Source organism: Panthera uncia (genome assembly GCF_023721935.1).
Source record: "Panthera uncia isolate 11264 chromosome B2 unlocalized genomic scaffold, Puncia_PCG_1.0 HiC_scaffold_25, whole genome shotgun sequence".
Taxonomy (NCBI): domain Eukaryota; kingdom Metazoa; phylum Chordata; class Mammalia; order Carnivora; family Felidae; genus Panthera; species Panthera uncia.
In genome coordinates, this window is record NW_026057581.1 from 26,295,474 (window position 1) to 26,367,562 (window position 72,089).

Consider the following 72,089-nt stretch of genomic DNA (forward strand, 5'->3'; position numbering starts at 1 on the left):
TCTTTGGAGACCATTACTCAGCCAACCACAGAGCCTAAAGGAGAGGGACCAAGGCTGCACCTAGAGCAGACCCTCTGAATAGCAGCTTTCAGGTAGTGAGGTCTTTCTGGAAGTGTACCTTCCCTTGTCTTGCAGTATTTGCCTTTTTGTTAGTCCCATAGTTATCAGCAATAACAAAAGCACTATGAGGCTTTTGATTTTATGCAGAAAATGAAATGAAAAACTGAGAGAAAGTCACTCACTTTAAAAAAGAATGCAGAATAAAGATTAGGTATATAAACTGTCTTATAATTCCCAATGGATTCTTTTTTATACTCAAATATATAGCGTTTTCCATAGGGCATTTTGTTGACTCTGACATTTTCAGATTGTTTATACAGCTGTTTCTTTTTTTTTTTTAATTTTTTTTAACGTTTATTTATTTTTGAGACAGAGAAAGACAGAGCATGAACGGGGGAGGGTCAGAGAGAGAGGGAGACACAGAATCTGAAACAGGCTCCAGGCTCTGAGCTGTCAGCACAGAGCCCGACGCGGGGCTCGAACTCACGGACTGTGAGATCGTGACCTGAGCCGAAGTCAGCTGAGCCACCCAGGCGCCCCTATACAGCTATTTTTCAAGGGCCAATAAGGAAAATTAATAGAACTTAATTGAAAAATAAAACAGAATTAAGCCCAGAACATCTCAGTTAATGAGCAATAGAGATCATATTGATTTCATTTTATAAATAACATTAACCCTCAGTACAATTAATGCAAGAGAGAATGTTTGTTTAAGTTATCCAAAGTTCATACATTTAGAGTATTAATCTAAAAATACAATACTAGTATCCAGGAAGTTATTGATTCATTCATCAGAATTAGAGTTGATAAAAACCCTTTCCAGTCTGCACATTAAACTCCATGCTGAAATCTGAAACCTTGCTGCAACTAGAGAACTAAAAGAAAAATAAATTCTGACCAAAACCAGAATTGGCTTTCCTGTTGAGCCCATTAAACTTTTCATATTAACATATCCATTCTAGAATATTTATGATTATGATCAAAAAGAGAAGAAAAAAACTGTTATAGTCAGCATTTGAAAAACAAGTTCCAGTGTAACAGCAAAATCACAACCAATCAATGTATGGATGACAGTTTGAAGTTTACCATGGAATATCCTACTCCAAAGACCACATAATATCCTACCAGTATAATGAAAATCATCCAATGGGTCAATTTGTAATCTTTATTATTACCCCAGAAGTCACTGTCTTTTGCTGCTTCTAAATATTTCATTTCTCCAAAAGACTTATGGCTTAATTGCTTGTTTGTAAGTGTTGAACATTTTTAAGGATGAGGCAAGATGTTCAGTCACATGACCATGAAAAATAAACAACCTTGGTTGTCCCTACTTTTGGATCCTCTGAACAGAACATTTTCAAGCTTCTGCTTTTCCTGGTTATTAAAATGTTCTACATATAAGCAATGGATCAGAAATAAGATTGATATGATTCTTAAGACAATGTAAATATTCTGCAACAGATTAAATTAAACTTTATGGATAGCTTTAAAATATGGCCAATGAGTGCTCAGAAAGCCCAACACAAATTATCACATACCGGGACTGGCAAAGAAAACACTATATACACCAAAAGCAACACGTGAATATATAGAACAACACAACAAACATGTTGAAGCATGCATTGCATACTGAAAAGTTGGGTGTCACTACCTTTTGGTTGGCACAAGGGACATAAAGATGATCTGTTCACAAATACTGACTTCAAAAAGCTCAATAAAAAGATAATCACAATGACAAATAGATATAATATGATGGCTAGTAAAACAGAAGCGATATTTAGTTAAGAATTTTTGTGGTCTAAGGAGTCAGATTGGCTATGGAAAGTAGTGACCTATGAACTGAATAATGAAAAACAAGTTTGCAATGAAAAAAGGAAAAGGAATTCTATCAAGAGAAAAGGAATGAACAAAGAAGAGGGCATGGAAGAGACAGTCTGTGGTTTGTGTGGCATAGGCATTAGGGATGGCTGGAAATGACTTCATTGGTAAACTGGGGCATGACTTCATGGAAAATGTATAAGAGTTCTGTGCCATATTAAATAACCTGGTAATAATTCTCTCGGAGAATTTATATTCACAATGAATATAAAGCAGAAGAATTTCATAATCGTATCTATTTTTTCAAACATATTTGGGGGAGTCTAAGAAGTAATGTTAGAAGGTAGACAGATTGGTGTTGGAAAGCATTTAGGAATGTGGGAATTCAGACAAGCTAAACTATGGAAATGGCAGTGAAAAGAGTGTGATGCAAAAGTGGGTAGAGTAACCAAAGGTGGATGTGGCAAGGATAGTTGTCAAGGAAGATTCTGAAGCTCCTCCTTAGGAAAACTAGGTGGATGGAAGCACCGATGCCCAGACAAAAGAAGAAAACAGAGAAAACAAGACAAAAGAAGAAAACAGAGAAAAGATTTAGTTGGTAGCAGGAGGTGTGGACCCGGATATACAGCCAGAAGAAACAGCTATAGCCATGGGAGCATATGAAAGAAATAACTCTGTTGGATTTCATAATTATTTACCTAATATTGGAAGGAATATAGTATAGTATATAGAAAATCCATCATCCAAGAACTCTAACAGAAACACCTACAGGGAATACTTAAGTACAAATTTTTAGAAAGCAAATTTTCAATATATATCAAGAATTTCTAGGAATTTCACTTCTAAAAACTTATCCTAAAGAATAACCAAAAATATGATCAGGACTTTAAAAAAGACCATCACAAATGATTCAATAGCTAAATCTCAGAAACCATGTAGATGGTCAACAAAAGGAATGGTTAAACTTTATATATATTAAAACATTATACCAGAGCTAAAAATCATGTTTTTAAAGGAATATTTAAAACCATGGAAATTTTTATGATGATCAATGTGTGACATGATATAATTGATTCATTATATAATATTATTCAAGTCTAGAAAAATTGTTATAAAGTAGTAGAGTTATGGGTAATTTTCATTTCCTTTTTTACATTTTATATATTGACTACATCTTATACCCAAAACGCAATTCCTTTCATGAATATGAAAACAATCTTTAAATAAATAGATATAAGTATATAGGTAGTTACACAATCAGAGAAGGAGGAAAAATAAAATAAATGCACTTGGAAGAAATGTAAAGATTCTCAAGGACAACCCAACAGGCAAAAAAAAAAAAAAAACTGACCTGGGTCAGCAGCCAGATAGGGGTCTATTTTTTTTTTCCTGAGACTTCTCAAATTTTAAAAAATGCACATTTTGTTGTAGAATAAAGACACCTATTCCAATGTAGCTTAAAATGGGAAGAAAATATGTTGGCCCTACCTACATACCTGAGGCAGTTATTTTATATTATATAATTACAAGTTGCCATTTTGAAATTGAAAAAAGAAAAAGAAAGAAAAAGGTGGATAAAGCCAAGACAATTAAAGCTACCACCCTCAGATTCCTGACTAAATCTGATATCCTCTCGTGGTAGTTAATCAACATGGATTGCAAGATTGGTGAATATTTGCTGACTATATATTGTCAAATTCCTATTTACTATTTGCTAAGTCAAATATCCCAGTGCCTAAATATCATAAAACGAAATGATCTGTAAAAATTTAACATTAAGATTTGTATAAAGTTTCCCCCTCCCCACCTTAAAAAAAAAAACTGATTACTTTTATTATCAGTGGCGCCAGGGTACATTAGGAAGAACTGAGCCAATACAATGAAGAAAATGATTTATTTTTGATGTCAGGTTTCTTAGTTTTCATAGTCTCCTGTCCAAGAATACTTTTGATATTGTATCTCTTTTTGACATTTCATGTGCAGTTGCTTTCCCTCTTGAATTTTATTCTCATAATCCAACAAGTAACAAACTAATAATTTACATGTGTTATAAGAATGTAGAGACTAGTTAAAGAGGCAAGGTGTGAATATTAAATAATTGGAGAAATATGTAAAACAAAACTAACCAAGTCCTAGAAAAATGTTTCTTCTACAGAAGACATGCTGTATAAACATTTGTTGAAGAAATGAATGAAATACCATAATATGTGACACAAAAATAAGTATTGTATGTACTAAATTAGAGAAGAGAGGTAGAAGTAGAGGCTAAAGGAGTAATGGAAGGTATGTGCTTGGAAGATTTGCAAAAGCAAGAAGTCATGCTAGGTAACAAAGCAGTGCTCAGTAAAGCTCAGAGACAGGTCATGGGAAGACTACCCAGAAGAGGGATTTATGAAGAAGAGCAGGAAAGGTGAACTCAAATAAATGAACTAGCTCTTCTTTAAAGGTAATCTAGACTGGGAAGCTAGGACTTTGGAGTTAGAAGTATGGTTTTGGAAAGTCACTGGAAGTTCTTGAGCCATGGAATAAGATGCTAAAGGCGGCATTTGGAGGAGGTATATTGAATTGGATCCAAAAGAGGTGGAAGATTGAGAAGACAGTGATTCCTTACCTAGGGCTGAGATGAGGAGAGTGTGCCTAGGGTGGTGTCCATGTGAATAAAGACAAGGAAAAACACCTTTTCAAGCAGGAGATGCTTGAAAAGAAGAATCAGCTGATTCATTTATGTATTTGGATATAGGAAATAAAGAAAAAACAATAGAGAAAATACTTCCAATTTTCAAGTGTGGTTTCCTAGAACAACAATAATTACTGAATGAAGAAGTTACATAAAGGGCATTGCAGCCTACTCATGAGTTCAGGGGTACCAGCAAAGTGAAAGCAGCAATATTTTACAAAATAAATTGACAATTTAGAAGAAAACATCCAAAGTGCTATGTTGAAAAACTTAGACTTTCTTATGCTTACTTTATGCTTTAGCTTTTAAATTGTTTCAAATTGCATATGGTAAGTGGGAAGGAAGGGGGTCACATAATCTTTTCCAGTTTTAAAAGATGCTATAAACCCCAAGAGGAGCAAGTATGGCACAAGTTAACTGGATTTGAGACATAATGAGTTGGGATGAGAAAATGGATATTCAATTAGATCCAGCAGACCATTGACAATATCGTTCTGGGTATATGTCCTATATCGTACATATAGGTCGGGGTTGAGAAGGTAAAAAGCATAGGCATTTTATTTTCAGAGATGATAACTCCACCATGCAAAAAGTATATATATTTTTTATATTTCACTTCACTTTGACAATATCTATTCATGTGTTATATGGTTGCAATAATTATTGCATGGAGTTATTGCATGGAATATTGTGAAGAATTTTGTCTTCTGGATTTTTTCTTTATGATTTCTCAAGTAGTTCCCCATAATTCTATACTCTTCACCAAAAAAGTTAATAACTGCATAATGTTTCATTAACTTGTTGCATGGGGCTGGGGTCTGGCAGAAGAAAGGGCTACTGATGAGTAGAGGGTTTCTTGTTGGGTAACTGGTTGCATAGTTCTGTGAATATACTAAAATGCACTGAATTGTAAAAGAAAGCAAACAAAAAACTATATTGCTTTTCAAAAGTGATTTCCAAAGCTATGCTGAACGCTCTTTTCACCTTGTTCTCATGGAAAGCTGCCCCTTCCACAATGTCCCTTCATGGCTGTCTCAGAGGTGGCGCTTTTTTTTTTTTATCCCATTACCTCTCATACCATTGGGACTGCAAAGTATGTCTTCTTTTCTTCTCACTCCATTCTATTCTTTTCTCACTCTTTCCTAAAAACAAAACAAAGCAAACCAACAAGCAAAAAATAAGTCACCTTCACTTTCTTCAACACTAGTTCTGTTCTTACACTTTGTGATGTTTATTTACATCCACATAAATCCTTCTAATACCTTGGTCTCTTGGTTTTCTCATATAATGATTATGTTCTCAACTTTATCTCCTAATTGTGCCCTAGACTTTGTCATATCAATAGTTGTTATTCATTCATAATCTCAAATTCAAGCATCCCAGTCTTCAAACTGGACTATCACCCTAATTCCCTTCAGAACCTATGATCCCAGTGATATTCATCCTCAGAGGAACAAAGAGCCTCCCTCCTTTTTCTGGCCCTTTATCACCCCTACCTGCCATCCTCTTTTTTTTACTCAGTATAAATGCCATGTTTCCAGGATTATTAGAATCATAAAGCATTGTCTTAACCCTAATTCCTTTGTCTGTCTTCATCATGCCTATAATTTAATACTTTATAATCATGATATGAAGATTTTATTTAAATTTTATTTATTTTATATTAGAAACATATTTATTTAAATCATAAGTATTAATTATATGTATTTATATGTAGTTATATGTATATTATATGTGTGTATACATAAATATCCAAAATAGTAACAATCATTGAACCTAGACAGAAATTAAATGTGTTTTTATTGTACCATTCTTTCAACCTCCATTTTTTAGGTTAGAATTTTCTATAATAAAAAGTTGGTGAAAAGCTTATGACCTCCCCTTGAAAAACCTTTTGACTAAACCCAGATGACAAAATTGTACCATAGTGACAATCACTTGGAAGACAGCCTGTATGAAACAGCCACAATTCAGAAAGTCGGATATAAATGACTATTACAAAATAATGTATATGTTTATATAAACTTACAAACTAATTTATTTCTAAATACACCAAAATTCCCTTAAAGTTCTTGAGCTACTTTCTCTGCTTTGAAGAAGCAACCCATTAAGGAATATTCTAAACCAAAGACAACATTTTACCAGTTAGAAATGGCTATCTGTCCCTTGGTGAATAGATGGGTGAGGTTTCATGTTCTGCGGATGGTGACACTTAGTCCATGTGTTTGGTATCACATATACATCTTTTTAACCACACCCATAGACTGCATTTCCATTGTTGTAATCTTTCTCAGTCTATTGACAGCTCCAATTTTCACACTCGCACGTACTTCCAGAAAAGACAACTGATGAGCTAGTCTTAAATGTCCTGAAGTTCTCTTTGGGAGGGTTATTAGGATGGCATGCAAAACTTACACAGTATGAAAGACTACTGACACTGTGTTTGGCAGGTTCAGAGATTGAGTAACATTAGTTGTGAAACAGAAGTCATTTTTTGGTAGCATATTTATTTGGAAGCAACGATATGACATTGCCACATTACCTGAGTCAGAGACTCTTAACACCATTGCAAAACATAAAATGACAAAAGAGAACACTACATTCGTACATTTGTTTAAATTTCTTCAAGCACAAGCAGATATTTGATATTGTTTTATAAGAAAAATTTAATGTAGCTCCCAAAATATGTCTTTGTGATGTCACAGTCATCAATTTAATTCCCAGACAGTTCTAGTTCTTGGGTCTTGGTGAGATCATACTAGGTGTCAACTCAAAGGGAATGGCATCAGATCTGATGCAATCAGAATGTTTGGAAGGTAGTGAACATGTAAACTATATGTATAATATACAATGTCAACCTTTTGCTAGGGCTTCCCCAGCACTCCTATCCATCCTGAAATGCCCATCATTTTGTTCCTCATGTCTCTATGATGCTTTCCTCTTTCCCTTAATAGAACACTGAACATGTATCAGTTCCTTCTGTCCACCAAGGTTATCCTAGAGCAGAACTGAGCTTTGAAAGCCCTCACTCTTCGCATAGAATCTGACTCATCACAGGCTCTCAGCAAATGCTTGGAGGAATGACTCTCAACCTGTTTTAACTAAAATCCACAGCTATAAATACATTTTGAGCACAACTCAGTAGAAACACACAAATGACTCTATAAATTGAAGCAAAACTTTCATGAAAAAATAGTCTTACTATGTACAATGCATAGATATTTCCTAGTGTCATTGTTTAATTTTTTATAAATATTGTTCAAGACTATTAAATTTATTTCAAACTTATTAACTATACTTTTATTTACCTTTTTAATGTTTATTTATTTGTTTAGAGAGAGAGAGAGAGCATGTGTGTGCGTGAGTAAGGGAGGAGCAGACAGAGAGGGGAGAGAGAGAATCCCAAGCAGGCTCATGCTCAGTGCAGAACCTGAGGCAGGGCTCGATCTCATGACTGTGAAATCATGACCCAAGCTGAAATCAAGAGTCAGACAGCCAACTAAGCCACCCAGGCACCCCACTATAGTTTTAATTATAGACGTTACCCAGTCACTAATGATCAGTTAATGGCTTCTTTAGGATTTCTATAATACGAAAATAGTCTTTCAAATATAGGTTTCCCTGGTATCTGTTATGCTTATTGCTTGTAGGTAAAAATTATTACCATGAATGCTCCATCAACTTCCTACCAACCTATTGGTGCCAAGCCACCTAAGAAGGCTTGGCAGTGTCAGGCCCTGCATTGTTTCTTCTACTCTGCCCTCTACAGCTACCTATGTTTAGTCCCTTGTATTTGCTTGCTGCAGATCCCTTATGCTTTCAGTCTTTGAGTAAATTTTAAAGAAGAAAATGAACAGAAATTTTGGCTTCACCATTCAGTGGATCTGGAAACTGTCACCCAGTTAAACCCCAGATTAAGAGGCCCAGCCTCATCATTCCTATGTCCTCAGTGCCCACATAGCAATTTGTTGCAAATGTCCATACAGTCCTGTCTCAGTACCTCCCTCGATCCTCTGTTCTTCTTTAGATCTTGGATCCATCTTGGGTCCCAGCCCTCCTGTTACTTAATGCTCAGTATGTTACTAAATGCTCAGTATGTTTCAGGCATTGTACTGCACTGCCAATGGAGTGGAGAACAAGACCCTCTTGCAATGGTTTTATTCATGGTATCCAGCTACAGGTCAGAATATGGACTTTCTGGGGCTGACTGTCACTCAGTCTAGCTTCCCACATAGACTGCTTCCTAGGATCCTAGGATTTTGGTGGAAAGGCACACAGCAGAATGAGCATAAACTCTGGATCTAGATTGCTTGGCCTGGATCCCACTCTGCCACTTGCTTATTCTATGATGTTGAGCACATTACTCATCCCTCTATGCCTCAGTTTCCTTATCTGTGAAAGGGGGAACAATGGTGACTACCTCACGGGTTGTTATCAAGATAAGTGAGTTAAAGAGCTAAAGGGCTTAGAACATCACCTAGGCAGGAGAGCAAGTGAGAACGGATCATAGAAAGCTCAAAATGAAAGACATCTCAGAGGCCATTTCACGTATGAGATATGGAGGGAATAAACAAGGCCAGAACTCACCTCACAAAGAAAACTGAGAAACATCAGGAGCGTTTAATCCTTTTATAGCTGTGATTTTTCCTTCACTGTCTTTTGTGTACTTTGGAAGCATTTACTAGGTGGGATATTCATTTAATCTGGCCAGCAAGGGACAAGGGAGAAGAAAATAAAAATATGCTAGGGGTGCAGGAAGGAGCACCCTGTACTGGCTGCCTGTGTACCCTTCCTCATCACAGAGAAGCTGAGGTATGTTTAGATGACTCTGTGCTCCTTTCTGCTGTTTCATCTAAAACATGTTTGGTAAGGGAGAAGGAGAAAACTAATATTAATTGACCGCTTCTTATTGGTTATTGATCAAAATCTTCAAAGTAAACCTATAAGAGAAATACTAGTCTCATTTTACAGATGAAGAAACTGAGGTTCACAGGATTATAAAACTTGCCCAATATCGGCTTGCTATTTAGGGTGAAGTTGGGAATCAAACCCATCACAGTCATCTTTGCTGACTCCAAAGATTTTATCTTCCACAGCTTTGTCCTTTACAAAGTGAGCTTGTGTTTTCCCCCTTAACACACCCTGCCATTCCATCTAGGACAATTTCAAAGTCATCAGGACACCATCTCTCACTCATTCAAGCAATTTAAGTTTATGATTTATCTTGTTAATAAGAAAAGGAGCAATAAGAAATTTTTCCATATTTTTGCAATTATTTTTTACTCCATGAGTCGTTTTTGAAAAGTTGTTTTGTCACATCTGGAAACTCTTAAAGACTTGGGAAAATCTAGCCGATGGCAGTAGGTTTTATGTTTAGGAATGAGCTCCTACTTATTCTGTGAAATGATTCCTCAGTATTATAAGAGAATTTTCTAGAAGGCAACCTTTAAACGGAAGGCTTACACAATGCATTTGAAATATGATTCAACTTCCCAAAATCTGATTTCCTCACATGGCTCTCCAATTGTATCTCCTAATTCTCCTAACTCATCTGATCAGCAATCTGTACTAACTAGCAGAAATTGAGTCTTTCAATTTTCAAGGCCAGGATGGAGCTAGAAAATTACAGGCATTGGTGTTTCTGCCCAGGTACTACCAATTTAACCACCTTATTCTGAAGAAATGCCCTGAAAGTGCAGGGCCCTTGAACATTCAGCTGCACCTTCTATCATGAATTTAGCTTGGTCACAGATGTAAGCCCCAACAGAACCATTAGGACGGATGCCACAAGTGCAAATGAGGTGGTGGGGCTGAAGGTCAAATCCAAGTTCCTCCTCCTGGGCTTTGAACCTCCGATACCATCAATCCAGCTTGTAGAGAATCTTTATTTTATGTATTTGTCACCATATCCCCACAATATCCACAAATTTGGAAGAATGAGCTTATGTTACAAGTCACAGGACTTTTGTTTTCCACTCCATTTCTGCTGTGCCCATGTGGGATGACCTCCCCATGCCTTCCACATAGCTCCATCTTTCTGGTCAGCGTCAGCCCAGCCTCTGTTGGGAAGATACTGCTAAGCACCTGATGAGACTGAGCCTGAGTACCCACAATGTTTACCCTGGACTGGTGATGGAGCTGATCACACATCACTCTCCTCAACCTTCCTCCCTCTGAGATTCAACTCTCCATGCCCCATACCTCTTCATGAGAACAGCTTCTCATGTCTCAAATGAGACATGACTGAGAGGACAAGTGTGAACCTAAGGTTGAATGAAGGCAAGGAAGAGTTTGAGAACCAGTTAGACAGCTTTTGCAATGAGACCATGGCTGTGGGACACTGGAGCATGTTAGGGACAGGGATGACTGAGGATAACGCTTATGGATTTCCAGACGTATCTTGGGGTCAGGATATGAGGATCCCTGCCCCACTCCCAGGCAGGTCTGAACTCTTCTCCCTCAGTGAAATAGTAGGAGGAGTTACCAGAACCAGGCTCCTTCCCCTCTAGCTCTGGGGAAGAAGACTGGAAAGAAACCATAAGGAGGAGGAATTGGCACATTGAGTATAACCACACAAGTGAGAGCAGCTTTGTTCCCAAAAAGCATTAACAGCTGTTGTTTATGAATAAGAATAGCTCTACTCAGTCTCTACCAGTCAATGATAGCAATGGATGCTGACCACGGGCTGGCATTATTCTACATACATGTTGTCATGGTCATGAAATGGCCTGAACTCCTGAATACAGCAGGCTGCGTGGATGTACATCCTAACCTCCTCACCTAGTTTCTTCATGCATACAATGGGACCTACATCACATTTAACTATTATTCAATTAGTTAATAATAGAAAGCACTGAAAACAATGGCACATCAAAATTGCTCAGAAAATGTTACTTCTCATTTTTCTCTTATTTTGTCATCTTACTGACAAAGAAGCTGAGGCTCAGAGAGGTTAATTAATTTGTCTAAGATCATACAGCTAATCAGAGCGGGAGTGAGGATTCTAAGCCAGGCTTGTGTGTCCCATTGTTTATACTATTAACTTTCTTTTATCTGCCTACTCCATGGAACCCATGCAAGTTCTTTGTCCACTTCCTTGTCCCTTTGCAAGGAAGAACAAACAGTAGTTTACCTTCATTTGAACCTAGGTCAGTTCTGTCATACAGCTTGCTTGTGATCACAGCTTGGCAGCTGCTTTTTCAAGTTAATGGAGAGGGAGGATATTATTCATGTCAGGCACCTGAGTCCAGGGTGGAGACAGGATGATTCAGGTTAGGATTTCAGCCCCCACCCTATTATTGCACATTAATAGAAAGGAATTTAAATTACCATCCCAGGAGATTAAAAGTGGAGAAAGCCAACTAGAGTAGATTTTGAAATGATTTTTTTTCCCCTTTGTACTAGAACTTGGCTTATATGTAAACTCCCTCTTTCAGAAAAGTCATCTTTGAGGATGATCAGAAGTGTGGCTGATCAGGTTCAGTCAAATGTGCCAGAGGAGAAACCTGCCTGAAAGGTATGAATTGTCCCAGGTTGAGTCTGGTCTGGCACATAAACTACCCAAGTGTGAGGGCAAATAATTTGCCAATCTGGATGTTGTCATCTCTTATGTTCTCAAGTATAGTGTATTAATAGAAAATTTGGAGTATAATAAGGCCAACAGATTAGGATGTGATTGCCCTTGAAAAGATAGCTTGTTTTTCACAGATCTCCAGAGGAGGGGCATGCCACATCATGCAGGGACACATGGGAAAGCATCACAGTGGTTCAGGAGGTGCAGGAAGCCAGGGGTAAACATGTTATTGTAGCTTCTGAAGGAAGGAACAGGTAATGCAGGGTAAGCAGATTTTTTATTAGCTGGCTTGAATCATTTCAACAGGGTCTGAGACAGAGAGCCATCCCTGGTTGTTTGGCACCTGGTCCTGGAATTAGTAGAGCAGGTACAGAGTGACCTAGAGTACTAGAGCCTGATAAAGCAGGTAAATTGGAGTGTGGGCTCTGGATTGGTTGCACTTTCCAGGTGCACTCCTGGGGTTACTATGACTAGCCCTTAAAGGGACAGTCTTTCCAGGGTCAACAAGGCTCCAGATAGCAAAGCAAATACAGATGATAAAAGAGCATGGTTAATAAACTCCGGCATTCAAATAGGGTCTCCTAGGTAAATGCTGCTTAGACAGAAATCATGAGGTTGTAGTCTGTTGAAAGTAAACAGCCTCTTCAGGAAAAGGCAAAGCCTAGATGAGACACATTACCTCTGGATACATGGCATCTTATATATGGAGGAAGGCATCACAGATCCCAGAATATTCACTCTGGAAGGACCCTCTTATCAAGTCCCATGTGACATGGATGCAAGAACATAGAAATAGCCAGAACATGCTTAATATGTTACAGATATTTTTTCTGGAAGGACAGTTCATATAATGTTTGCTATTCCACTCACTTAGCATTTCTTTTGCTAAAGATAGAGAAAGGAAGCCAGCAAGCACGAGTCCCTATACTGTGGACCATGCATACATTGGTCATGGCTGCATTGAGAACAGACATTAACAATAATTGACATGGGAATGCAAGCTGGTGCAGCCACTCTGGAAAACAGTATGGAGGTTCCTCAAAAAACTACAAATAGAACTACCCTATGACCCAGCAGTTGCACTACTAGGCATTTGTCCACGAGATAGAGGTGTGCTGTTTTGAAGGGACACAGGGACACATGCACCCCCATGTTTATAGCAGCATTATCTACAATAGCCAAAGTATGGAAAGAGCTCAAAAGTCCATCGATGGATGAATGGATAAAGAACATGTGGGCAGGAGGACTGCAGAAGATGGCGGCATAGAAGGATGCTGGGCTCACTGCGTCCTGCTGATCACTTAGATTCCACCCACATCTGCCTAAATAACCCAGAAAACTGCCAGAAGACTAGCAGAACGGAATCTCCAGAGCCAAGCATAGACAAGAGGCACACAGAAGAGGGTAGGAAGGGTGGAGAGGCAGTGCACGCTATATGGACTGGCGGGAGGGAGCCGGGGCAGTGGAGGGGCAGCCCCACTGGCAAGGCAGAACCCCCGAGTCTGGCTTGCAAAGCAGAAGGCCAGACTGTGTGAGTTCTGACAGCCAACAGGACTTAATATCTGGAATGCTATAAGTCAACAACTCTGCTCAGAGAGTGGGAGGGCTAGAGGACAACAGGAGGGAGAGTTGTTGAGCCCCAGAGGACAGAGCTCAGATCGGTGGGGAACAAAGGCACTGGCCAGTACCATCTCCCTCGCCCATCCCCTAGCCAAAACCCAAAAGGAACCAGTTCCCAACACTCAACTTGCTTGCACCGTGCAAACACCCAACACTGTGCTTCTGTGGATCCATCCCTCCGACAGCTCTGCCTCCCTCCCGGTGCCACAGGGCCCCTCCCAAAGCAGATGACTGAAGGGAAAGTAAGCTGAGTCTGCCCCTCCCACAAGTGAGCACCTTGTGGATCCACCCTGGCTAATACACCAGATCCCATTGAAGCAACACCACAAGCCTGGCAGTGTGCAAGCAGCCCAGACAGGCGCCACACCACTCCACAGTGAGTCCTGCCCCTAGGAGAGGGGAAGATAAGGTACACACCAGTCTGACTGTGGCACCAGCGGTGGACTGGGGGCAGACATCAGGTCTGACTGCCCTGCCCACCAATGCAAGTTACTCCAGACAGCACAGAGGAAGAGCCCTGCAGTTATGCCCCACTCCAGGGACTATCCAAAATGACAAAATGGAAGAATTCTCCTCAAAAGAAACTCCAGGAAGTAGTGACAGCTAATGAACTGATCAAAAACGATTTAAGCAATATAACAGAAAATGAATTTAAAATAAAAGTCAGGAGAGGGAGGGAAGATGGCTGCGTAGGAGGACGCTGGGCTCACCGCGCGTCCTGCTGATCACTTAGATTCCACCTACACCTGCCTAAAGAACCCAGAAAACCGCCAGAAGATTAGCAGAATGGAGTCTCCGGAGCCAAGCGCAGACGAGAGGCCCACGGAAGAGGGTAGGAAGGGCGGCGAGGCGGTGCGCGTCCACGGACTGGCGGGAGGGAGCCGGGGCAGATGGGCGGCTCGCTGGCCAAACAGAGCCCCGGAGTCAGGCTGGCAAAAGCGGAGGGGCCTGACGGACTGTGTTCCGACAGCAAGCGCGACTTAGCGTCTGGGAGGTCATAAGTTAACAGCTCTGCTCGGAAAGCGGGAAGGCTGGAGGACAAAGGGAGGGAGAGCTGCTGAGCCCCCGGACGAGAGAGCTCAGTTTGGTGGGGAACAAAGGCACTCGCCAGCGCCATCTCCCCCGCCCATCCCCCAGCCAAAATCCCAAAGGGAACCAGTTCCTGCCAGGGAACTTGCTCACTCTGTGCAAACACCCAACTCTGTGCTTCTGCGGAGCCAAACCTCCGGCAGCAGATCTGACTCCCTCCCGCTGCCACAGGGCCCCTCCTGAAGTGGATCACCTAAGGAGAAGCCAGCTAAGCCTGCCCCTCCTGCCCCCGTGCACCTTGCCTACCCACCCCAGCTAATACACCAGATCCCCAGCACCACAAGCCTGGCAGTGTGCAAGTAGCCCAGACGGGCCACGCCACCCCACAGTGAATCCCGCCCCTAGGAGGGGGGAAGAGAAGGCACACACCAGTCTGACTGTGGCCCCATCAGTGGGCTGCGGGAAGACATCAGGTCTGACTGTGGCCCCGCCCACCAACTCCAGTTATACACCAGAGCACAGGGGAAGTGCCCTGCAGGTCCGCACCACTCCAGGGACTATCCAAAATGACCAAACAGAAGAATTCCCCTCAGAAAAATCTCCAGGAAATAACAACAGCTAATGAACTGATCAAAAAGGATTTAAATAATATAACAGAAAGTGAATTTAGAAAAATAGTCATAAAATTAATCACTGGGCTTGAAAACAGTATAGAGGACAACAGAGAATCTCTTGCTACAGAGATCAAGGGACTAAGGAACAGTCATGAGGAGCTGAAAAACGCTTTAAACGAAATGCAAAACAAAATGGAAACAACGACAGCTCGGATTGAAGAGGCAGAGGAGAGAATAGGTGAACTAGAAGATAAAGTTATGGAAAAAGAGGAAGCTGAGAGAAAGAGAGATGAAAAAATCCAGGAGTGGGAGGGGAAAATTAGAGAACTAAATGATACACTAAAAAGAAATAATATACGCATAATTGGTATCCCAGAGGAGGAAGAGAGAGGGAAAGGTGCTGAAGGGGTACTTGAAGACATAATAGCTGAGAACTTCCCTGACCTGGGGAAGGAAAAAGGCATTGAAATCCAAGAGGCACAGAGAACTCCCTTCAGACGTAACTTGAATCGATCTTCTGCACGACATATCATAGTGAAACTGGCAAAATACAAGGATAAAGAGAAAATTCTGAAAGCAGCAAGGGATAAACGTGCCATCACATATAAAGGGAGACCTATAAGACACGTGACTGATCTCTCTTTTGAAACTTGGCAGGCCAGAAAGGCTTGGCACGATATCTTCAGTGTGCTAAACAGAAAAAATATGCAGCCGAGAATCCTTTATCCAGCAAGTCTGTCATTTAGAATAGAAGGAGAGATAAAGGTCTTCCCAAACAAACAAAAACTGAAGGAATTTGTCACCACGAAACCAGCCCTACAAGAGATCCTAAGGGGGATCCTGTGAGACAAAGTACCAGAGACATCACTACAAGCATAAAACATACAGACATCACAATGACTCTATACCCGTATCTTTCTATAATAACACTGAATGTAAATGGATTAAATGCGCCAACCAAAAGACATAGGGTATCAGAATGGAAAAAAAAAAAAAACAAGACCCATCTATTTGCTGTCTACAAGAGACTCATTTTAGATCTGAGGACACCTTTAGATTGAGAGTGAGGGGATGGAGAACGATTTATCATGCTACTGGAAGCCAAAAGAAAGCTGGAGTAGCCATACTTATATCAGACAAACTAGACTTTAAATTAAAGGCTGTAACAAGAGATGAAGAAAGGCATTATATAATAATTACAGGGTCTATCCATCAGGAAGAGCTAACAATTATAAATGTCTATGCGCCGAATACCGGAGCCCCCAAATATATAAAACAATTACTCATAAACATAAGTAACTTTATGGATAAGAATGTGGTAAGTGCAGGGGACTTTAACACTCCACTTACAGAAATGGATAGATCATCTAGACACATGGTCACTAAAGAAACAAGGGCCCTGAATGATACATTGGATCAGATGGACTTGACAGATATATTTAGAACTCTGCATCCCAAAGCAACAGAATATATTTTCTTCTTGAGTGCACATGGAACATTCTCCAAGATAGATCATATACTGGGTCACAAAACAGCCCTTCATAAGTTTACAAGAATTGAAATTATACCATGCATACTTTCAGACCACAATGCTATGAAGCTTGAAATCAACCACATGAAAAAGTCTGGAAAACCTCCAAAAGCATGGAGGTTAAAGAACACCCTACTAACGAATGAGTGGGTCAACCAGGCAATTAGAGAAGAAATTAAAAAATATATGGAAACAAACAAAAATGAAAATACAACAATCCAAACACTTTGGAATGCAGCGAAGGCAGTCCTGAGAGGAAAATACATCACAATCCAGGCCTATCTCAAGGAACAAGAAAAATCCCGAATACAAAATCTAACAGCACACTTAAAGGAAATAGAAGCAGAACAGCAAAGGCATCCTAAACCCAGCAGAAGAAGAGAAATAATAAAGATCAGAGCAGAAATAAACAATATAGAATCTAAAAAAACTGTAGAGCAGATCAAGGAAACCAAGAGTTGGTTTTTTGAAAAAATAAACAAAATTGACAAACCTCTGGCCAGGCTTCTCAAAAAGAAAAGGGAGATGACCCAAATAGATAAAATCATGAATGAAAATGGAATTATTACAACCAATCCCTCAGAGATACAAACAATTATCAGGGAATACTATGAAAAATTATATGCCAACAAATTGGACAACCTGGAAGAAATGGACAAATTCCTAAACACCCACACTCTTCCAAAACTCAATCAGGAGGAAATGGAAAGCTTGAACAGACCCATAACCAGCGAAGAAATTGAATCGGTTATCAAAAATCTCCCAAAAAATAAGAGTCCAGGACCAGATGGCTTCCCAGGGGAGTTCTACCAGACGTTTAAAGCAGAGATAATACCTATCCTTCTGAAGCTATTCCAAGAAATAGAAAGGGAAGGAAAACTTCCAGACTCATTCTATGAAGCCAGTATTACTTTGATTCCTAAACCAGACAGAGACCCAGTAAAAAAAGAGAACTACAGGCCAATATCCCTGATGAATATGGATGCAAAAATTCTCAAGAAGATACTCGCAAATCGAATTCAACAGCATATAAAAAGAATTATTCACCATGATCAAGTGGGATTCATTCCCGGGATGCAGGGCTGGTTCAACATTCGCAAATCAATCAACGTGATACATCACATTAACAAAAAAAAAAAAAGAGAGAGAGAGAAGAGCCATATGATCCTGTCAATCGATGCAGAAAAAACCTTTGTCAAAATCCAGCACCTTTCTTAATAAAAACCCTTGAGAAAGTCGGGATAGAATGAACATACTTACACATCATAAAAGCCATTTATGAAAAGCCCACAGCTAACATCATCCTCAATGGGGAAAAACTGAGAGCTTTTTCCCTGAGATCAGGAACACGACAGGGATGCCCACTCTCACCGCTGTTGTTTAACATAGTGCTGGAAGTTCTAGCATCAGCACTCAGACAACAAAAGGAAATCAAAGGCATCCAAATTGGCAAAAATGAAGTCAAGCTTTCATTTTTTGCACATGACATGATATCATACATGGAAAATCCGATAGACTCTGCCAAAAGTCTGCTAGAACTGATCCATGAATTCAGCAAAGTTGCAGGATACAAAATCAATGTACAGAAATCGGTTGCATTCTTATACACTAACAATGAAGCAACAGAAAGACAAATAAAGAAACTGATCCCATTCACAATTGCACCAAGAAGCATAAAATACCTAGGAATAAATCTAACCAAAGATGTAAAATATCTGTATGCTGAAAACTATAGAAAGCTTATGAAGGTAATTGAAGAAGATTTAAAGAAATGGTAAGACATTCCCTGCTCATGGATTGGAAGAATAAATATTGCCAAAATGTCAATACTACCCAAAGCTATCTACACATTCAATGCAATCCCAATCAAAATTGCACCAGCATTCTTCTCGAAACTAGAACAAGCCTTCCTAAAATTCATATGGAACCACAAAAGGCCCCGAATAGCCAAAGTAATTTTGAAGAAGAAGACCAAAGCAGGAGGCATCACAATCCCAGACTTTAGCCTCTACTACAAAGCTGTCATCATCAAGACAGCATGGTATTGGCACAAAAACAGACACATAGACCAATGGAATAGAATAGAAACCCCAGAACTAGACCCACAAATGTATGGCCAACTCATCTTTGACAAAGCAGGAAATAACATCCAATGGAAAAAAGACAGTCTCTTTAACAAATGGTGCTGGGAGAACTGGACAGCAACATGCGGAAGGTTGAAACTAGACCACTTTCTCACACCATTCACAGAAAGAAACTCAAAATGGATAAAAGACCTGAATGTGAGACAGGAAATCATCAAAACCTAAGAGGAGAAAGCAGGAAAAGACCTCTCCTGCCTCAGCCGTAGCAATCTCTTACTCGGCACATCCCCAAAGGCAAGGGAATTAAAAGCAAAAGTGAATTACTGGGACCTTATGAAGATAAAAAGCTTCTGCACAGCAAAGGAAACAACCAACAAAACTAAAAGGCAACCAACGGAATGGGAAAAGATATTTGCAAATGACATATCGGACAAAGGGCTAGTATCCAAAATCTATAAAGAGCTCACCAAACTCCACACCCGAAAAACAAATAACCCAGTGAAGAAACGGGCAGAAAACATGAATAGACACTTCTCTAAAGAAGACATCCGGATGGCCAACAGGCACATGAAAAAATGCTCAACGTCGCTCCTTATCAGGGAAATACAAATCAAAACCACACTCAGATATCACCTCATGCCAGTCAGAGTGGCCAAAATGAACAAATAAGGAGACTATAGATGCTGGAGAGGATGTGGAGAAACGGGAACCCTCTTGCACTATTGGTGGGAATGAAAATTGGTGCAGCCGCTCTGGAAAGCAGTGTGGAGATTTCTCAGAAAATTAAAAGTAGACCTACCCTATGACCCAGCAATAGCACTGCTAGGAATTTACCCAAGGGATACAGGAGTACTGATGCATAGGGGCACTTGTACCCCACTGTTTATAGCAGCACTCTCAACAATAGCCAAATTATGGAAAGAGCCTAAATGTCCATCAACTGATGAATGGATAAAGAAATTGTGGTTTATATACACAATGGAATACTACGTGGCAATGAGAAAGAATGAAATATGGCCTTTTGTAGCAACGTGGATGGAACTGGAGAGTGTGATGCTAAGTGTAATAAGCCATACAGAGAAAGACAGATACCATATGGTTTCACTCTTATGTGGATCCTGAGAAACTTAACAGAAACCCATGGGGGAGGGGAAGGAAAAAAAAAGAGGTTAGAGAGGGAGAGAGCCAAAGCATAAGAGACTCTTAAAAACTGAGAACAAACTGAGGGTTGATGGGGCGTGGGAGGGAGGGTAGGGTGGGTGATGGGTATTGAGGAGGGCACCTTTTGGGATGATCACTGCGTGTTGTATGGAAACCAATTTGACAGTAAATTTCATATATTAAAAAAATAAATTAATTAAAAAAAATAAAACACACACAAAAATAAAATAAAATAAAATAAAATAAAAGTCATAAAATTAATCTCTGGGCTTGAAAAAAGTATACAAGATGGCAGAGAATCTATTGCTACACTGATAAAGGGACTCAGGAGGAGCTAAAAAATGCTATAAATGAGCTGCAAAATAAAATGGAGGAGACCACAGCTAGGACTGAAGACGCAGAGGAGAGAATAGGTGAATTAGAAGATAAAATTATGGAAAAAGAGGAAGCTGAGAAAAAGAGAGATAAAAAAAAAATCCAGCAGTATGAGGGGAGAAATAGAGAACTGAGTGATGCGATGAAACATAATAATATACGCATAATTGGGATTCCAGAGGAAGAAGAGAGAGAAAGGGGCTGAAGGTATACTGGAAGAAATCATAGCTGAGAACTTCCCGATAGGGAAGTTTTTCTGGGAAAGAAAAACAGCATTGAAATCCAAGAGGCACAAGAACTCCCTTCAGACATAACTTGAATAGATCTTCTGCATGATATATCATAGTGAAACTGGCAAAATACAAGGATAAAGAGAAAATTCTGAAAGCAGCTAGGGATAAACAGGCTCTAACATATAAAGGGAGACTGATAAGACTCGTGACAGATCTATCTACTGACACTTGGCAGGCCAGAAAGTAATGGCAGAAAATCTTCAATGTGATGAACAGAAAAAATATGCAGCTGAGAATCCTTTATCCAGAAAGCCTGTCATTCAGAATAGGAGAGATAAAGGTCTTCCCAAACGAGCAAAAACTGAAGAAATTCATCGCCACTAAACCAGCCTTACAAGAGATCCTAAGGAGGATTCTGTGAGTGAAATGTTGGAGGGACCACTAAGTACCAGAAACATCACTACAAGCATGAAACCTACAGACATCACAATGACTCTAAACCCATATCGTTCAATAACACTGAATGTAAATGGGCTAAATGCTCCAACCAAAAGACATAGGGTATCAGAATGGATAAAAAAACAAGACCCATCTATTTGCTGTCTACAAGACACTCATTTTAGACCTGATAACACCTTCAGATTGAAAGTGAGGGGATGGAGAACTATTTATCATGTTACTGGAAGTCAAAAGAAAGCTGGAGTAGCCATACTTACATCAGATAAACTAGACTTCAAATTAAAGGCTGTAACAAGCGATGAAGAAGGACATTATATAATAATTACAGGGTCTATCCATCAAGAGGAGCTAACATTTATAAATGTCTATGCACCAAATTCAGAGCACCAAAATATATAAAACAATTACTCACAAACATAAGCAACCTTATGGATAAGAATGTGGTAAATGCAGGGGACTTTAACACTCCACTTACAGAAATGGATAGATCATCTAGACACACAGTCACTAAAGAAACAAGGGCCCTGAATGATACATTGGATCAGATGGACTTGACAGATATATTTAGAACACTGCATCCCAAAGCAACAGAATATACTTTCTTCTCAAGTGCACATGGAACATTCTCCAAGATAGATCATATACTGGGTCACAAAACAGCCCTTCATAAGTTCACAAGAATTGAAATTATACCATGCATACTTTCAGACCAAAATGCTATGAAGCTTGAAATCAACCACAGGAAAAAGTCTGGAAAACCTCCAAAAGCATGGAAGGTTAAAGAACACCCTACTAAAGAATGAATGGGTCAACCAGGCAATTAGAGAAGAAATTTAAAAATATATGGAAACAAACGAAAATGAAAATACAACAATCCAAACGCTTTGGGATGTAGCAAAGACAGTCCTGAGAGGAAAATACATTGCAATCCAGCCTATCTCAAGGAACAAGAAAAATCCCAAATACAAAATCTAACAGCACACCTAAAGGAAATAGAAGCAGAACAGCAAGACACCCCCAAACACTGAAGAAGAAGAGAAATAATAAAGATCATAGAGAAATAAACAATATAGAATCTAAAAAAACTGTAGAGCAGATCAAGGAAACCAAGAGTTGGTTTTTTGAAAAAATAAACAAAATTGATAAACCTCTAGCCAGGCTTCTCAAAAAGAAAAGGGAGATGACCCAAATAGAAGAGAATCATGAATGAAAATGGAATTATTACAACCAATCCCTCAGAAATACAAGCAATTATCAGGGAATACTATGAAAAATTATATGCCAACATACTGGAAAACCTGGATGAAATGGACAAATTCCTAAACACCCACACACTTCCAAAATTCCAACAGGAAGAAATAGAAAGCTTGAACAGACCCATAACCAGCGAAGAAATTGAATCAGTTATCAAAAATCTCCCAACAGATAAGAGTCCAGGACCAGATGGCTTCCCAGGGGTATTCTAGCAGACATTTAAGGAGAAATATTACCTATCCTTCTCAAGCGATTCCAAAAAATAGAAAGCGAAGGAAAACTTCCAGACTCATTCTATGAAGCCAGCATTACTTTCATTCCTAAACCAGACAGAGACCCATTAAAAAAAGAGAACTACAGGCCAATATCCCTGATGAATATGGATGCAAAAATTCTCAAGAAGATACTAGCCAATCGAATTCAACAGCATATACAAAGAATTATTCACCATGATCAGGTGGGATTCATTCCTGGGCTGCAGGGCTGGTTCAACATTTGCAAATCAATCAACATGATACATCACATTAACAAAAGAAAAGATAAGAACCATATGATCATGTCAATCGATGCAGCAAAAGCATTTGACAAAATTCAGCATCGTTTCTTAATAAAAACCCCTGAGAAAGTCGGGATAGAAGGAACATACTTAAACACCATAAAAGCCATTTGTGAAAAGCCCACAGCTCTTATCATCCTCAATGGGGAAAAACTGAGAGCTTTCCCCGAGATCAGGAACACGACAGGGATGTCCACTCTCACTGCTGTTGTTTAACATAGTGTTGGAAGTGCTAGCATCAGCTATCAGATAACAAAAGGAAATCAAAGGCATCAAAATTGGCAAAGATGAAGTCAAGCTTTCACTTTTTGCAGATGACATGATATTATACATTGAAAACATGATTGCGGTGTCTGGGTGGCTCAGTTGGTTAAGCGACTGACTTCGGCTCAGGTCATGATCTCATAGTTTGTGAGTTCGAGCCCCGCATCCAGCTCTGTGCTGACAGCTCAGAGTCTGGAGCCTGCTTCAGATTCTGTGTCTCCCTCTCTCTCTGCCCCTCCCCTGCTCATGCTCTGTGTCTCTCTGTCTCCCAATAATAAACATTAAAAAAAATTAAAAAAAAAACACGATAGACTCCACCAAAAGTCTGCTAGAACTGATACATGAATTCAGCAAAGTCGCAGGATACAAAATCAATGTACAGAAAGCAGTTGCATTCTTATACACTAATAATGAAGCAACAGAAAGATAAATAAAGAAACTGATCCCATTCACAATTGCACCAAGAACCATAAAATACCTAGGAATAAACCTAACCAAAGATGTAAAAGATCCGTATGTGAAAAGTATAGAAAGCTAATGAAGGAAATTGAAGAAGACATAAAGAAATGGAAAAGTATTACGTGCTCATGGATTGGAAGAATAAATATTGTCAAAATGTCAATACTACCCAAAGCTATTTACACTGTCAATGCAATCCCAATCAAAATTGCACCAGCATTCTTCTCAAAGCTAGAGCAAGCAATCCTAAAATTTGTATGGAACCACAAAAAAACCCAAAAGCTGAAGTAATTATGAAGAAGACCAAAGAGGGAGGGATCACAATCCCAGACGCTACCCTCTACTACAAAGCTGTAATCATCAAGACAGCATGGTATTGGCACAAAATCAGACACATAGACCAGTGGAATAGAATAGAAACCCCAGAACTAGATCCACGAAAGTATGGCCAATTAATCTTTGACAAAGCAGGAAAGAATATCCAATTAACAAAAGACAATCTCTTTAATAAATGGTGCTGGGAGAACTGGACAGCAACATGCAGAAGGATGAAACTAGACCACGTTCTTACACCATTCACAAAAACAAACTCAAAATGGATAAAGACCTGAATGTGAGACAGGAAACCATCAAAACCCTAGAGGAGAAAGCAGGGAAAAACCTCTCTGACTTCAGCTGCAGCAATTTCATACTTGACACATCCCCAAAGGCAATGGAATTAGAAGCAAATATGAACCATTGGGACCTCATGAAGATGAAAAACTTCTGAACAGCAAAGGAAACAATCAACAAAACTAAAAGGCAATGAACGGAATGGGAAAAGATACTTGCAAATGACATATCGGACAAAAGGCTAGTATCCAAAATCTCTAAAGAGCTCACCAGACTTCTCACCTGAAAAACAAATAATCCAGTGAAGAAATGGGCAGAAAACATGAATAGACACTTCTCTAAAGAAGACATCCAGATGGCCAAAAGACACATGAAAAGATGCTCAACGTCACTCCTCATCAGGGAAATACAAATCAAAACCACACTCACATATCACCTCACACCAGTCAGAGTGGCCAAAATGAACAAATCAGGAGACTATAGATGCTGGAGAGGATGTGGAGAAACGGGAACCCTCTTGCACTGTTGGTGGGAATGCAAATTGGTGCAGCCGCTCTGGAAAACAGTGTGGAGGTTCCTCAGAAAATTAAAACAAGACCTACCCTATGACCCAGCAATAGCACTGCTAGGAATTTACCCAAGGGATACAGGAGTACTGATGCATAGGGTCACTTGTACCCCACTGTTTATAGCAGCACTCTCAACAATAGCCAAAGTATGGAAAGAGCCTAAATGTCCATCAACTGATGAATGGATAAAGAAATTGTGGTTTATATACACAATGGAATACTACGTGGCAATGAGAAAGAATGAAATTTGGCCTTTTGTAGCAATGTGGTTGGAACTGGAGAGTGTGATGCTAAGTGAAATAAGTCATACAGAGAAAGACAGATACCATATGTTTTCACTCTTATGTGGATCCTGAGAAACTTAACAGAAGTATATGGTGGAGGGGAAGAAAAAAAAAAAGAGGTTAGAGAGGGAGAGAGCCAAAGCATAAGAGACTCTTAAAAACTGAGAACAAACTGAGGGTTGATGGGGGGTGGGGTGAGGGGAGGTTGGGTGATGGGTATTTAGGAGGGCACCTTTTGGGATGATCACTGCGTGTTGTATGGAAACCAATTGGACAATAAATTTCATATAAAAAAAAGAACAGGTGGTATATATATACAAGTGAGTATTACTTGGCAATCAAAAAGAACAAAATCTTGCTGTTTGCAGCTACGTGGATGGAATTGGGGGGTATTATGTTAAGTAAAATTAGTCAGTCAGAGAAAGACAAAAATCTTATGACTTCACTCAAATGAGGACTTTAAGTGACAAAACAGATGAACCTAAGGAAAGGGAAAAAAAATAATGGAAAAACAGGGAGGGAGACAAAACAGAAGAGACTCATAAATACGGAGAACAAACTGAGGTTTACTGGAGCGGTTGTGGGAGGGAAAATGGGCTAAATGGGTAAGGGGCATTAAGGAATGGACTCCTGAAATCATTGTTGCACAATATGCTAACTAATTTGGATGTAAATTTTAAAAAAGAAAAAGGAAAATTAAAAAAAAAAAGAAAGGAGACTGTAACAATGTTATATAATTAAATTTGGAGATTTTTCAATGGTAGACATATTTTTATAACATTACCCCAAACCCATTATTTGGTACTGTTTTTTTCCACCTTGTTAATATTAAATCCTAACTGAGATTTAGATAAATATTTTTGTTTTTAATTTTTTAGCATATTTACACTATGTTTACCATGAAGGTGGCTATTAAAAGTATTAGACTCTTTTAAAAAACAAAACAACAACAACAACAACAAAAAACCAAATAATTAACAATTTCTTCCTCCCAAATAGAGAAATACAGTATATTATGAAAAGTCTGGGACTCAGGAGACATGACTCCAGCCTCAGGGCTGCAGTGTTTAGGCCTACAATCTCAGGAAAGATCTCAATCTCAACCTGTTTCCTTATCTATAAAAGGCGGATATTACAAGACAGTCTCACACTACACTTTCAAGCCTGCTATTTGTAGAAATGAGGAATATTTCTTGTGCAACAATATTTAGACACAAAAGTGGTTTGAAATATCCTTCACCTATTAGGGAAACAAATGGTTTTGAACACCCTTTTTCTGCAATATAACAGCATTTAATTCCTGCAGAGCTGATCATAACTAGAGTTACAATTGCTTTATAAAAGCAATCTTACAATATATTTAAAATTTTTTGTTTCCTCAAATGAGAGTTCAAAGTCTTCCAAGTTTGAGTATTATTCCTTTAATGTGATCCTTCCTCCTATAAATGCATTATGCTTTATACTTATGGGAAAAATTCTCAAGGTTACTTATTAATATGATAGGATCTGAGCACCTGATCAAGTTAAGGAGAAAGTTTTTAAAAATATCCAAGGACAATGTGCACTAAAGGGGCCTTTTCTTCACCAGAAAGGGGCCCTAACTTCCCAAAATGTTCCACCCATCGTTAGCAGCAATCTGGCTCAGGATCAGGATGTTTGTTTGCTATCTCCTCTGCTTGCTCTCTCTCTCTCTCTCTCTCTCAAAATAAATTAAAAAAAAAATAGAGGGGCGCCTGAGTGGTTCAGTCAGCTAAGTGGCTGTCTTTGGCTCAGGTTATGATCTCACAGTTTGTGAGTTGGAGTCCCATGCCAGGCTCTGTGCTCAACAGCTTAGAGCCTGGAGCCTGCTTCAGATTGTTTCTCCCTCTCTCTGCCCCTCCCCCACTCATGCTCTCTCAAAAATAAAAAATGTTTAAAAAAATGTTTAATTAAAAAAAAGAGAAGTTAGCTTGTTATAAAAGTGAGGAAATTGATTAGTGGATCTACATTTCCTATACAGGCACTGTGGAAGCTCAGGACGAGGCAAGTGTTTGAACTCATTGTCCACATGTCTCCACCTTGCACCTTTTCTAAAGTAATTTCAAAGAAGCCAAATATTTATTTTCACCTGGGAAAGGGAATTTTAAATAGACTTGAGCTAACTAGGGAGGGGGCTGGGCTGTATCAACCAAAGAACTATGAACTGGAAAGTTCTACTTTGGAATCTTAGCAGACTTTAAAAGCTCTTCAACTGAGAGTTTCTGATACGAGCAACATCACATGATTTAAAACATCACATGCCCACCTGGCCCACACACAGACAATGCCATGCAACCTCCATGCAGTTCCAGCGCCTGAAAGCAGAATGAAAACATCTTGAAGCCTTATAGAGAACATGTGAATTAAGAAGCAGAATAAAGTAGAAAAAGTGGGAGAGAATGGTGGTGGCCCACCTGTCCATATGCCAGTTCCTTTCTCTCTTCCTCAGATCTAGAAATATTGTATATCTTCTTTCTTGAATTGTTTTGTTATTTTACCATTGAAATTTTATTGCCTTCAAAAAAGGCAGAACTATGAAGACAGTAATAAATAAATAAATAAATAAATAAGAGGCCTACAGAGGTTTAGGGAGGGCAAAATGAATAGGCAGAGCACGGAAGATTTTTAGGGACAGTGACACTGTTCTGTATGATACTCTGATGGTGGATATGTGTTGTTACAAGTTTGTTATAGAATGCATGACACCGGAGAGAATTAAGATGGTACAGTAGTATAGGGACCCTGAGCTTGTCTCATCCGTGAAATGCAGCTAGATCACCATCAAACCATTTTAAACACCTAGGAAATTGATCTGCAGATTAATGCAAAAATCTGCATAGTTTTAGCCAGAGAATTTGGCAGGTATGGGGTGCAGACAGGTAAAGTGGGGGAGAGGAAAGCCATGAAGCCATGGGAAATAGGGATCCATTTTCACAGAGAGAAGACAGAGAGATAAAGAGAAAGGGGTAAAGTGCAGCACATTGGAATCATATGCAAGAAAAGAACTCCCCTTGAATGTAGCTGGAGAGAAAGAGAGAGAAAAAGAGCGAAAACACTCTCAGGGGACTGGACAAGAAGTCTTTCCCCCAAAACTATTGATGGGGAGAAAGGAGAGGATTTCAAAATTGCCAGGGTTCTACAAACAGTGGAGCACAGAGTTTGAAGTTTTGGAGCTCAGTGCCTGGCAATACTCCAGCTAGGAAGTAGGGTGAATCCTCAGGAGCAGGCAGTGTGGTTTGAGGGGTCCATGTGCCACATTGGGAGAAGTGGTTCCCTTGACTGGAGTGCATTTGGAAGAGGCAATACAGCCTCCTGGAGGGCAAAGGTCCCAGCAGACCCCAGAGAGCAGCCACATTTGCTGGTATTGAGACAAAGATATCAGAGTGCAGTGAAACCTGGTGCCAGCTGTGTGTTGTTATTTACCATAATCTCTGAGCCTCTGCCACTATGCGATTGTGCAAATGTTTTCTGGGACTAGCCAACACCAGCCATTGCTCAGACCCTCCCCCATAGAATCAGGGTGGGTCCAAGCTGCATCTGAGATAAAACTCTGGAGGGAAGTGCCACTTGGCAATCAGACAGCTTGGACAGAGACAGGGTAAAGGTGGGGAGATGACAGAAGCCTGAGACATAGGAAGAGTGCTTGATTATGTGTCTACGGGGACACAAATTCCCACGCCAGAGAATAAAGCTGGGAAAAGACATTTTCACCTCTAGTGCACATGCACATGGATAGACCCCACTGAACTAAGCCAAGTGGAGAACAGAGACTTTACACCAAACCCCACCCACCGGCGCCCTCCAGACACATCCCACAGAAGACCAAATCCCTTCCACCTCCTGCAAAGTTTCAGTTCCAGGGGCAACTGGATGTAACTTCATTAAGGTTCCATTCTATTTATTTGTTCATTTTCTTTGCTTATGTTTTTGCTTATGTTTTTTTTTTTTTTTCTTTTTGCTTTCTTTCTTTTCTTTCTCTTTCTTGGATACAGAGAGAGCAAACTTTTTAAATTTTTAAATGTTTTATTCTGTTTTTTTTCTTTATTTTATCTTTAATTTTTTTAATCTTTAAATTATTTTTTTTTAACATTTTATCCTTTCTCTTTTTTCCCCTTCTATCAAGCTTCTCACAAAAAGCAGACTTAAACACACTTAGGATCTAGCTTACTTCATTTGTTTTGTTTTGATTTTAATTTTTTAATTTTAATTTGTTATTGTATTAACTTTTCCCCCCTCCAAAATGATAAGACAGAGGAATTCACCCCAAAATAAAGAACACGAAGAAATGACAGCCAGGAATTTACTCAACACAGGTATAAGTAAGATGTCTGAACTAAAAATTAAAACCACTATTATAAGAATAGTAGCTGGGGATGAAAAAAAGCACAAAGGACACCAGAGAATCCCTTTTTGCAGAGATTAAAAAATTAAAATATAGTCAGGCTGAAATTAAAAATGCTTTAACCAAGATGCAATCTCAAATGGATGATTTAACAGCAAGGATGGACGAAGCAGAGCAGCAAATCAGTGACATAGAAGATAAAATTATGAAAAATAATGAAGCAGGAAAAAGAGAGAGAAATAAAGGCAAAATATCACAATATAAAGACTTAGAGAACTCAGCAACTTATTGAAGAGGAATAACATTCATAAAATAGGAGTCCCAGAAAATGAAGAGAGAAAAAAAGGACCAGAAGTTTTATGTGAACAAATTATAGCAGTAAAACTTTCCTAATCCAGGGAAAGACAGACATCAAAATCCAAGAGGCACAGAGAACTCCCCTTAGATTCAACAAAAACCAACAATCACCAATGCATATCATAGTCAAATTCACAAAATACACAAAGAAAAAAAAGAATCATGAAAGCATCAAGGTTTGGGGAAAAAAGTCCTTAACCTACTAAGGAAGACATATCAGGTTTGCAGCATATCTGTCCACAGAAACTTGGCAGATTATAAAGGAGTGGCAGGATATATTCAACATGCTGAATCAGAAAAATATGCAGCCAAAAATTCTTTATCCAGAAAGTCTATCATTCAGAATGAAAGATGAGATAAGGGGTTTCCCAGGAAACCAAAAACTAAAGGAGTTCATGACCACTAAACCAGCCTTGCAAGAAATTTTAAGGGGGACTTTCTGAGTGGAGAAAACAAAACAAAACAAAACAAAAAACACCAAAAGCAATAAAGACGAGAAAGGACAAGAGAACATCACTAGACACACCAACTCTATAGACAACACAATGGCGCTAAATTCATATCTTTCAATAATCACTCTACATGCTAAATGCTCCAATCAAAAGGCATAGAGTATCATAATGGATTTAAAACAAAACAAAACAAAACAAAACAACAACAAAACAAGACCCATCTATATGCTGCCTACAAGAGACTCATTTAGACCTAAATACACTTGTAGATTAAAAGTGAGGGGATGGAGAACCATCTATCATGATAATGGTCACCAAAAGAAAGCCAAGGTAGCCATACTCATATCAGACAAACTAGTTTTTAAAACAAAGACTAACAAGAGATGAAAAATGGCATTATATCATAATTAAGGAATCTATCCACCAGGAAGATCTAACAATTGTAGACATTTATGTCCCCAAATTGAACAACCTAAATATATAAATCAATTAATCACACACATAAGGAAACTCACTGATAATAATACAATAATAGTAGGGGACTTTGACACCCCACTTACAACAATGGACAGATCATGTAAGCAAAAAATCAATAAGGAAGCAATGGCTTTGAATGACATACTGTACCAGATAGGCTTAACAGATCTATTCTGGAGAATGTTCCATGTGCACTTGAGAAGAATGTGTATTCTACTGCTTTAGGATTAAATGTTCTGAATATATCTGTGAAACTCGAAATCAACCATAAAAAAGAATTAGGAAAGAACACAAATACTTGGAAATTAAAGAACATCCTACTAAAGAATGAATGGGTTAACCAGGAAATTAAGGAAAAAACAAATAAAATACATGGAAGTAATGAAAATGAAAACATTACAGACCAAAACCTCTGGGATGCAGCAAATGTTGTCATAAGAAGAAAATGTATAGCATTCCAGGCCTTCCATAAGAAGGAAGAAATGTCTCAAATACATTTGAACTGCTCCAAAATATAGAAATGGAAGGAAAAACTTCCAAACTCATTCTGTGAAGCCAACATTACCTTGATTACAAAACCAGACAAAGACCCCACTAAAAAGAATTACAAACCAATTTCCCTGATGACCATGGATGCAAAATTTCTCAACAAGACAGCAAGTCAAATCCAATAATACATTAAAAGTATTGGGGCGCCTGGGTGGCTCAGTCGGTTAAGCGTCCGACTTCAGCTCAGGTCACGATCTCGCAGTCCATGAGTTCGAGCCCCGCGTCGGGCTCTGGGCTGATGGCTCAGAGCCTGGAGCCTGCTTCCGATTCTGTGTCTCCCTCTCTCTCTGCCCCTCCCCTGTTCATGCTCTGTCTCTGTCTCAAAAATAAATAAACGTTAAAAAAATTTTTTAAACTATTATTCACCATGATCAAGTGGAATTTATTCCTGGGATGCAGGACTGGTTCAATATCCACAAATCAGTCAATGTGATACATCACATTAATAAAAGAAGGGATAAGAACCACATGATCTTCTCAATAGATGTAGAAAAAGCATTTGACAAAATACAGCATTCTTTCTTGGTAAAAACCTTCAAGAAAATAGGGATAGAAGTAACATACCTCAACATCATAAAGGTCACATATGAAAGACCCATAGATAATTTCATCCTCAATGGGGAAAAACTGAGAACTTTCCCCCTAAGGTCAAGAATACGACAGAGATGTCCACTCTTACCACTGTTGTTCAACATAGTACTGGAAGTCCTAGCCTCAGCAATCAGACAACAAAAAGATATAAAAGGCATACACATCATCAAGGAAGAAGTCAAACCTTGAATCTTCACAAATGACATGATATTCTATGTGGAAAACTCAAAAGACTCCACCAAAACCTGCTAGAACTGATACATGAACCCAGCAAAGTCGAAGGATATAAAATCAACATACAAAAATTGGTTGCATTTTTATACACCAATAATGAAGCTGCCGAAAGAGAAATCAAGGAACTGATCCCATTTTTTATTGCACCAAAACCCATAAAATACATAGGAATAAACCCAACCAAAGAGGTAAGAATTTATACACTGAAAACTATAGAATGCTTATGAAAGAAATTGAAAACAAAGAAATGGAAAAATATTCATGTTCAAGGATTGGAAGAACAAATGTTGTTAAAATGTCGATACAACCAAAATCAATCTACATATTCAATGCAATCCCTATCAAAATAACACCAGTATTCTTCATGGAGTTAGAACAAACAATTCTAAAATTTGTATGGAACCACAAAAGACCCTGAATAGCCAAAGTAATGTTGAAAAAGAAAATTGGTTCTGGAAGCATCACAATTCCAGACTTCAGGCTGTATTACAAAGCTGTAATTACCAGACTGTTTGGTACTGGCAACCAACAGGATGGGTGAAGATATTTGCAAATGACATATTGGATAAAAGGTTAGTATGCAACATCTATAAAGAACTTAAGAAAGCACCCCAAAAAAACAAACAATCCAGTGAAGAAATGGGCAGAATACATGATTATACACTTTTCCAAAGTAGACATCCAGATTGTTAACAAATAAAATGATGATCAACATTGCTCATCATCAGGGAAATACAAATCAAAACCACAATAAGATACCACCTGACACCTGTCGGAATGGATAAAAATTAACACCTCAGAAAACAACAGATGTTGGAAAGAATTTAGAGAAAGAGGAACACTTTTACACTGTTGGTGGGAATGCAAACTAGTTGTAGCCACTCTGGAGAACAGTATGTAAGTTCCTCAAAAAATTCAAAATAGAACCACCTTATGACCCAGCAATTGCACTACTAGGTATTTATCCAAAGGATACAAAAATTCTGATTCAAAGGGGAACATACACCCCAATGTTTATAGCAGCACTATCAACAATAGCCAAATTATGGAAAGAGCTCAAATGTCCATTGACTAGTGAAAGGATATACACAGACACACAGACACACACACAGACACACACACACACACACACAAACACACACACACACACAATGATATATTACTTGGCAATGAAAAAGAATGAAATCTTGCCATTTTCAACAACATGGATGGAACTAGAATGCATTATGCTAAGCAAAATAAGTCAGGCAAAGAAAGACAAATATCATATGATGTTACTCATATATGGAATTTAAGAAACAAAACAGATGAACATAGGAGGAGGGAAGAAGAAATAAGAAAAACAGAGAGAGAGCGAGGCAAACCATAAGAGTCTCTTAAATACAGAAAATAAACTGAGGGTTACTGGAGGGGTGTTGGGTAGGAAGATGGGCTAAATGGGTGATGGACATTAAGGAGGACACTTGTTGGGATGAACACTGGGTGTTATATGTAAGTAATGAATTACTAAAGTCTACTCCTGAAACCAATACTACACTGTAGGCTAACTTCCTTTGATTTAAATTAAGAAATAAAATAAAATACATTTTAAAAATAAATAATAATTAGAAAAAAGAATGCATGACATCAAGAGCGAGCCCTAATGTAAACTATGGGCTTTGGCTGATAATGATGTGTCAGTGTGGACTCATCAATTGTAATAAATGCACCATTCTGTCAGGGTATGTTAATAGTGGTGAAGACCATGTACGTGTAGGGACAGTGGCTATAAGGAAAATTGGTACTTTCCCCTCAATTTTTCTGTGATTCTAAAACTGCTCTTTAAAAATAAAAGTCTATTAAAAATCATTTAACTAGAAGTAATATTTTAAAAATTTAATTGCCTAATAAAGATCTCTTCTAATACTAGGTAATCCTTATCTTAATATGAATTCACCCAGGCTAGCCAATATGAAGTTTTTCTTGGTGATAAGGGGATGGTTAGTAACTTGAGAATATGTAGCTCTTTGGGAGATAAGGATGGCTCAGGGGAGCAGGTAGCATCATGACACTGACAGGAGAGAAGGCAGCAGGACAGAAGAGCACTCAGGCAGCAAGAGGTGCCAGCAGATGAACATTGCTGTGAACTGGCCTTCAGAGACAGAGAAAAAGTTCTTCCTATTCTTCCTTCCTCCAAGACCCAAAATCGGGACTGAAATTATCAGTACCTTAGCTTAGGTTAAATAGAAGACTATGTTCTAAGGTCACATGGCTGAACTATAGGCAGGCATTTGCCACACCACGTGGGAGAGTCAAGACCTGCTTATGGGAGTTGTCAGGTCTGGACTGAACAAATCACTGGACCAGGCCTCCCACTCTTGCTCCAAAGACCTGGGCAATGAATTCACCCTGCCACTGGGGTCATATTTGGTGAAAAATCACAGATGTGGCTCGGGGAAGGGTGACCCAGCACTGGAATCACATTCTGAAAAGGGAGCCACCCGGCTCCCAGATGGGACCTTTGCATGACATGCTGCCTTGAGCTCCCAGAGGCTTGAAGGCTTTCAGTACAAACCATTCTGGTGTGTTTCAGGGCAGTACCCATCTCAAGATTTAGGAGAGTGGAGTTTGAAACTCAGCAGGTGTTTGATGGGTAAACATTTCCTGCAAGGGAATGAATGAATGAGCCATTATCTTTAGACACGGCACTCTCCTCCAATCACTATACTCACATGCTCTCTAAAACTCTGCCTCACCACTGCTTCTTGTCACTGTGGCCTCCCCAAGTATGCTGCTCCTCTGAGATCTGAACCACAGAGAGTCCCTGAAGTATGGCTACACTCACATCCTTTGCCCTTTCTCCTCAGACAGTCTCCTGCTCCAAAGGATTTCTGTCTCCAAGCTCACTGCCTTTCAGACCCCTCGGCCCCATCCCTCCAGTCTTTCTCCTCATGCTTCTTCTTCTCTTCATGGCACAATTTTTTGTGACACCACATCAAACTCTCACTCTCCTCTTTTCTCTGTCAGATCTTGTGGAGCTATGTCAGAGACAGCAGAAATAAGATGCTATGGACTGAATGTGTCCCCACAATTCTGTATGTGGACATGCTAACCCCAGTGTGATGGTATTAGAGGGGGTAATTAGAGTTAGATGAGGTGATGAAGGTAGAGTCTCCATGATGGAATTAACACCCTTACAAAGAAGATGAAGAGACCAGAGCTCTCATTCTCACAGCCATATGAGGACACAGTGAGAATTTGGAAGTCTACAAGTCAGGAAGAAAGTCCTCACCAGGAACCAAATAAGCAGCACCCAGATCCTGAACTTCCAGCCTCTAGAACTATGAGAAATAAATTTCTGCTGTTAGAGTCATCCAGTCTATGGTATTTTTGTCATAGCAGCCAGAGCTAAGACAGAAGGAACCAGGCACCCAGCCCAGGGGGGTGGAACAGAACCCCTATCAGATCTCCTGAGGGAGTGGGCTGCAGCCCCCATGAGAACAAGGCTCAAGGGCATCCAGGCTATCTCCAGATCAGGAGTTGATGAGCAGTCCCTTCCAATTCCCAGGCGGACATAGGCACACACCCAGACAACAAAGAAGTAGGCCACATTCACGTCTTGCCTGAGCATGGCTTAAGGAGCCTTTGCTCGGGGCTGTCACGTACAGTTGCAGTTTGTGCATTGAATAAGGGTGCCAGATTGAAGTCTGTCCTATAGTCTGCCTGCCAAACTGTGCTATAGTAAAGGAAACACTTTTCTAATTTATTTTTTTCCAATTTGTGCAGAGCTATCTCGTAGGGTAGTGGGCCTGCTCTCTCTAGCTCCGTACCTTGAACCTCTCTCCTGTTTCTCTTCCCATCCTCTCTAGAGGCCCCCGTGATAGGTCACAAAATTTCCACTACCAATCTCCTAACGGAGAAGCTCAGGGAACAGAGCTGAGACCTGAATTTCTGACACTTTTTCTCTAGAGAGCCTTACAAGTCATAGACAACAAAGCCCACACTGAATTTTTAACGTGAAGAGTAAGCTCTAGGAGGTCAGGGTTTCCCACCCATGGAGCACAACACTTGACACCTAGGGTATGCTCCATCAATGCTAATTGAATAGCCCAGATGTCCAGTAGTCTTAACAGGGCTCTGTGCACCCATTCTTCCACATTCCTACTGGTCTGCTTGGCCAGTACTTACTCATCTTGCAGGATTTGGTTCTTCACCAACCTCCTGAGTGAAACCTTCCCTGCACCCTCTGGACAAAGCTCTCAGAGGTCTGACCCACAACCCCTGATGGCTACCACCCTGTGGGTCCCATTTGTGTTCTGGCCAAACCCCAACAATAAGGATGAAGCCATCCTGATTTTATAGTCTCTTTGCCCCAAGTACCACTTGGACTGCACAGAAATGTGTTTTCAGTGAATAACAGTCTTTGCTTTTGAGGATATTTTGCTTTTGCTTGTGAGGATATTTCAGTTCCTTAATTATTATTAATAATAAATGTACTTGCTTTACGTTTTTCTTTATTTTGCATTGTGAGACATTTCAAACACAGAAAAGTTGAATAATGCAATAGTCAGCCACTGCTTTACCCTGAGGCTGAGCAGAAGCTAACATTTTACTATTATTGTAGACTATTTGTTTTAAAATAAAGCATTACAAATGCAGACAAATACAAACAAACCTTATGTCTCTACCCTGTCTTCTCCTGAGATAACTTCTCAAGTTGGTATGCATTATTCCACATATGTTTTGGACTCTTGCTACATATGTATGTGTTTAAAAACAACAAGTACTTGTTTTCTGTATATTTAATTATCACATAAATTGGATTAGATGGCATATAACATTGTAAAACTAGCTTTTAAAAATTTAACACTTCAAATTTATCTATGCTGATATATGTAGATGAAGCGTATTCATTTTAACTGCTGTGTTATTTCAAAACTACGGTTTATATATCCAGTCCATTTAAACATTAAGGGTATGTACATTCTTATACTGATCTCTGGAACACAAGGATCTCTCTAAGGCACATACATGAAAGTAGAATTTCCAAGTTGTGGATTACATAGGACCCTCAAGCTTCCAAGTGATTTCAAATTTGGTACACTATATGCTATGACTTGACAGGGTCAAAGAACACAAGTTCCCCCACCTCTGTCTCCCACTCTCCCTGCCATCACCTGCTGTACACCTTCCATCAGACACTGACTAGTTGTCTTCTGGATATGGAATGGGGCCTCATTTTACTCTGCATTTGCTTAAACATCTTCTCACCCATTCATTCGCTATTTGGACTTTGTTCTTTTTGAATTATCTTTTTATAGCTTTTGTTCATTTTTCTATTTTTTTTTCCTCATCTTGTTGAAAATCTTTTTATGTTCTGGGTATTTGTCAGTTTTATTTATTACAAGTAACTTTGACCACTTAAGTCTTGTGTTCTCACTTGGCTTATAGAGCCTCTCATGTAGAGGTTTTTATTTTTAATATTATCAATTTACCAATATTTCCTTTATGATTTGTGCCATTTGCAACTTGTTTGAGAAACCTTTTCCTAACATGATATCATCAAATAAGTTTCAAAGCTTCTAAGAGTTTTACATTTTGCTCTACAAATTTAGGTTTTGAGTATATATTACATGTATTTTTATGAATGATGTGAGATAAAAATGATTTTTATTACTTTATTTATTTGTGGAAAGCCAGTCTCCCAAACACTATTGATTTAGTAATATATATTTCTTTAACGTATTGCTCTAAATTTCCATTCCCATCACAGGGAGGTTTTATATGTATCTAGGTCTGTTTCTGGTTTTATTTTTTTGGGTTTTTTTTGTTTTTTTATTTGTTTGTTCTTGCCTATCTCTGCCAATACCACATAGTCTTAAATAGTCTAGCATTCTCCTAAGCCTGGACATCTCCTAAGGCAACCCCCATTTATTCTTTTTCAAAATTATCTCTCCAGTTTCATTTTTTTTGCATGTGGCTGTGCATTTTTGCCAACACTATTTGTTGAAAAGACTCTTTCCCCCATTGTATATTTTTGCCTCTTTTGTCATAGATTAACTGACCACAGAAGTGTGGGTTTATTCCTGGTCTCTCCTCTATTCTGTTGATCTGTGTGTCTACTTCTGTGCCAGGACCATGCTGTTTTGATTACTACACCTTTGTAGTACATCTTGAAATTTGAGATTGTGAAATTTGTGAAAAATGCTCTTGATATTTTGATGGGGATTGTATTAAATTTGTAGACGGCCTTAGGTAGTATGAACATTTTAACAAGACACAAGCAGCCCAAGTGTCCAGCAATAGACAGATGGATAAAGAAGATGGATATTCAATTTCAATATTCAATCATGGAATATCAGTCACAAAAAATAATGAAATCTTGCCATTTGCGATGGCATGGATGGACCTATAAAGTGTGATGCTAAGTGAAATAAGTCAGAGAAAGACAAATATATGATTTCACTCATATGTGGAATTTAAGAAATAAAACAAATAAATGAAGAAAATCCCCAAAAAGAAAAGACGCTTAAATACAGAGAACAAATTGGTCATTGTCAGAGTGGAAGTGAGGTTGGGTGGGTGAAATAAATAAATACATATATATGTAATCATTATATTGTATACCTGTATGTTAGTTATACTTGACTAAAAAAATTAATCATCGGGGGAGAGGTTGTAAGATGGCGGCATAGGAAGACGCTGGGCTCACCGCGCGTCCTGCTGATCACTTAGATTCCACCTACACCTGCCTAAATAACCCAGAAAACCGCCCGAGGATTAGCAGAACGGAGTCTCTGGAGCCAAGCGCAGACGAGAGGCCCACGGAACAGGGTAGGAAGGGCAGCGAGGCGGTGCCCGCTCCATGGACTGGCGGGAGGGAGCCGGGGCGGAGGGGCAGCCTACCAGCCAAGCAGAGCCCCCGAGTCTGGCTGGCAAAAGCGGAGGGGCCTGATGGAGTGTGTTCCGACAGCAAGCGCGACTTAGCGTCTGGGAGATCATAAGTTAAGAGCTCTGCTCAGAAAGTGGGAAGGCTGGAGGACAAAGGGAGGGAGAGCTGCTGAGCCCCTGGGAGACAGAGCTCAGCTTGGCAGGGAACAAAGGCGCTCGCCAGCGCCATCTCCCTCGCCCATCCCCCAGCCAAAATCCCAAAGGGAACCAGTTCCTGCCAGGGAACTTGCTCGCTCCTCGCAAACACCCAACTCTGTGCTTCTGCGGAGCCAAACCTCCGGGAGTGGATCTGACTCCCTCCTGCTGCCACAGGGCCCCTCCTGAAGTGGATCACCTAAGGAGAAGCCAGCTAAGCCTGCCCCTCCTGCCCCCTTGCACCTTGCCTACCCACCCCAGCTAATACACCAGATCCCCAGCACCACAAGCCTGGCAGTGTGCAAGTAGCCCAGATGGCCATGCCACCGCAGAGTGAATCCTGCCCCTAGGAGAGGGGAAGAGAAGGCACACACCAGTCTGATTGTGGCCCCATCAGTGGGCTGGGGGCAGACATCAGGTCTGACTGCGACCCTGCCCACCAACTCCAGTTATACACCACAGCACAGGGGAAGTGCCCTGCAGGTCCGCACCACTCCAGGGACTATCCAAAATGACCAAACGGAAGAATTCCCCTCAGAAGAATATCCAGGAAATAACAACAGCCAATGAACTGATCAAAAATGATTTAAATAATATAACAGAAAGTGAATTTAGAATAATAGTCATAAAATTAATCACTGGGCTTGAAAACACTACAGAGGACAGCAGAGAATCTCTTGCTACAGAGATCAAGGGACTAAGGAACAGTCACGATGAGCTGAAAAACGCTTTAAACGAAATGCAAAACAAAATGGAAACCACGACGGCTCGGCTTGAAGAGGCAGAGGAGAGAATAGGTGAACTAGAAGATAAAGTTATGGAAAAAGAGGAAGCTGAGAGAAAGAGAGATAAAAAAAATCCAGGAGTATGAGGGGAAAATTAGAGAACTAAGTGATACACTAAAAAGAAATAATATACACATAATTCGTATCCCAGAGGAGGAAGAGAGAGGGAAAGGTGCTGAAGGGGTACTTGAAGAAATAATAGCTGAGAACTTCCCTGAACTGGGGAAGGAAAAAGGCATTGAAATCCAAGAGGCACAGAGAACTCCCTTCAGATGTAACTTGAATCGATCTTCTGCACGACATACCATAGTGAAACTGGCAAAATACAAGGATAAAGAGAAAATTCTGAAAGCAGCAAGGGATAAACGTGCCATCACATATAAAGGGAGACCTATAAGACTCGTGACTGATCTCTCTTTTGAAACTTGGCAGGCCAGAAAGGCTTGGCACGATATCTTCAGTGTGCTAAACAGAAAAAATATGCAGCCGAGAATCCTTTATCCAGCAAGTCTGTCATTTAGAATAGAAGGAGAGATAAAGGTCTTCCCAAACAAACAAAAACTGAAGGAATTTGTCACCACGAAACCAGCCCTACAAGAGATCCTAAGGGGGATCCTGTGAGACAAAGTACCAGAGACATCACTACAAGCATAAAACATACAGACATCACAATGACTCTATACCCGTATCTTTCTATAATAACACTGAATGTAAATGGATTAAATGCGCCAACCAAAAGACATAGGGTATTAGAATGGAAAAAAAAAAAAACAAGACCCATCTATTTGCTGTCTACAAGAGACTCATTTTAGACCTGAGGACACCTTTAGATTGAGAGTGAGGGGATGGAGAACGATTTATCATGCTACTGGAAGCCAAAAGAAAGCTGGAGTAGCCATACTTATATCAGACAAACTAGACTTTAAATTAAAGGCTGTAACAAGAGATGAAGAAAGGCATTATATAATAATTACAGGGTCTATCCATCAGGAAGAGCTAACAATTATAAATGTCTATGCGCCGAATACCAGAGCCCCCAAATATATAAAACAATTACTCATAAACATAAGCAACCTTATTGATAAGAATGTGGTCATTGCAGGGGACTTTAACACCCCACTTACAGAAATGGATAGATCATCTAGACACATGGTCAATAAAGAAACAAGGGCCCTGAATGATACATTGGATCAGATGGACTTGACAGATATATTTAGAACTCTGCATCCCAAAGCAACAGAATATACTTTCTTCTCGAGTGCACATGGAACATTCTCCAAGATAGATCATATACTGGGTCACAAAACAGCCCTTCATAAGTTTACAAGAATTGAAATTATACCATGCATACTTTCAGACCACAATGCTATGAAGCTTGAAATCAACCACATGAAAAAGTCTGGAAAACCTCCAAAAGCATGGAGGTTAAAGAACACCCTACTAACGAATGAATGGGTCAACCAGGCAATTAGAGAAGAAATTTAAAAATATATGGAAACAAACGAAAATGAAAATACAACAATCCAAACGCTTTGGGATGCAGCGAAGGCAGTCCTGAGAGGAAAATACATCACAATCCAGGCCTATCTCAAGAAACAAGAAAAATCCCAAATACAAAATCTAACAGCACACTTAAAGGAAATAGAAGCAGAACAGCAAAGGCATCCTAAACCCAGCAGAAGAAGAGAAATAATAAAGATCAGAGCAGAAATAAACAATATAGAATCTAAAAAAACTGTAGAGCAGATCAAGGAAACCAAGAGTTGGTTTTTTGAAAAAATAAACAAAATTGACAAACCTCTGGCCAGGCTTCTCAAAAAGAAAAGGGAGATGACCCAAATAGATAAATCATGAATGAAAATGGGATTATTACAACCAATCCCTCAGAGATAAAAACAATTATCAGGGAATACTATGAAAAATTATATGCCAACAAATTGGACAACCTGGAAGAAATGGACAAATTCCTAAACACCCACACTCTTCCAAAACTCAGGAGGAAATGGAAAGCTTGAACAGACCCATAACCAGCGAAGAAATTGAATCGGTTATCAAAAATCTCCCAAAAAATAAGAGTCCAGGACCAGATGGCTTCCCAGGGGAGTTCTACCAGACGTTTAATGCAGAGATAATACCTATCCTTCTCAAGCTATTCCAAGAAATAGAAAGGGAAGGAAAACTTCCAGACTCATTCTATGAAGCCAGTATTACTTTGATTCCTAAACCAGACAGAAACCCAGTAAAAAAAGAGAACTACAGGCCAATATCCCTGATGAATATGGATGCAAAAATTCTCAATAAGATACTAGCAAATCGAATTCAACAGCATATAAAAAGAATTATTCACCATGATCAAGTGGGATTCATTCCTGGGATGCAGGGCTGGTTCAACATTCGCAGATCAATCAACGTGATACATCACATTAACAAAAGAAGATAAGAACCATATGATCCTGTCAATCGATGCAGAAAAGGCCTTTGACAAAATCCAGCACCCTTTCTTAATAAAAACCCTTGAGAAAGTCGGGATAGAGGGAACATACTTACACATCATAAAAGCCATTTATGAAAAGCCCACAGCTAACATCATCCTCAATGGGGAAAAACTGAGAGCTTTTTCCCTGAGATCAGGAACAAGACAGGGATGCCCACTCTCACTGCTGTTGTTTAATATAGTGTTGGAAGTTCTAGCATCAGTAATCAGACAACAAAAGGAAATCAAAAGCATTAGAATTGGCAAAGATGAAGTCAACCTTGCGCTTTTTGCAGATGACATGATATTATACATGGAAAATCCGATAAACTCCACCAAAAGTCTTCTAGAACTGATACATGATTTCAGCAAAGTTGCAGGATACAAAATCAATGTACAGAAAGCAGTTGCATTCCTATACACTGACAATGAAGCAACAGAAAGACAAATAAAGAAACTGATCCCATTCACAATTGCACCAAGAAGCATAAAATACCTAGGAATAAATCTAACCAAAGATGTAAAAGATCTGTATGCTGAAAACTATAGAAAGCTTATGAAGGAAATTGAAGAAGATATAAAGAAATGGAAAGACATTCCCTGCTCATGGATTGGAAGAATAAATATTGTCAAAATGTCAATACTATCCAAAGCTATCTACACATTCAATGCAATCCCAATCAAAATTGCGCCAGCATTCTTCTCGAAACTAGAACAAGCAATTCTAAAATTCATATGGAACCACAAAAGGCCCCGAATAGCCAAAGTAATTTTGAAGAAGAAGACCAAAGCAGGAGGCATCACAATCCCAGACTTTAGCCTCTACTACAAAGCTGTCATCATCAAGACAGCATGGTATTGGCACAAAAACAGACACATAGACCAATGGAATAGAATAGAAACCCCAGAACTAGACCCACAAACGTATGGCCAACTCATCTTTGACAAAGCAGGAAAGAACATCCAATGGAAAAAAGACAGTCTCTTTAACAAATGGTGCTGGGAGAACTGGACAGCAACATGCAGAAGGTTGAAACTAGACCACTTTCTCACACCATTCACAGAAAGAAACTCAAAGTGGATAAAGGACCTGAATGTGAGACAGGAAACCATCCAAACCCTAGAGGAGAAAGCAGGAAAAGACCTCTCCTGCCTCAGCCGTAGCAATCTCTTACTCGGCACATCCCCAAAGGCAAGGGAATTAAAAGCAAAAGTGAATTACTGGGACCTTATGAAGATAAAAAGCTTCTGCACAGCAAAGGAAACAACCAACAAAACTAAAAGGCAACCAACGGAATGGGAAAAGATATTTGCAAATGACATATCAAACAAAGGGCTGGTATCCAAAATCTATAAAGAGCTCACCAAACTCCACACCCGAAAAACAAATAACCCAGTGAAGAAATGGGCAGAAAACATGCATAGACACTTCTCTAAAGAAGACATCCAGATGGCCAACAGACACATGAAAAGATGTTCAACGTCGCTCCTTATCAGGGAAATACAAATCAAAACCACACTCAGATATCACCTCACGCCAGTCAGTGGCCAAAATGAACAAATCAGGAGACTATAGATGCTGGAGAGGATGTGGAGAAACGGGAACCCTCTTGCACTGTTGGTGGGAATGCAAATTGGTGCAGCCGCTCTGGAAAACAGTGTGGAGGTTCCTCAGAAAATTAAAACAAGACCTACCCTATGACCCAGCAATAGCACTGCTAGGAATTTACCCAAGGGATACAGGAGTACTGATGCATAGGGGCACTTGTACCCCACTGTTTATAGCAGCACTCTCAACAATAGCCAAAATATGGAAAGAGCCTAAATGTCCATCAACTGATGAATGGATAAAGAAATTGTGGTTTATATACACAATGGAATACTACTTGGCAATGAGAAAGAATGAAATATGGCCTTTTGTAGCAACGTGGATGGAACCGGAGAGTGTGATGCTAAGTGAAATAAGCCATACAGAGAAAGACAGATACCATATGTTTTCACTCTTATGTGGATCCTGAGAAACTTAACAGAAACCCATGGCGGGGGTGGGGGGGGGGAAGAAAAAAAAAAAAAGAGGTTCAAGTGGGAGAGAGCCAAAGCATAGGAGACTGTTAAAAACTGAGAACAAACTGAGGGTTGATGAGGGGTGGGAGGGAGGGTAGGGTGGGTGATAGGTATTGAGGAGGGCACCTTTTGGGATGAGCACTGGGTGTTGTATGGAAACCAATTTGACAATAAATTTCATATATTGAAAAAAAAATTAATCATCTCTCTATACTATCTGGTCTATTGCTTTTCCATACTTATTTTAGGAAGAGCTTAAGTTCTATAAAAATCCCTATTTTTCTGGAACTACATTTAATTTTTTGATTGACTTGAGAGAAATTACTTATATTTTGCTAATGACTCTTCCCATTCATTAACATTTATTTTGGGACTTTCTTTATGTGCTTAATCAATGATTTGCAATTTTCCCCTACAGAGATATTATATATATATTATATTATATATATATTATATGCCCAGAGGTGTATCCACAAAGGTGAGTACATTACAATTTTTATATGATTGTGAGGTTTTTCTCCTGTTAGCTCTTCAAAATTTCTGATTGAAATTGGTAATATTTGGGGATAATATATTTTTTTGAATTCTATGTTCTTTAGAAAATTTAATCAACTCAGAAGTAATGTCTGTTATATTTCTTCCTTTCTTGTTCTTATAATTTTTTTTCTTTTTCTTATCTTATACATTTTGGCAAGTACTTCAATTTAATATGACACGAGTTGGAACCACGGGCAGCCTTGTCTCGTTCTTGACCTTAACAGAGATGCTCCTCAAGTTTCACCACTAAGTGTTGTGTTTGCTGCACTTTTAATAAAGACCACTTTCTAGTTTACTGTTACAACATATATTGCTTATTTTTTGTAGAAATTTTCTCATTTGTTTTTTGTTATCAAAATAACTTGCATAAGATTTATTTATATTTGCTTACAATTTCAATTTCAACTGTGTTTGCACTTCTCGTTCTTATCAGTCCCAATATTTTTATATGGACCTTTACTATGCCATCTTGATCATAATGATTTGTTTATAATCAGGAGGCTGTTCAAAACAACAGATCTTCATTTAACCTTTTATATTAGCCTTTACATTACTCTTTCTGCTTCTATTTCAATGATTCCAGTATTATTATGTTTCCTTTCCTTCTGATTTGTTTTGCATTTGCTGAGTTATTCTTGTCCTGCTTTCTGGTTGATCTTGTCTTGATTTCATTAATTAGTTTTTCAAATAAAATTATTTGATTTATATATATATTCCGTTAATTATTGCTTTAGCTTTATATCCCAGGTTTGTTATGTAGTGTATTTATTATGTATCAATGCTAAATACTTTAAAATTCATCATGGCATTTTTTTTTGTCTATTATTCTATTTATTTTTGTCTTTTTTTTTCTAATTCAAATTAGTTAAACATACAGTGTAGTCTTGGCTTCAGGAGTAGAACTATGATTCATCTCTTACATATGACACCCAGTGCTCATCCCAAAAAGTGTCCTTCTTAATGCCCATCACCCATTTAACCCATCACCCCACCAACCTCCCCTCCAGCAACCCTGAGTTTGTTTTCTGTACTTAAGAGTCTCTTATGGTTTGCCCCCCTCTCTGTTTTTATCATATGTTTCCTTCCTTTCCCCTATGTTCATCTGTTGTGTTTCTCAAATTCCGAACATGAGTGAAATCATATATCTGTCTTTTTTGTCTTGAGTTACATATATAAATTGCTTAAGGAGCATTATTTTAATTGTACAGCTTGATGGATTTTATTTATGTGTAAGCCTGTAACAACTACTGAGCTCAGATGCAAAATTTCCAGGGCTTCCGAAGTTTTCCTCATATATCTTCCTAGTCCATACCCATGTCCCTGCCCCCTGAGGAAACTACTGTTCCAGTTCCTATTAAGAAGTAAGTTTTGGGGCGCCTGGGTGGCTCAGTCGGTTGGGCATCCGACTTCGGCTCAGGTCATGATCTCGCGCTCCCAGAGTTCGAGCCCCGCGTTGGGCTCTGTGCTGACAGCTCAGAGCCTGGAGCCTGTTTCGGATTCTGTGTCTCCCTCTCTCTCTGACCCTCCCCTGCTCATGCTCTGTCTCTCTCTGTCTCAAAAATAAATTAAAAAAAAAACGTTAAAAAAATTAAAAAAAAAAGAAGTAAGTTTTGTCTATTCTCTTGCATTTCCATATAAGTTTGAGAATCTACTTCCAGTATCTAAAAAAACAGCTGGACATTTGATTAGGAATTGTACTGAATGTACAGATCAATTTGCAGAGATTTGGTATCTTAACAATAATGACTTTTTCAAAGAAAATGTGGTATACTGCAACACTTATGCAGGTCTTATTTAATTTCTGAGAAACGTCTCATATTTTTCAGTGTAGTAGTTGTACACAGCTTAGATTTACTCCTAAATATTTGATGCTATTGTAAAATTTAATTTTTAAATTGAGTTTTCCCACTGTTTATTGCTAGAATGTAGAAATGCAAATGAGTATTGTATATTGGTTTTGAGTCCTATGAATTTGCTAAATAAATGTATTCCACCAGAGGCTTTTTGTAAATTCTTATGATTTTTATATACACAATTTTCTTTTCTGTAAAAAGGCAGTTTTAGTTCTTCCAAACTTTATTGCTTTTATATCCTTCTCCTGCCTGAGAAATGATGATGGTAGACATACTTGCCTTTTCCTAATCTCAGGGAGAAAGCATTAAATATATACATTAAATTATGGTAGCAGAAGTACCATCCAGGTTTGCTGGAAGAATGTAATATTAACAAGTTTTTAGTTCTATCAAATGCTTTTTCTCTCCATCTACCGAGATGATCAAATGGTTTTCTCCTTTGTTCTGTTAATGTCTTGAGTTGTGTCAATAGATTTTTTAATATTAAACTAGATTTATATTCAAAGAATAATTCAGCTTGATCATGTTGTATTATCTTTTTAAAATATATATTGTTAGATTTGATTTTCAGTTGACAGTTTTATTTTTCCTTTGAAATTTTAAAGATATTATTTCACTATTTTCTGAACTTCATTGATGCTGATGAGAAATCATTCATCATTTGGATCACTGTTCCCCTGTAGGAAATGTGTTTTCCTCTGACTGCTTATATTTTCTCTTTATATTACATTTTCAGAATTTAACTTTGTATGTAGGTGTGATTTTCTCATATTTACCCTGCTTGGTGTTTGAAGAAAAGTTGATGTATGATAAATAAATTTGGGGTAATTTCAGTCATGATTTCTTCAAATACTTTTTTACTCCCTTAGCTCCCGTGTCCTTCCATATACATTATACTACTCGGTACATCTCCAAAATCACTAAGGCTTAATTTTTTAAATCTTGCTTTCACTTCTTTCCTCAATGAGATCATTGTATTGATTTTATTCAAGTTCATTAAGTCTTCCTTCTATTCTTTCCAGTGTGCTGTTAGGACAGTCAGTGCTTTTTCAATTTCAGTTTTTGTACTTTTGAGTTCTAGAATTTCCTTTTATTAACAAAATAATTTCCCTTTGTCTGCTTTAAGTCCTTGAACATATTTGCAGTAGGCCAGTTCAAGTTTTCGCCTAGAGTTGTGTATGTGTGCATGTGTGTGTTTATGTCATGCTGAACGTTGTAGATGATACATTGCCAAAATTCTGGAATTCTGGATTATGTTGTTTCCTTTAACAGGTACTAAAACTTTATTCTGTCAGGTAGTTAAATTTCTGGTTGTCTCTCATGATTTTGTCAGGCTTTGTTTTGTTTTGTTTTGTTTTTTTCATTTCTAGAGTTGCATGATTCAGCTTTGTCCTTAATCTTGCCTGTGGCGTAGTCCTTGCTTTAGAGGCTTCATCTGAATGCCCAGAGTGCTCAATGTGGTCTCTGGCCTCTGGCTGGGTCCCAACTCCTACATGTCCCAGCCCTTGTGACCCCATCAACCCCTCAGCCCCACAGCAGCTGCTCATGCTTGCTTGGCGTCCTCATGGACTCTCATCCTGTATGAAGCACAACTCAGCTCTGATGCAGTCAGCATTCCACCAGGACATCTGGGCCCCTCCTCAGCCTGTCCTGGGTTTCCCAGGCCATTTATCAGCTCTCCTTCCACCTCATTGGGGCAGCAGGAATCTGTGTTCTCTGTGCTCATCTGCCTTTGCTGCAACCCAGAAAGTACCCCCTGACAGACAGTCAGGGTATAAGTGTGCTCACTGCATGTTCCCCTTCTTTTAAGAGTCATGGTTCTGCACTGCCTGCTGTTCAGCAGTTTATGTTTTTTGTCCAGTTTTATAGTTTCTTACAATAGCTTCTTACAGTCAAGGCTGAAAGTGCCAGACCTGAGTTTTTAACTACCAGGTCACACTTCCTCCCTGCTGTCTCTTACAGTTAGACCAATTTACTTTCTCTGTTCCTGCTGGCAACATCTCTTCTGTTTCCCTCCAGCCACACTTCAAAGCTTTGATCAAGTCTTTCCCTCTCCATGAGGGTTTCACTCATCCAAGGCCATGGCATGGCTCATCCTCTAACTACCAACAATTTCTTGTCCAGGTACCTCATCTAACACCTCCTCACATACTGAGAAACAGATGGATGTAGTGAGCACATGTGCCTGGGTTCTAAGCCTACCTGTACCCAGAATGTTTTTGAGGTCTGTGTTGATCACTGCATTGTTCTGTGCCTCAGTTTCTTGGACTCTGAAATGAGGATAGTAATAATATCTACCTCAAAGGATTGTTGTGGGGATTAAACAGATTAATTTTTGTAAAATACTTAGCACAGTGCCAGGTACAGAGTACCTTGTTAATTAAAGTTAGCTGTTACCATTTATTCCGCCTTGCACTCTCTTGTCCAAATATCTGTTTTTATTTCAGTTTTTAAGATAACATTTTTATTTTAGAATAGTTTTAGGCTTATCAAACAATCTGAAAATAGTACAGGGAATTCGGTATTAGATTTTACAATAGTGTAGTTCTTTTGTTATAATTAACCAATATTGATATTTTATTATTAAGTCCATACTTTAGTCAGATTTCCTTAGTTCTTACTGAATGTCCTTTTTCTGTTCCAGAATCCTATCCAAGATGTCACATTACATTTAGTCATGTTTCCTTAGGCTTCTCTTGGCTATGACTGTTTCTTAGGCTTTCATTGTTTTAGATGACATTGACAATTTTGAGGAGCACTGGTCAGGTATTTTGTGGAATGTCCCTCATATGGGTTTGTCTGATGTTTCTCTCATGATCAGACTGGGGTGATGGGATTTGGGAAGGAAACTCCAGGGGTAAAGGGGGTAAAGTGTCATTCTCATATCAAAAGTACATGCTATTTTTTTTCAATATATGAAATTTATTGTCAAATTTGTTTCCACACAACATCCAGTGCTCATCCCAAAAGGTGCCCTCCTCAATACCCATCACCCAATCGCTTCTCGGCCTTTTGGCTAAGATCAAGTGTAATACCCATCACCCACCCTACCCTCCCTCCCACCCCCCATCAACCCTCAGTTTGTTCTGTTTTTAAGAGTCTCTTATGCTTTGGCTCTCTCCCACTCTAACCTCTTTTTTTTTTTTTCCTTCCCCTCCCCCATGGGTTCCTGTTAAGACAGATACCATATGTTTTCACTCTTATGTGGATCCTGAGAAACTTAAAAGTACATGCTATTAACATGACTTACACTGTTAATGTTGACCTTGATCTCTGGTTTTATTTACCTTTTTTATTTATTTAAAATTTTTAATGGATCTTGCCTCTTTTCCAGCCAACAAAAGGGTAAATCTCTTAAAATCTGATTCTTCACAACTTTCTCACTATGAGCAAAGTGCTTTGCACATTCAGTAAATACCTTTCAAACTAATTAATAAAAATACAATGGGGCAACTCCATTTATGGAGGAGGAGGAAATAGGCTGAAATTGACATCTGTCTCATAAGGAACTGTTGGCAAAGAGAGTGCTGATGGTGTCTGATGGCTACTGAGTAAGAATTTATGAAACTGCTTTCTTACCCCCCAGGTTCGAGATGAAATCTGCCAGTGACTATTTCCAGCTCTGAATCTAACCTGATGCCAATTCCAGGCAGTTGCTGTTGGGTATAAGAAAAAGAGGGAAAGGTGATGTTAATTGGGGCTCATATAAGTCTCTTACATAGTACCGGGTCATAAATAGTTTAAAATAAATACTTCTCTTTGACCTTCCTTTGAGGGAAATTAAAAACTAGAAACAACTATTAAATACCTGGAAATTTTCCATTGGGATTAGTACCCCTAAAGAAATGATCACATTTAAATAACTTCATCATAGTAAAATTTTGCTTCATGATCATGCATTTTAAAAAGTCCAGCCAGAGGCCCTGAAAGTAATTCTATAACCCATAATGGTCCTCTGCCCATTAAGTTATAAAAATGTGTTACAGAAAATGTTCAAGAAAAGTTGCTCCATGTTTATTCTTATCTACAAATAAGTTTGTATGTTCAATATTTTGGTCTTTTTTTGTTCTTTTATTATCATTGCAAACTATTTCTAGCATTCTTCCAATTAATAGCAGCCTAAAGATTATTTCTATTCATGAAATTTCTGTTCTTGTCCTGTCAAAGGCATGATCATCCCCTTGAAAATAGAAGAGATTTGTACTAAGGCATATGGCAAATTGGAAAACGCACTGGTAGGTCATAAGCCCATTTTCTATCTTGTCAATGTTTTCCACTCTTTCATGAAGTATAAAGAGTAGCCAAAGAGCACATTATGATCTCTAAAGGACTTTGGTCCTATGAATTCCTTTCCCTACAGAGCCCTGGGAGTGGTCCCAAGAGGAAAAAAAAAAAAAACAAAACTGTTTATCTGCAGAAGTTTTTGGTCTTCTATGTCTCATCATTTCAGTGAACCATTTCGGGATAACAAATGTCACCCAAATGCCCTGCAAGAAGGACTGCAACATAGAGAGTGTTTAGTTTTTGTTTTGCAAACTCATTATAGAGCAAAAAATGTGTTGGCACCTTAGAAAATGCTGTTCAGAGAGAAAAGAAAACTCTTGAAAGAAATCCACCAGTAGAAGGGGTGATAAATCAGCAAAACCAACTTTCTCTGCTGATTTTTCAGCTCACCTCAAGGCCCTTATCTCCACCTGGACCCTGGATCCACTCATGGATCTAAATATTTTCCTTTAGTCTGAATTAGTCTGGCATTTCATAAATGTAATGTAATAAAAAATTAAGAAAATAAACAAAAAACATTGTCCACATTTTCTAATTTTAAGTAAATCAATAATCCTTTTAGGAAAAGGGATTGAACTCCACATGGTCTCCACTTTTATTGTTGTTATGCTTAAAATATCAACTTGAATGTCCCCCACCCCGCCACCCTCCCCTTGCCTGATTTCCTTTCTCTCAACATTTTGAGTACTATCTTGTTTCCCATAAAACAGGGAACTGGTTCACCTGGATTTCTTACTTTATTCAAGGAAACATTCTGATTTTCCAAAACAGAACCTTTTCTTGTGTCTGAGATGGGAACTCAACTTCACATTCATTTCTAATTTCTCTTCTAGGGGAAAAAAATAACTTTCTATGTGCCTATTTTCCCTTTGTGATGACCACCTGGCTTGGGTGATCAGCTCTGTCTTAGATGACTCATTAAGGTGAGACACACACACATACACACACAAGGCAGAGAGAGAGAGAGAGAGCTCCAAATCCTACCCATTCCAGGTGCACAATTTAATAATATCTTAGCCATATAATAAAAATAATATGCACACAATAAAATTAGTAATCATATAGCTACAGAAGATGTTTTCTCTCATGCCTGCCTTGACCACAATAATGAATCTCACAGCAACACAGCCTAGAAACAATGTAAAATATAGCCTGAGTAAAGTGAATAACAAGTGAAGTATTTAATTAGAAACTGGGCAGGCAGTTAATTTTGTTTAGCCTTAAGGTCTAAAAGACAGTGTAAAATTTCATGACTAAGAAACCTCTTAAACTACATAATTTGCTTATTTTTAACTTGTAGCATCAGGCCTATGATTAATCTTTGTAAATACCCACAGACCTACAGGGCCCTGGGAGGGGACAGCCCTACACTCTTATTTTGAGGTTGGCAAATTTGATTGTGTGTCTTTCTACCACCTCACTTTCCTGAGTCTGTCTCCTACCTTCTCACAAGCACATCTAAGAAACTTACAAAAACATATATTTATTATATTCCAAAATATTTTGCCCTAATTTTTTATCAAATTCTTACCTTTAAATTCTAATCTCTGTTGAAAGTTGAAAAAAAAGCATTCTGATTAAACAAGCCCACTCAGGTATGAATAACTCAAAACCACTAAGCTGAGTCCTCATTGTCTTGGTTGGCCTTCCACGTTGTTAGAAACCTCCTTCATTAAACTCTCTCTTTCCTTGGCTTCTGCCACACCATTAGTCTGGTTGTTTTTATATTTTTTTCTGCCCCACCCCATTCCACCTCACCACTGCCAGCAGCTGGTTTTCCTCTGTTTCTTTTGCAAATCTCATATCTTTCACATGGCCATTAAATGTTGGCATTCCTCAAGGTTTAGAATACATAGGCCCTCTTAGACTTTCCCACTGGGCTCCCTAGTTTCCAGGCCAATATTTAATTATGCTCTTTCTTCTACCTGAATGCATTCTCCTCCCCTTTACTTAGACATTCTGCTCATCTTTTAGAATATATTTAAGCATCAGGTCCTTCACAGATTACCCTTCCTCAGCCTCTGAAGCCCACACATTGGTCTCACCAGTCTGGTAAAGTGTCCCCAATGTGCCCCTGCAGTCCCTGTGACCCATTTTATCACTGAGTCCCAATGATCATGATGTCAAGAATTGTCTGTCACTCCTGCTAAACAGGGGCTGTATTGCAGTCGTCCTTGACTCCTCTGTGGCTGCCAGAGCTCTTGACACAACGTAGACATGTAAGTATTTGCTGAAGAAAAGAACTGGAGGTGGCAGAACACAGAAGCTGATTCTTGGTAATGGTGGGTACCAATGGTGAATTCCAAGCACATTGTAGGCTCTCTGGAAATACTTAAAAACTTAAAAACCTGTGAATGAAGAGCACTGGGAAGGAGAGCAGATCATCACCTTCAGAAAGAACAGTTTGATAGTATATGTAGTTAAAATAACTTTTCCTACCTCATCTTCACAGGGATCTCATGAGGTAGACAGGGCACACATCCCCACTAAACAGATATAGACACTATGGTGGTGGCAGTTTAAGTGACTGAAGCACTATGGCTGTGGCAGTTTAAGTGACTGACAGGAGGTTATGACATTTACACAGCTTAGAGGTAGATGAAGAGCATAGGTTTTTTAAAACTGTGATTTGGTTCTTTTTCTGTAATACCTTAGAAGCTATTCTTTTTTTCATGAGTAATTTGAAGGAATATAGAAAAAAAATACCAGAAGGGGTAAATCCTTAGTCATTGATGCATAATAACCTGATAACTTTTTACTAGAAGTGTCCATCTTTGTTTACATCACAGAAAAATCTGGGTAAAACAGAAACTTCATTACAGGTTTTAAGAACGTCTTTGTTTTACAAATTATTCATGACTCTAAAACTCTGATATTATCACAACTGCAACCTCAAGCTTACCTAGAAATGTGGTGGCTTGGTCTGAGGCTCTCGGACCTGGTCAAAGTCAGTGGATTCAGGTGGTAAAACAAGATGTGCCTGGCATGGGCATAAGGGAGTGAGGACGGCAAGGTACATTAAATCAGAGGTTTCCTGTAACTGAATTGTCGCTCATAGACTTGGCTGTGTTGTTATCTCCCTGAGGGGGAGCTCACAGAGAAAAATCTTGTGAAGTCAAGTTATTTGGTTGTACCAGAACATTAGCGACACAGTAGAATTCAAACTATTTTGGGCCATTCCCCAACTGTCTTATTTCATGGAATTACTTTTCTGTCAAGGTAAATTCACATAATGCAACAGTAAAAGCTTTAGCATCATCAGAACCTCTTTCAGATGTCTTGGAGCCAGAGATATGGGTACAACTGAAGTAAATTTTAGTGTGTTGCATGGTCAGAAAGTACATTTTAAAAACAGAAATTAAATACACAGATGTCTCATGTGTATTGCATGAATGTGAGATGATGCTGGCCTGGAGGTGTCTAAACGTGGTCTCTTTCTACTCACTTGTATTCAGAGACTACTGGTTATTTTTATTTATTTATTTATTTTCAATATATGAAATTTATTGTCAAATTGGTTTCCATACAACACCCAGTGCTCATCCCAAAAGATGTCCTCCTCAATACCCATCACCCACCCTGCCCTCCCTCCCACCCCCCATGAACCCTCAGTTTGTTCTCAGTTTTCAACAGTCTCTTATGCTTTGGCTTTCTCCCACTCTAACCTCTTTTTTTTTTTCCTTCCCCTCCCCCATGGGTTTCTGTTAAGTTTCTCAGGATCCACATAAGAGTGAAACCATATGGTATCTGTCTTTCTCTGTATGGCTTATTTCACTTGGCATCACACTCTCCAGTTCCATCCACGTTGCTACAAAAGGCCATATTTCATTCTTTCTCATTGCCAAGTAGTATTCCATTGTGTATATAAACCACAATTTCTTTATCCATTCATCAGTTGATGGACATTTAGGCTCTTTCCATAATTTGGCTATTGTTGAGAGTGCTGCTATAAACAGTGGGGTACAAGTACCCCTATGCATCAGTACTCCTGTATCCCTTGGGTAAATTCCTAGCAGTGCTATTGCTGGGTCATAGGGTAGGTCTTGTTTTAATTTTCTGAGGAACCTCCACACTGCTTTCCAGAGCGGCTGCACCAATTTGCATTCCCACCAACAGTGCAAGAGGGTTCCCGTTTCTCCACATCCTCTCCAGCATCTATAGTCTCCTGATTTGTTCATTTTGGCCACTGACTGGCGTGAGGTGATATCTGAGTGTGGTTTTGATTTGTATTTCCCTGATAAGGAGCGACGTTGAACATCTTTTCATGTGCCTGTTGGCCATCCAGATGTCTTCACTACTGGTTATTTTTAAATTAAACATAGAACTGCTTTTTTTTTTTTTCATTTCAAGAGTGAACATGAAGAAGAATGGTTTCAAAGAGGCTGCTATGTCATATAATTTGGTTTTTTAAAAATATAATAAAAATATTGTTCAGAGAGATAACAGAACATAAAGAATAAGGGATGAATGCTGCCCAAGAAATATGCAACATTGTCATGGATATATAAAAGATGGGTAACCAAGAAGCTTTAAATGATGTATAATCTAAAACACTCAATCTGAGGGGTGCCCGAGTGGCTCCATCGGTTAAGCATCCGACTTCAGCTCAGGTCATGATCTCATGGCTCAGGAGTTCGAGCTCCACGTCTGGCTCTGTGCTGACAGATCAGAGCCTGGAACCTGCTTCAAATACTGTGTCTCCTCTCTCTCTGCTCCTCCTCTGCTCACACTATCTCTCTCTTTCTCTATCCAATATAAATAAACATTTAGAATTTTTTTAAATAAAATTAAACAAAATGCTCAATCTGAGGGCAGCTAGGTGGCCCAGTTGGTTAAGCATCTGACTCTTGATTTTGGCTCAGGTCATGATCTCGAGGTTCTTGAGACCAAGCCCCATGTTGGGCTCTGCACTGACAATACAACACGGAGCCTTCTTGGATTCTCTTTCTCTTTTCTCTTTGCCCCTCCCCTGCATACTCTCTCTCTCAAAATAAATAAATAAACTAAAAAAAGTAAAATAAAATAAAATAACAAAATGCTCAATCTGGTGGAACAGCAATTAAGAGATTACAGATTGCTCACTTACAAAGGATTACCTATAGATGGGGGTCCTGGGTGGCTCAGTCAGTTAAGCGTCTGACTCTTGATTTCAGCTCAGGTCATGATCTCATAGTTGGTGATATTGAGCCCCACATGGGGCTCCATGCTTTTAGCACAGATCCTGCTTAGGATTCTCTCTCTCCCTCCCTCCCTCTGCTCCTCCCCTGCTCACTCTCTCAAAATAAATAAATAAACATTAAAAAATACACACTTACTTACAGAGAGATGTTATGAGGTAAGAGAAGTAGGGCCATAAGTTTTACTCTTAAATGAGCAGAATTTGTGTTCTTATAGTCACTCATTTGTTTTGAATGAATGATTAGTGAACATGTCAGGCCCTGTGCTTGGCACAAGAAATGTTACAATGAATAACATACCACCCTTGCCTTAGCTTAGAATCACTGTGACAAAAACTGTTTTGGCAGATAAGGTCGAAGAAGCACCAGCCATGGATGAAGTCAGTGGAATGGGCACCTAGTTCAGAGCCCCCCGACCCCCAAAGCCAGGGTGCAAGCATCCATCACTGCCGAAAGGGCTGCCTGCACAGCTCAGTGAGTTAACAGGAAGCTCCTGTTGTTTGACCTGGGTAAAGCCCAGATGGAGTGGCCTCTGGGCCTGGAAGAGGGCCAGAGGTGATTACAGGGATCAGGGAATCCTGAGCAGGAACACAGCAGGCAGAATTGAAAGATGGCACAGAATAATGGTTAGCTCTGAGCTCTCAACTCTCAAGATCTGGAATCAAACCTGAGCACTCCAAATCACTAGTTGTAAGACTTCAGGCAGTTTAATTTGCTTTTCCAGCTATGAAACAGTATGGTCCTAATTCTTCTCTCACAATTTTACTATGTGAATAAACATCATACATGGAAAGCAGTTACCACAGTGACTGCCTTGTGATAAAATTTCACTATTAGTTGTTAGTGATGGAGACCAGGGGACACTCAGATCAATGGAACAGGAGAGAGAATCCAGAAATGGATCCACAAACATATGGCCAACTAATCTTTGATAAAGCAGGAAAGTATATCCAATGGAATAAAGACAGTCTCTTCAGCAAGTGGTGCTGAGGAAACTGGACAGTGACATATGGAAAAATGAACCTGGACCACTTTCTTACACCATACCCAAAAATAAACTCAAAATGGATGTAAAACCTAAATTTAAGACAGGAAACCATCAAAATCCTAGAAGAGAAATCAGGCAAAAACCTCTTTGACCTTGGCCACAGCATCTTCTTACTCAGCACGTCTCCAGAGTCAAGGGAAACAAAAGCAAAAATGAACTACTGGGACCTCATCAAAATAAAAAGCTTCTGCACAGAAAAGGAAACAATCAGCAAAACTAAAAGGCAACCGACAGAATGGGAGAAGATATTTGCAAATGACGTATCAGATAAAGGGTTAGTATCCAAATTCTATAAAGAGCTTATCCAACTCAACACCCAAAAAACAAATAATCCAGTGAAGAAATGGGCAAAAGACATGAATTGAGACTTCTCCAAAGAAGACATCTAGATCGCCAACCGACACATGAAAAAATGTTCAACATCACTCATCATCAGGGAAATACAAATCAAAACCACAATGAGATATCACCTCACACCTGTCAGAGTGGCTAACATTAACAACTCAGGCAACAACAGATGTTGCCAAGGATGCAGAGAAAGAGGATCTCTTTTGCACTGCTGGTGGGAATGCAAACTGGTGCAGCCACTCTGGAAAACTACTAGGTATTTATCCAAGAGATATAAGTATGCTTATACTTATAAGTATAAGGGGCACATGCACCCCCATGTTTATAGCAGCACTATCAACAATAGCCAAAGTATGGAAAGAGACAAATGTCCATCAATGGATGAATGGATAAAGAAGATGTGGTGTATATATACACACATACACACACACACACACACACACACACACAATGGAATACTACTAGGCAATCAAAAAAGAACAAAATCTTGCCATTTGCAACTACATGGATGGAACTAGAGGGTATTATGCTAAGCAAAATTAGTGAGAAAAACAAATGTCATGTGACTTCACTCATAATAGCACTTTAAGATACAAACAGATGAATATAAGGGAAAGGAAGCAAAAATCAGATAAAAACAGGGAGGGGGACAAAACATAAGAGACTCTTAAATATGGAGAACAAACAGAGGGCTACTGGAGGGGTTGTGGGAGGGGGGATGGGCTAACTGGGCAAGAGGCATTAAGGAATCTACTCCTGAAATCGTTTCACTATATGCTAACTAATGTGGGTGTAAATTTAAAAAATAAATTAAATTAAAAAGTAATGATAAAAATAAATAAATAAATAAATAAATAAATAAATAATGGATATCAGGGTTTTGAGGTAAAGACAAGACGTTAAATACTTTTACCCCAAAGAACCCATTCATCTGTTAACTATCTCAGTCCCTGCAGAGTCTTCTTTGCTGGGGGCTCCCTGTGCCTATCCTCACAATACAGTAATTCTTTCCTACCCCCAGACTTTTACATAATCTGCACTTAGCACCCTTCATGTTGACTTTTAATTTTATGTTAAATGCCTGTCTCTTGCTTACACCACCCTAAGAGCAAAAAGCTCCAACCCAAAGCTGTGGCTTATGCGTGTTTCTATTCCTGGCATATATTATGTATTCACATAGTAAGTATCCAATAAATGCTCTTTGAGTGAAATATTTATTTAGTAAAAAAAAAAAACTGTCAGAGTCATAAAGTTTTGTTGGATTACTGAATAAAGAAAAATGTTGTAACATTAGATATGGAAATAATCTGTGATATTGAGCATATTCTATTAAAGGTGTTAAATATTACCCCATTTCGGATTATGTAGGCCAGAAGACACTATAGGAATGTCTTCTGTTTTGCCTTTTAAGTAAATCATTTCACATATTTTCTCAGACTCTGTCATAATAGAGATAATAGTGATGTCAGAATATTCCAGAGGTACCTGGGTGGCTCAGTCGGTTAAGCGTTCGACTTCAGCTCAGGCCATGATCTTGCAGTATGTGAGTTTGAGCCCTGCATCAGGTTCTGTGCTGACAGCCCAGAGCCTGGAGCCTGCTTCAGATTTTGTGTCTCAGTCTCTGCCCTCCCTCCCCCCTCTCTCAAAAATAAATGAACATTTTTAAAAAGAGAATATCTAGAAGAAAAGAAAAACACAGCAAAATTCTAGGTTGGCAACACTTAAATCATTCTGAGATTTTTTCCTGCCTATTTTAACAAATAAGCATTTTTTCAAATTAGAATCCTGGAACAAAATGACAAAACAAGTCTTTAAACCATGCAGGTAACATAGTAATGCTGATCCAGAGTAGGTAGTAGCAACCAGGATCTCAAACCACTGCTGTCCTCTTGTGGCCTGGCAGATGATCTGCTTTTGGTTTTCAAATCAACTTAGGCAGAAATGAAAGCTTCCAGTTCCACCCTGCTAAATTCTCTAAAAGCTACAACAGAAATTGAGCTTATTTTTCCAAGAAACTGATAGCGAGGAGGAAATCTTTGCTTAATGCATTGCCCAGGTAATGTTACCTGCTGAGACTGGGTTATGAAAAGAAAATGGCAGTGTCAATAAAGTAAGACAACTGCATTTTGGAGTAGAATTTACCCAAACTGGGGGTCCCCATAAAACAGTGTTCTTTGAGTGAGTGTGGACACTTGGAGGAAATAGCACTGGTACCATGCGTGAAGACATAGCCTGGTGTGTCTTGTCTCCTAGCACCAGTGGATAAGAACAAGGGGCTGAGCATCTTAGATCCCAATTTCTCCCTCTTCTAAAATTCCAGAATTCAGAGCAGTAAACATATTCTGCCATTTATTCTTTAATTAATATACCACCTGCCACATGCCAGTCACTTTCTGAATGACTGAAGGGCAGGACAGACATACATCCCTACCTTTTTGGAGCTTACATTTTAAGTATCAGATCTCTCTCTCTCTCTGTCTCTGTCTCTCTCTCATCACAGTGAATATTTGTCTGTCTGTGTTCCTGTGTGAGAATCACAGTGTAACCCATTTTAGCTACTACTTGAGTCTGCTGCTGGAAGTTCTCCACAGAGATGCCAAGAGCACTTTTCTGTCTGGGGCAGATTGAAATTCTAGCACATACCAGGGATAAATGACTTTTATATGGAAACCTTCTTAAGTAAGTCTCTCAAATATTCTCCACTTTGTGCAAAAGAAGGAAGTCCTCATAAGCCAAGGGAAGAAGCATTCGGGCACTGCTGGATGCTGTGCAGGAGCCTCAGTTTCCCTACAGGTGAGGAGAGTAGTTATAGTGCAAAAGGGCCATATAGGCACTGACACATCCCTTCCTGGGGGGTGGGCAGTCATCCGTGCTCTTGGTTGTGTGATGTGGTTCAAGCACACTGAAGGAAGGAGAAGCTCCCTTTGTGACTTTCCTTTCTTTCAAAATATTTTCATTGCTTTTATTTTCTGATCAGCAAAATAATAAATGCTAGATAGAGAGCACCTAGAATTTTCTGTGAGTTTTCTAAAACATCTAACCCCAGGCTTGCCCACAGTGGCTATACTGGGACTATGTGGCTATGGCACAGGTGGCCCTGAGACCCAGGAGGAAGATGACTTCTCAGAGGGCTGCTAACATGATGAGGACAGAACTGATAGAAGTGCTCAGCATGTAGGGACCAAAGAGTGTGTGGCTTTTCCAGGGATCTTCATGTTGGATTTCTTATTTTATCCTTCAGGGATACTCTGGGCATCATTTAATAACCTTACAATGTAGAGGACAATGATCCAGGGAAGTGTTTTATGAGGGTCTCAGGGAAAATAAGTGTGTGCCAAGTGGGGATAACCAGTGACATTGTTGGACAGAACATATGAATCTCCTTCCATGACCATCTGTCCTCAATCAGAGGAAGTGGTTTATCTATCCTCAAGGAAAAGCCAAGCTGGTCTAAATCTCAGTTGTACCATTTAGCTGTGTGATCCTGTATGTCACCCATCTTAAAATGAGTATAATAGTATAAACTTCATAAGATGGTCATGATACTTATGTTAACTTTCATAAAGTATCCAGAACGGTGTCTGGGGCATAGTAATTACCCAATAAATGGCAATAGTTGTGGGTTGTATTTTGTTTGTTTGTTTGTTTTGTTTTGTTTTGTTTTTCCCAGGAAATAGGAGGCCTTTAGGATCTTTGGGGTCAAGAGAGAGTAAAGGAAAATACCATCCATAATTTCCAAAAGAAAAGTGTCATCTGAAGACATCATCAGACCGTCCACTAAAATGTGCAGAGTTCAATAAAGTTCAATAAATGATCAGTAAGGTCCAATAGCCACGAATTCTTCCACACACTCAATGTACCAGATTGAATAAAAGAAGGAAATAAGTGAATGTGTAAAAAACAGCAAAAATTGTCTTTGCAAAAGGGCAGAAAAAGAATTCATACGACCTAAATTTGTGAATAATGGAGAAAGTGTGATCCACCACCTTTGCAGGCATATCCTGGGGCTTTGTGGAGAGGTGGATTAGATCATGGTGCCATGTTGAATTTCAGCCGGGGAGGAGCATCCATACATGAAAGTTGTTTCCAGCTGTCACTTAGCTATTATGACTGTCCAACTGCTTGTCATTAATCAACATTTACAAAAAGTCTCCTGGCAAATGCCCACTTTTATCCTTTCTCTTCATAATTTATTGCTAAAAACAGATTATTTGCAGGACAGGTATTTATGGCTATATCCCCATCAAAGACTTTCTCAAGGTGCAAAAATGTTGTAGCTTCAAGTTGAAGTTCTTCAACTTCACTGATCTCTTGACCACTGTGATATCACTGATCCAGAGATGGAAAATAGACGTGCAGACTATTACTGTTTGCAAAAACTCAGTTGGTTCCCAGGAGCTATTTATAGTTAGACAAAAGTGGCTTCAATCATCCTTGACTTAGGTTGCCCTCTTCTTGAAGAAATCTTAAGTTTTATTAAACAGACTGTGACTATTGAATAGCCAAAGGGAAGCCTCACATTACAACTTGCCACTCTCTGATCCAAAGTGAATTCTGTCTCTTGGGTAAGTATAACACCTTCCCAAGATTTGAGCTTGTGGAGTCACACCCTGATTTAACTTGTGCTTAACTTAGCAGAGGCACTTATAAAGCTGCAACAAGATCGTGAGTAGAGGTAATCAAGGATGCTGCTTTTACTGGCCCCTGAGGGGACTAGAAGTCAGATCACTTGCATAGAGTGCCTGGGCTCCCGTGCTAAGTGGCGACATGGAAGTCACATCATCTCCAAATCTGCCAGACAAAATCATCCACAAAAGGGAGAAAGCTTACATACTGTGAGTGTTGGTATTACCTATTGTGCTAATATAAGAGTTTATGAGACTTTTCTTTTTTTTCTTATTTTAATATTGATACATCCAACATGGTAAGGTAAGGAAGTAGGGAAGATATTATTTTCCCATTTGCAGAAGTCTGGGAAGATTGAGTGATCTGTCCAAGTCCATGGAAGTAATGAGTACACAGAGGGAAGTGGTCAAAAACACTGCCCTGTGTTTCTCAGAGGTGTGAGAACTGTGTGAAACAGATTGTTATGGTAGAAAGCATTATGTAAATAATAAGGATTTTATTGTTAATTAAGTATTTCAAATAAATTAGAGCACTCAGAGAAATATCTTTGCTGCCCCAAATACCAATAGATGTGTGTGTGGAGGGGGAGGTGTATTTGTTTTTTGTGTATTTCTTTAAATTTGCTTCTGGCTTCCTTAAGAGGTATTTAAGATGTAAAGAAAAAATAAGTCTCAGTTTTCAGAACTCTTTGAAAGAATATAATGAATAGCAAACCTGGAGAAATGAATAGGATGCCATAAACGTGGTCATGTTCACAACTATCACCACCATTGATGTAGGCTGCTTGGGAGTACTTTGTGATACCCCGGGCCCTGGCATTCTCTCTCAGGTCGTCAGGGTAACATTGCGAAGCAGGATGAGGTGTCTGGCACAGACACAATGGAGCTCTCTCTGCAGGTGTTTTTATATCCACCTGCTTGTTGCATATCAGGGCTAGCATCCACTATTAATCTGCATTTGGGGGGATGGCAATCTGTTTGAAAGATGCTATTCAAAGGCAGTCCCCTTGTGTGGTGTCTCAAAGGAAGTCACGGGGGCACAGGGAGGGGTGACTCATGACTTTGGCTTGGGCGGATCTGAGAGACCGATCAGTTATTTTGTCTACATTGTGGAGAGGTTACAATAAGCTGATGTCATTGTGACGGGCACTGGTCTGCTTCTGTCTGGGGGAATTCATTTTCAACGGTGGGGGGTACGTGTTAGATCTTTGTTTATCTTGCAGCTGAACTCTCAGCCATGTTCATAGAATTTGCATCAACAAATTTTGTAAAACAATCCAGAGGATTAAAGAAATCTTTTTTTTTCCTGATACAAAAAGGCAGGTTTTTATTCACAGAAGAGAAAAATAATTTGCTTTCTGAATATTTTCTTAAATATTTTCAAATATATCTGAAAGATGGAGAGCTTTAGTGGTTTCAACAATTGAAAGAAATAAATGGTATTTGTCATATCAAAAATATTACATAACAGGTGAGCACAGTGCTAAAGATGATGCTGTAATTTATTCTAGTTGAAGAATTATTCAGATTTACTAAAGCTATGTGCTAACTGTATAGAAATTAATGAGATTTTGAAAACAAAGTGTAGCAAAATATACCAACAGAAAAAATAAAAAAATTAATTCTAGATTAATAGGAATTTAATGTATCAGTAATATATGTCAATATACTCAAATTAATATAAATCAGATATATTCAAAAAGAAGTCAAATTAAATGTAGTCAAATCAATGCTCTGATAACAGAGAAATTAAAATAAAAACAAATCTCAGAGCCTTAAAACAAAAACAATTATTTTTCCACCATATTTGTTGAGCAGAATCAATGATTACTATAATGGTCCTGTATTTATCAATAAGAGCCTAAATAATTTTTTACAATATTAGAATTATAACTGTATTTCAGCTTTCTTATTCAGAAACAACAAATTACCCTGGCATGGACTGCTAATTGCCTACCCATTGTCCACTGTTCTTTTTCTTACTAACAAGACCTCAGTTTTGTTAAGAGCAACTTTCTACTAAGCTACATTTTCCAGCCTCCTTTGTAGCTCATAGTGGCAATAGGGCATAGTTCTGGCCAATGAGGTATAAGCAAAAATCCCTGAGTCAAACTTCAAGTTTGACAAGTCAAACTTCAGGGAAAGCTCTTTAAGAGACTCTTAAAAACTGAGAATAAACTGAGGGTTGTTGGGGTGTGGGAGGGAGGGGAGGGTGGGTGATGGGCATTGAGGAGGGCACCTGTTGGGATGAGCACTGGGTGTTGTATGGAAACCAATTTGACAATAAATTTCATATTTAAAAAAAATAAAAATAAAAAAATAAAAGTGAACAGATTTGGCTAGCTTGTCTCTGTCCTTTCTTTGAGCCAGAATATGGATGTGATGGCTTGAGTGCCAGCAACCATCCATCTTGTGAGCATGACAAAAAGGCTCATGTCCTATGAGAGGCAGAATGGAAATTTAGAATGGACTTGATTCCCCAATGACATCAATTGCTTGTCTTCTTCCTAGATGAGATCAACATAAACATCTACCTTGTATAAGCCACTTGTGGAATTTTCAGTTTTCATGAAAAAAGCATGTATGACCTTTATGAGAGGTGGCTCAAAATGAAATTATAAATGCCATCTTGAGCCAATGTCCTTCACATTTACTTTTTCACACTTTCATAAAATGTATACCACTGAGAAAAAAAAAATATGATTAGATAGCTACATAATGGAGGGATGGATGAATGGATGATAGATGATAGGTAAATGATATATAGATTATAGATTAGATAGATAGATTAGATAGATAGATAGAAGATAGATAATAGATGATAGATAGATAGATAGATAGATACAAACAATATGATAGATAAATCACAAGGCATGAAGAATAATCTGACTAGCAGCTTAATAATAATTATAGCACCAGAAGCTTAAGAAATAGAACCTTACCACTTCCCTAGATGTTCTTCAGTGCCCTTCTATGACCTCTCATGCTCTGCTTCTTCCTCAAATAACCACTATCATGGATTTTATGTTTGTTACTTCCATAGTATTCTTTATACACACATTTCCATAGCAGTACTGTTTAGTTTTGTATATACTTATACAGATGATACCATGCTGTTTGCATTTTTTGTAACTTATTTTTCACCTGACATGTTTCTGAAATTCATCCACTTCAATGCATATAGTTATAATTAATCCTTTTTCACTTCTGTGTGGAATTCAATGGTTTGAATATACCAAATATATTTATCCATTCTTTATACATATTTTCATTGTTATTTCCAGTTTGAGATTTTTACAAAGAATATTACTATGACCATTTTTTACAATATCTGCTGGAGCACATATCTACAAATTTTCTTGGGTAAATATTTAGAAATGGAATTTCTAAGTTGCAGAATTGTAACTAGACTCTGGAAAATTATGCTCCTACCAGCAATGTGTAAGACTTTCTATTGTCCCACATGCTCACCAGTACTTACTTCCTTTTGCCATGTACAACCTGCCACGGGTAAATACAGCCTGGAAAAGCTAGGGACCTAACCTTATAATGATTCCAGACTAATTTGATTAATATACAAAATCAAGCCACCTGTAAACCTAATTTGTCAACCATTCAACAGATTTATTTTTTCCTGTGAAGTCTTGTACCTATCTCAGGACAGGAAAATATGGATACAAATTTAATATAGCAAAAAGAGACACGTATTGAGTCTCAAGTATCAGATTCAAATTCCTGATCACTTTATTTTCATGGGTTGGATTATCCTAACCTGCACAGTATGATGTCAAACCTTAGATGGCTTCTAAGGCCCTTACCAGCTCTGATATTTTGAAAGACCATACTTCCATTTTGTAAAGGAGAAGAGAGGTTTATATTTGACAAGCTGTGAAACTTATTAAGATTCTGATAACCTTTTACCACATAATCCTTTGATTCAAACTGTGAAGTCTTACTTCCAATCACTGGTTTTAAAATAATATTAACTTTTCGGGGCGCCTGGGTGGCTCAGTCTTTTAAGCATCCGACTTCGGCTCAGGTCATGATCACGTTCCGTGAGTTCGAGCCCCGCTTGGGGCTCTGTGCTGACTGATCGGAGCCTGGAGCCTGTTTCGGATTCTGTGTTTCCCTCTCTCTCTGACCCTCCCCCATTCATGCTCTGTCTCTCTCTGTCTCAAAAATAAATAAACGTTTAAAAAATTAAAAAACAAATATTAACTTTTAATTGAATTTGGCTACAGGCTGAAATCAAAATTTGCTCTTAGCAGTTACTCAGTCATTGACCATTATTTATTCTGGAAACATTCAGCTTTTTTAACTTACTCTGCATTTGAGGATTACAGCTAGAATAATTAGGTCTTTAGAGAACAACTTCAGGGGCACAAGACCTGGGAAGTCGCACATGCACCAGGCTGTGTTAATGGTGGTATCCTTGTTTGGAATTCTTAATCCTTTTAAACAAGGACCCTGAATTTTCATTTTACTCTGGGCCTGAAAATTATATAGCTTGTCCTGGGCATTTTGTGTGTGGAGTCAGTCACAAAATTCCCCACAGTGTGCAATCACAAGAAAACCAAAAGTTTCTAGGACAATGTGAGCATTATTTCTTTTCTTCTTTTTCTTTCTTTCTTTCTTTCTTTCTTTCTTTCCCTTTCTTTAATTTCAATCCATTTGAAGAAATATTTCTTAGAAAAGTTTGGGAAAGAATGTTTTGCCTTTCTCCCCATCTCCATACAGAGAAATACTTCCTTTTCCATGGGCCTGCTACTAGTCACTTTAAAATAGCAACTCCTGGGATGCCTGGGTGGCTCAGTCGGTTGAGCGTCCAACTTTGGCTCAGGTCATGATCTCACAGCTCATGAGTTCAAGCCCCACGTCAGGCTCTGTGTGGACAGCTCAGAGCCTGGAGCCTGCTTTGGATTCTGTGTCTTTCTCTCTCTCTCTGCCCCTCCCCCACTTGTGTGCTCTCTCTCTCTCTCTCTCTCTCTCAAAAATAAATTTAAAAATGTAAAAAAAAATTTAAATAGCAACTCCTATATCCTCCTACCCAAGTGCCTGTACTTATGAAAGGGAAAGGGGAAGGAGGGAGGACAGGTGAGCTAGGGAGCTTACACAAAGTGCCACACACACACATCACACACAAACACACATGCACACAGACATACCACACACCAAGAGCTTTCTATCCACAGCATGCTTAGGAGTTTTTAATGTGATCCTCAATATCTGATGGACAGTGTATGGAAAGAGGGATTTTGTTCCCTCTTTTACAGAACATTAACGATTTTTTTAAATGTTGCTGTATATACTAGCTAAGAAATTCCAGTAATTCTGAATTTGTTTCTGCTTCAATTTAAGAGTATCTATTAAATAAAATTTCTTAAAAGCTGGACATCAGTGTGTTTGACTTAAAATTAAAAGAACACCATAATTCTTTTGATTTTGTTAATAATCCCAAAATAAATATTTGACTCATAAAGGTTAAGGAAAATTCATTCCTGTTTACAATTGCTGCACATGTCCTGCACCGGTTCCAATTCTGTCAGCCAAACAGCTGTCCTTTTCCACCGGGGGCTCTTTGGCCAGCTGTGTGCCCAAAGTTGCTTGAAGACCTGTGAAAAAGCATTTACGGACTTTCATATAGACAGGTGTCCCTGTGTAAAGTAAAGCTGCTTTCTAAAGAATGTAATAAGAAGGATCACACATTTACCACTATAAAATAAATTGATTTCAGGTAATGAAACAAAAGGAGAGGCAGGCAACTCAAACAATCGGTTACTTCTTTGCCAAATTGCCTTTTGCCTTTGGTGGGAAGGCACCTGATTCGCGCAGGTCCCACTACCCAGGGTTACTGGGCTGGTAAGATTTCTACACTAGGACTACCCAAGGCCTGGCTTTTCCTCTCTTCAGAAAACATCTCCAGTTGATGTTTAGAGGTGATACAGAATTAGTTAAGAGCTAAATACAAGGACTCCTCATGTGATGACTTTAATGCCCATTTGTATTAAAAGAAAAAAGGATTTAATGGGAATTTCTCCAGCTACAGTATTGAAACTATAGAGAATAGCTGTTCTTACTTTCACTTCAATACCAAGCATTGATACATTAGGTATAGGTAGCCTTAGCACATGGCACTCTTTGCTAGATATGAGCCAGTGTGTTAGAAAGTGACAGATTCAATTCATTGATTGTGTTGCTGGATCAGTGTTGTTCGAAATTCCTCTTCACTAACTATAAGATGCCCACCCTAGTAAAACCAGAACAGAAACTCAGAGTAAACATTTAGAAACTTTTCTAGTAAATTTTACACTTTCATTCTGAAATAATTGCAAATTCACAGAGAAGCTGCAAAAAGAATACAGAGAGCTTCCATATACTCTTAACCTAGACGTCCTAATTATTACATTTTATCACAGTGTGTTCACATTCTGTGTGTATATGTATGTGTTCCTGAATCACCTGATATGACTCAGACATGATGTTCCATTACTTACTGCTTCATTATGTATTTGCCATAATGACATATTTCTATATAACCACAGCACAACCATCCAGAAATTTACACTGATCTAACAGTACCATAAAGTCTCCATCCCTTGCAAATCTCCATACTTGCACCAACAATGTTCTTTACAGGGCTGGGACCTGACCCAGACCATTCCTTGTGCACACTTTCACACTTCTAGCCCCCTCCAATCAGAAAAAGTTCCTCAGCCTTTCTTCGTCTCTTGCCTTTTTTGAAAAATATGTATCTTAGTAAAAAATATTCTTTGATTCAGGTTTGTCTGATGTTTCCTTGTTGTTTGTGCATTTGGGAAAAAATCTCATGGAAGTGGTCCTGTGTTCTTCTCCATGTACCGTGTCTGGGGCACCCAACCTTGATTTGTCCTATTACTAGTGACGGTAATTTTATCACTAGTTAGGAAGGTGTCTGCCAGATTTTTCCACTGTAAAGTTAGTTAATAAGTATCTTATACTCATTAAAAATAAGTAATGCATATTTTGTGGGGAGAAACTTTGAGACTTCTAGAAGGTTACACCTTTCCCTTCTCTCCAATTCATTTATATCACTATGAAGTCAGGAATTCATACTTTGCTCAAGGGGTTACAAACTGTCATTATTTATTTTGATACTTAAATGTTCCATTGGCCAGTAGGAATGCCTTCAAATTGATTCCTATGTTGGTTTAACAATGTCTGCATCAGTCATTGCTTCTGTACTTTCTGACACAAAACAAATGCTGCAGGTTTATCTTATTTTCTCTGCCCAGACCTGGAGTCAGACATTTCTCCAAAAAGTGGAGTGTAGCATTTAGAATTTAAGCTCTGGAGACTAGACATGTTTATTGTTACCAGAGTATTATTGTTTCAAGACCCTTGCAGCATATATAGAGTTAGGAAATACATTTATTCATATATACATATGTTTTAAATCTATATCTATATCTATATAGATATATAGATATATATAGATCTATATCTATATTATATTAATAGTATCATTAATACACATAATAAATATATATTAGAAACGTATCTATATATACTAAAGACCGTGGATTCACAAAAATATCTCTAATTCCAATCCAACAGCATTATTTTTAACAATTCCTCTTAGCATGAATGAAGCTTCCTTTTCCAACAGTGTGGACTCCCACCATCCTTAATGGACTTGTTTATTGGTGCAACATCACCTGTATAACCAGACCTGGATAAAAGCTAGGTCTTCAAGCCAGACCCTCTTCCTAGTGAGATATAGAGCTGAAAGCTCTGAACCAATGAAGGGAAAGATTAAGAGAAGGGAAGGGGGGGAACAAAGGGAAGAGTGAAAGAGAAAGAAAAGGACGGTGGTAGGATAGAAAACAACAAGGAGCCAGGTGGAGGGAGCAAGAACCTGCTTTTGTGTAGTCTCTGGAAAGAGCAGGTCCTGTCTGGTAAATCTAATGACAAAACAGTGGGCTTATATTTTGTATGTTTTTCTTTAATCATATTTTCTAGTAACTCACTTTACTGTATTTTACAAAATTACTTGTCTGCAAAGATTTGAGGAGGAAAAAAACCACAAGTCTGTCACCATAGGTAGCGCTGTAACCACACTTCCTTCTTCAAATGCAGAGGTTGGCAAACCACAGCCAGCGGCCAACACAGCCATCTCATTTATGTGTCATCTATGGCTACTTTTTCCATAATAAGGCAGAGTTGCACAGAGACTTTCAAGGACCATAAAGTCTTAAATATTTACTTGTTGGCCCTTTATAGGAAGAGTTTAGATAATATTAGGTCCCTGATCTAACTTTAATATATCATTTACTTATTTGCTACATGTATAGTTTATTCTCTCTCTCTCCCCTCTCCTTCCCCAATCCTAAAACATAAACCCATAAAGGCAGAGGTCTCATCTGTTTTTTTTTTTTTCCAAATTTACTCCAGCACCTGGGACAGTGCTTGATGATAGAAGTTACACAGTAAATACTTCCTGAATTTTAATTATGAAAAGGACCTTGAGGGTCATTAATGATACTGGAATTCAGATATGGTGAACCAAGGCCATGATAACATTTAATGACAGAGCCTGGAAAGAATTGTTATTTCAACTTTGTAAATGCCTGGACAGGTCCACTTTCTACCCTCTGTTCCACCCTAATATTGAGTCAATTCATCCATGAAGCTTCCTGCAAAAATAGAAAGGAGGATCAATCACCTGTCATCATTTGAAGTCATTCCTCCATTTCTGTGGCAGTAGTCTATAATATCTTTAAAGTGAGTAACATTGTTTTTCCAGAATCCCTAGGAAAAAAGAAAGGTTAAGTTGATGACATCCATAAAATCACACTTACACAGGTCCTGTGTATGTGCTTATGTGCATAGCTGTGACCAGATTCTCAATATCAAAATGTACACTCCCCAGCTAAGACTGACCCCTAAAACACTGTCCTGGAAGGTCACCTAGGTTGTTCCTTTGGTTAAGTGTCCAACTCTTGATTTCTACTCAGGTTATGATCTCATGGTTCATGGGATTGAGCTCCATGTCAAGCTCTGTATTGACAGCATGAAGACTCCTTGAGATTCTCTCTCTCTCTCCAAATAAATAAATAAACATTTAAAAATTATTTTAAAAAAACAAAAAACACTGTCCTGGAGCAGCCTAAAGGATCCTACCTTAGGGTCTCTAAGCCACCTTCTAGAGGTGGGTGATTTTGTTTCCCATAAACATAGCAAGACTACTTTTCCAGATGTCCCATAGCCTAACAAAATGAGATGTGTTCCAGCATACGTCTTCATGGGACAGAACAACATCAGAGGGAGGCCAGGTGAGACTACCACTATTTTCCCAAGGTATTGACTATCTGCTTTGAAGATGACAAGAGAAAAGATGTCCTTGATCCTAATGACATCAAGTGTAAAATGCATCATGTATTTAATAAGTTTTGTTAGAAAAGAAATGCTCCTACATTGTGTACACTAAAGAATGAATTCAATTACAGAAAGATTAAAATGAAGAAAGAAATAAAGTGAGAAGAGAAACTGTATCTTCAGTAGAAAAAAACCTTACCTGTTTTCCTTGGGCTCTCCTCATT